Source organism: Abramis brama (assembly GCF_963993115.1).
Source record: "Abramis brama genome assembly, chromosome: 10".
Classification (NCBI taxonomy): Eukaryota; Metazoa; Chordata; class Actinopteri; order Cypriniformes; family Leuciscidae; genus Abramis; species Abramis brama.
This window is the reverse complement of record NC_139972.1, coordinates 4,286,210-4,358,298: the sequence shown is the minus strand read 5'-3', so window position 1 is coordinate 4,358,298 and position 72,089 is coordinate 4,286,210. Positions and strand designations below refer to the sequence as shown.

General features: G+C 37.8%; 2 protein-coding genes across 5 annotated transcripts in view; both read left to right on the top strand.

The window, feature by feature from the left end:
• The window catches only part of LOC311091347 (NACHT, LRR and PYD domains-containing protein 3-like), a 233,402-nt gene extending 211,582 nt beyond the window's left edge, over positions 1-21,820 (top strand). For all 4 annotated transcript variants that reach the window (XM_084127249.1, XM_084127254.1, XM_084127255.1 and 1 more), the window contains 4 exons: positions 2,502-2,675; positions 10,303-10,476; positions 20,242-20,415; positions 20,835-21,820. In XM_084127249.1, the coding sequence (XP_083983375.1) occupies positions 2,502-2,675; positions 10,303-10,476; positions 20,242-20,415; positions 20,835-20,850 (538 nt within the window). In that variant the 3' untranslated portion in view covers positions 20,851-21,820. The remainder of the gene's footprint in view (positions 1-2,501; positions 2,676-10,302; positions 10,477-20,241; positions 20,416-20,834) is intronic.
• Positions 21,821-31,806: 9,986 nt separating this feature from the next.
• Positions 31,807-70,979, top strand: LOC311091354 (NLR family CARD domain-containing protein 3-like). Its single transcript, XM_084127270.1, has 13 exons — positions 31,807-32,034; positions 32,365-32,461; positions 32,542-32,655; positions 33,474-33,587; positions 33,833-33,928; positions 34,123-35,847; positions 37,045-37,134; positions 41,754-41,927; positions 47,365-47,538; positions 48,385-48,558; positions 62,413-62,586; positions 68,383-68,556; positions 70,606-70,979. The coding sequence occupies exons 2-13, from the start codon at positions 32,412-32,414 to the stop codon at positions 70,631-70,633; spliced, it is 3,087 nt and encodes a 1,028-aa protein (XP_083983396.1). The 5' UTR covers positions 31,807-32,034; positions 32,365-32,411; the 3' UTR covers positions 70,634-70,979.
• Positions 70,980-72,089: the final 1,110 nt, after the last annotated feature.

Here is a 72,089-nt window from a genome sequence, read left to right as displayed (position 1 = left end):
TAGCTTACTGCAATGTGAAACAAGTGTCTCGTGTAAGCAGACACACAGAGTAATGTTATAACATAACATAACACAAAGTTGAAATTGTTTTGACCAAGTAAAACAACGCTGTGCTACCCCACAATTTAAATTAGTCAAATAAAGTGACCTGTATGAGCATTTCAGCACTAAATAATTTGCTAACTATTTCATTATTAGCAAAGTTCAGGGAAGGAGGAGGCAGACATTAAATGTAACTTTAACTCTCTGAGGTCGGCAATCACGCCGGCGTGATTTGCTCGGTTTTTTTCTTATCAGTTCAAACGAGAGTCCAAATACTCTGTTGACTTTGATGTTACAAACCAGTTTCATACATCAATCGATCCTGTTAAGTGTGTATTATTTTTGTGTATACTCACAATAAAAACAAACCACAAACTTTCCTAAACCATATTGTAAGGATGTTGTGCTTTTTGCCAAATAAAGAAAAATAAACACGAAGCGAGTTCTGCCTTTTCTCTGTCAGTTAAGTCCATTCTGAAACGCGTCCGAAAATGAACCATTACTCAGCGAATACTCAGTCAAACAGTCACACAGGCACACAGGCATGAAGCTTGAATTCTCTTCTTTTAAATTAAGTAATTTTTATAAAAAACAAATATTCTCAGTTTATGCAATCTGTATGAAAAGAGCGAGATGTCAGTCGTTCTCATCTCAGCTAATTATTTTTAATGTGACCCCGCCCACGGAGAGCGCGCTATTCAAACGCAAATGACTGAGGCAATCCATGCAAACCTGTGAACGCCCCCATATCAGCTCGAGAAAACAGATCAAGCTTATTCAGATCATTGTACTTGTTTACACCGTCTCGCGGTGCTGTGAGGAATAATAATAATGGAAAATGTACCTCAGAAGTGCTGGTATTTTCATTCTCAAGTGAATCGCGTTTCTGTGTGTGAATGAATGAACGGCAGAGATGCGCGCTGTTTACCACAACTCGCAAAAAGACGGTTTAAATTTGAATCGCGTTTCTGTGTGTGAATGAATGTTTCGCTTTTAGCAAACTGTATTGCTATACTGAGTAAAAATCGACTGAAATATGTTGAAATAAAATGTATTTGTATAAGCAACGTATTAAACTGCAAATTAACATTTATATTTCTTATAATAAACACGAAAGACCTATGTTAAAGACATGAAAGACAACATTTCGTTGACTAGTTTTGGATAGATTATACATTTTTACTGTAAAATATCTGCCACCTCAAATAAGCTTTTGTTTGCCAATTTTTGCTCATTTGTTAAATATAGTATGTTTTGTCAAAAATAAAGTAATCAAATAATATGTTATTAGTGTTTTTTCCAATGCAGCCTAGGCTATATTCAAGTAGCCTAATGAATCCTTAACTTTGAAATATGTATGATAAAATGTATACTTTAGTTTTTACAAAGAAAGATTACACTTGAATTGTTGTTGTAATTGTAACCTTTTTAATAAAATATATATTTACAAGGTAGATGTAAACAAACTATTAAAATGTAAATATAAGCCTTTTCTTTAAATTATTTTTATTGTGTTTTATTAGTGACAAATTTGGGGAGAGGATACATATTCCAAAACTGAAAATACAGTATGAGAATTAACTGCACAATTACTAGACATGTTTTCCTTGGATATTATAGGCCAATTTGCAAGCACAATTTGTGGAAAAATAAAAAAAATTGAGATGCTTCCAACTGTTGCTCTTGCATTCTTTCTTGTGACACACATGAATGAATGGCTCATTAAGTATGCGGGCCCCATTGTCTCCTCAGGTGTGAACCACTAAATATGCATGATGGTGTATGATCGTTAACGCCCACTCCGCATATTGGCTTTCCAAACAGAAAGTGTTTTGCAAAATTTAAATCAATGTATTGTGTTATGTGAATGATTAGGCAGGATGATTTTCACATCATTTTGAAGAAAAACCTCTAGGCGACAACATGCATTAGTCAAAAGTCTTATTGACACATATTTAGTTTGTGTTTTGTGGTCTTATTTCAACAACTTTAATTTGTATTTTTTTCAATAACCACGCATAAACATTATTCTCTTAAAAATTCAAACATATACATGCATGTTGATCACATATTATGGTAGCCATGTTTGTGCTATATAGCGTGAATTTACACCTTTGCCATTAACATGTTTATAAATAACTGAAAAAAGCACAAATGTCAGAGCATGTCAGAACACCTCCAGGGCCCAGAAAACCCCTCAGACCCCAGAGGGTTAATCGTACAAATAAACATAACCAACAAAACGAAAGAAGTGGCATTGGCTAACTGCGGCATATAAGCCACATTTATATTGCTCAAATTCACCTTTTCTCAGTGTCTATCTCCATCTATAACACTGTTAGTGTGAATATGATTAGATGAATATTAGCTACTTTATTTCATACAGAGATGCTTTATTAGTAATCTTTAAAACATATGGGTTACAGATAGTGTGAAGAGTGTGTCGTTGTTCTCTACAGGTTGATGAACTGTGGTGTCACAGATGAAGGTTGTGCTACTTTGGCTTCAGCTCCGAGATCAAAGCCCTCACAACTGAGAGAACTGGATCTGTCTGGGAATAAACTAGGAGACTCAGGAGTAGAGCCACTCTTTGCTGTACTGGAGAATCCTCACTGTGAACTGAAGAATTTGAGGTAAGATCTTTTAATGCGTTCTGGTTGTTCATTTGCATGACAACAGTGTTTGGTGGCTCAAGAACGTAAACTTTGAAATAGGTTCCAAGATGCAAGTTTAGAATTTCGAATTTTATCATCTCCATGTAAACTTCAAAAACGTGAATCTGTGAAAGTGGTGACGGCATGCACATGCATATTACGTGTTTAATCTATAGGTATGTGCGAACCTATAGGAACTGGAATCATTTTGATAACGTTTTATCTGTACAGTGGTAAAGGAAAAGGAAGGAAGCCTTAACAGGGGAGAGTCTAGTTGACACTTCTGGGCTGCGTTGTCGTCATGTCTAGGCGTAGACCCTTCATCAGATCTGGATACAGTCTAGATCCGGGAGAATACAGTAAACCTGGGGATAGACAGAGAGACTAATATTAGCATAGACGCCATTCTTCTTATGATGTAACGAGTACATCAGGTGTTATGGGAAGTGTTCCCGGTTCTGGCTCACCTAATTTATGCAGCTGAACATTTGACATGATTTGAATTATAGAAGTTGGTAATGTGTGTTGGTAATGTATGATAGGTTAAAGAGATGTGTTTTTAGTCTAGATTTAAACTGACAAAGTGTGTCTGCTTCCCGGACAATGTTAGGAAGACTGTTCCAAAGTTTTGGTGCTAAATAGGAAAAGGATCCACCGCCAGCAGTCGATTTTGGTATTCTAGGTATTATTAACTGGCCAGAATTTTGAGATCGCAATAGACGTGAAGGATCATAATGCATTAAGAGCTCGCTCAAGTACTGGGGAGCTAAACCATTTAGTGGTTTGTAAGTAATCAGCAATATTTTAAAATGTATACAATGTTTTATAGGGAGCCAATGCAGTGTTGACAGAACCGTTATACTACCTGGTTTTAGTAAGAACTGTAGCTGCTGTGTTTTGGACAAGCTGTAGTTTGTTTATTGTGTGCAGGGCAACCACCCATTAGAGCATTACAATAATCTAGCCATGAGGTCATGAACGCATGAACTAACCGTTCTCTGTTTTTTCAGAATGAAGTAGTTGGAAATTACGAATCCAGTTTATTATATCAGCTTTGCATTCATGATATGATATCTCCCAAGGGTAACATGGACAGCGTGAACAGCAACAGTCCTAGTACTGATTTAGTACAGCAAATCATTTGTAACTCTAATGAGAGCTGTCTCAGTACTATTAGTTAGAATTAATATGAGTTACTATGAGTTAGTAGTTAGGTACGGTCTAAATCCTGACTGGAAATCCTCACAGATACTATTTCTTTTTAAAAAGGAACATAGTTGTGAGGATTCTGCCTTTTCTAGTACCTTTGACAGAAAAGGTAGATTCGAGATCAGCCTGTAATTGACTAATTCTGTAGGATCAATTTGCCGTTTTTTTAACAAGCGTTTTAATAATAGCCAGCTTAAAAGTTTTTGGTACATATCCTGATAACAAAGATGAATTAATGATATTAAGAAGAGGATCTATGGCCTCTGGAATCATCTCTTTCAATAGCCGGTATAAGGTCTAACATACATGTTGTTGATTTAGATGATTTAACAAGTTTAGACAATTCTTCCTCTCCTATAGCAATGAATGAATGGACTTTTTCCTCAGGGAGACTACAATGCACTGTCTGATGCGATACTGTAGTAGACGGTTGCATAGTTATAATTTTCTTTCTAATATTATCAATTTTGTAAGTAAAGAAGCTCATAAAGTCATTACTGCTATGCTGTTTCAAAACTTCAGAGGTAGAAGCTTTATTTTTCGTTAATTTAGCCACTGTTTCAAATAAATACCTAGGGTTGTGTTTGTTTTATTCTAAGAGGGTTGAAAAATAAGCAGATCTAGCAGTTTTTTCTAGCATCGTGCTCTCTCTCCATGAAATGCGAAAAACCTCTAGTTTTGTTTTCTTCCAGTTGCACTCCATTTTTCTGGCTGCTCTCTTGAGGGCCCAATTTTGCTCGTTGTACCAGGGTTTTGGAGTATTTTCTTTTCCAATTGTCTTTGAATCCTATGTTATTTTTTGTTTACCACTTAGACAACCAGCCATTGAGTGATGATGACAGTCTGTTAAGTATCTCATCACTCTGGTGAACAGGAAGGGGTCCAGAGCTATTTACAGTTTCTGACTTTGTACTTGCGAGTTCACACATCTCTTTAATGTTAATCTTAGTGATCTCCGACTGGTGAAGTCGAACATTATTAGTGCCGACGTGAATTATAATCTTAGAGAATTTATGATTACAATTAGCCAACACTTTTAAATTTGCTTTGATGTCAGGTGCTCTGGCTCATGGAAAACACGTGACTATGATGGCTGGTGTCTCTATTTTCACGTTCCGTGTAATAGAATCACCTATGACTAGGGCACTTTCAAAAGGATTCTCAGTGGGTGCGTCACTGAGTGGGGAGAACCTGTTTGATGTTCTAATCAGAGCTGAAGAGCGGTGTTTTACCCCACGACTATGCCGTCTTACGACTCTACAGACAGAACCGAACAATGTACACAGTTAATTTAGCTAGTCGCATCCAAAGCAGTACCTAAAGCCCTTGCATTCTTACTATCCTCAATTAAAGTTGGTATATGTGTCTCTAATTCTGAAATATTCTCTGTCAGCCTGACTAATTCCCTGCATTTATTACATGTGAAACACTCTTCGCTGACAGAGAAGGCTATACTGTACATGTGGCAGGCAGTGCAAGTGACAATAACAGGAGAAGATGACATGACTCACCGTGTTTGTTGACTGATCCAACTCACCACAGTCATTTGATGGACCTGTAAAAGGCTCAAGTGGAAAATATGGCAAGCACGGATGGCAGGTTAAAAGTCTAGCAAAATGCTTAGCGCGTTGCTAGCGTGTTGTGCTAGCGATAATGATTTAGATAAAAGCTAGCGATGTCAGATTAATGTGAATGATCAAGTTACCATTCAACAATTTAATATCACGTCTGTTCATATGATGTAAGAGAATTAATAATTTTCTGTTTGAAGCGTTTACTTTCTTTGTCCTGCTGCTGTGAGTTCATATCATTGATATGTAAATGTCTGAACACATGAGCTGCTCCTTATTAAGGTGTTACTGCAGTACTGATAGTCACACTGAAGAACACACTTTGAAATCAACACCTTACTTTTAACACACTCAATCTCAGCACAGTCATGATTAACACAGTCCGTTAATTTCAATGATGTTCTATTAACCCTTTAGGCGCCAGAGGTTTTTTCCTAAACCGTTCGATTTTGACATCTTAATTTCAAAAGGCTATATCTTAAAAGTGATAAAAGAAAGAGACTTTCTGTAAATTAGAGAAATATTAAGGATGACCCAAAGTTTATGTAGGGATTACATTTTCCCATCTAATTTGCATATTATGACGTCATATGGTGGCGGCCATCTTGGATTATAGAATTTTCATGAAATGTCACATGTTTAAATGATAAAATGCAGCACTTCTTTCCCCCCAAAATGTCCCTTACCTTCTGTATGCTATATTGCACAATACTAAATGCTCAGGTAAATAGTAAGTAGCAAACAAACTGTGTAAATCATTACTAATAAATGGTAGAAACAAACCGAATGCATGTAGCGGCTGGCCTTTTGCTGTAGAGATTTTCCATTTACTACATACAGTAGGCACTCTCATTCCATGTATGGGGCACATATATATTATTCATATGACACACAAAGCCGGCTTTCCCATCAGCCTGCGATAGACTATGCATAATAGCCCCTCTGCCCCGTGTCACACCGCCCCGTGTCACACACGAGCAGCGCTGGCGCGGCCAGATCTGCCTCGCGCGCGCGCCGAGTGTGCACAGCTCGGACTACTGTCATTGTCATTGCGACTCCCCACCCTGCATCCACGTTACCCCCTAACTGTCCTATGAATACTTCGACCTTGTCTAACATACCCGTCTCCACCACAATACTGTCGCCACGATTGCGGAGAGGCACACGGTCAGAAGACAAAGCTGGCTAGCGCCGTAAAAATCGGTAAAAATCTCCCGCCTCGTTCCCCACAACACTAACACGCCTGCTAACTTCGCGATGAACACTCCGACCCTGGGAAACATTGTTCCCACCACTGACATTGGGCAAAGGTTTCACCGTTTGTGCTTGGTGTAGGGCTACTTTCACTTTCAGAATCACCGTCATCATCAGAGTCCGCGAATAGAAGACCCAACACTTCATTGCGGGAAAGCTTTATTGATGCCATTAGATAATAATAATAATAATCTAATGCAAATACTTGCTGACGTTGACAATATTGCTCTGATAAAATGGCTCACTCGCACACTAGCTCCGCTTTTGTTCGCACTGATTCAATGCGCTCTAGCTCGAAGATTTTGTATAGAAGCATGACTTTTTTTTGAGTCTGGGATGAAGTATGACATGTCTGCAATCTAGTGGAGGGGAGGTCGAACGAAATTTGACACCCTATTTGACACAAATTGGCCGTTTTATTCAGTGCCGCATCTTGTCGAGTACACTCGACCGTGGCGCCTAGAGGGTTAACAATGTTAGGGATGAACACGTTCAAATTATCTATCCAATCATCACATCATTCCAATCATCACGTCATTCCAACCAGCTGTCAACAATCAGCAATCAACACATCTCCTCACACTCGTTTCTGGTTACTTTCCTTACCAGAAATATGGCGGAAGTACTCTGGGTTCGGGCCAAAATACGATCTCGGAGCCCTCTCCTTGGACAGCACGCCAAATACGCATACTACTTTATCTGATTATTTGTAAGTGTGAACTCGTAAAATCGTATGAGAAAACTGGATAATGTAGAGATTTTTTCCAGGTTTACATCGTGTCAGTGTCACAGATTATGACATGACCAAACACTATAGTACATCGATGACACATAAGTGTCATAATCATTCTTATTCTATGAGAAGACGTTGGTCCTAATTATTCATGACAGCACGTGGGGCATTCCTATGACATACTGTAAGATCATGTAATAGTTCAGTGAGGCGTTCATGGCTCGCAAGTGTTTGTGTCCATGGTGTAAGAGTTTGTGGGTGTTGCATGGCTTTCCCCACAATGCTGTCAGAGCTAGACTCTGGCTACGGGCGAATGGTTGGCCATCAACTACCGACACAATGAAATTGTTTGTGTATAGCAAGCATTTTTCTGAGATCTCTCACTATCCATCTCTATTGTCAGTGTCCTGAACGTACATAGATTTGTATGAGAAATTTATTTCCAAATGCATGCATTTATAGTGTATGTAAATAAATATTTATATTTAGAATTTTAAAGGGAAAAGACAAATGGTATTCAATGTATTTTGTAGGAATTTAACTTTGTCAGCTATGTTGATGGCTGTGGATTCTGGACTTTTATCGATACGAATTCTTCTTGACTTAAATGCAGCTGTCAACACCATTTATCATAGTATTTTCGTTGATAGGTTGCTTTCCATTGGAATTACTGGTATTTCTCTTGATTGGTTTAGATCGTATTTATCGGGTTGGACTCAGTTCGTTCAAATTAAACATTTTAAATCATGGACATCTCAAATTACCAGTGGCTTATCTCAGGGCTCAGTTTTGGACCCTCTTCTGTTTATTATTTATCTATTGCCTTTAGGACACATTTATCGCAAATTTGGTTTAAATTTTCACTGTTATGATGATGACACCCAGCTCTATATGTCTTCAAAGCCCAATTCAAAGTTACCACCTTCCCCCCTTTCGCTTTTTTTTTTTTTTTTTTACTTAAATCATGGTTAACATGTAATTTTCTTAAGTTAAACAGTGAGAAAACTGAAATTCTATTAGTAGGCACTAAATCAAAATTCTGAAAGTTTTACATTGACTATTGATAATTCTTTCATTTCTCCTTTCCTTCAGCTTAAGAGTTTGGGTGTCATCCTTGACAGCACCTTATCTTCTGAAGCTCATGTAAATAACATTACATGGTCAGCTTATTATCATCTGAGAAATATTAATCGTCTTCAACCATCTCTTTCTGCTAATAGTACTGCTGTCCTGATACATGCATTAGTTACATCTCGTATTGACTATTGCAATTCTCTTCTCAGTGGTGTTTCACAGAAACTTATTCACAAACTTCAAGTGGTCCAGAATTCAGCAGCCCAGATCATTACACGAACACCATTCATTGACTCCAGTTTTAAGGCAACTCCATTGGCTTCCAGTTAGATATAGATAAAATTGTACTTTTCACTTATAAGGATCTCCATAATCTAGCACCTTCATATTTGCGTAAAATACTTCATGTGTATTCACCTACTTGATCTCTTCTTCTACTATGACTATAGTTATGCCATCTGTACATCTGACCACCAGATGTAGAGCTTTAAGTTGTACTTCTCAGAGTCTTTGGAATACCTTACCTCAAGACATACAAAATAGTTTTTCAATTTTTAAATCATGTCTTGAAACAATTTTTTTTAGATTAGCTTATTCTGCTTATCATAGCATTTGTATATTTTATTTTAATTATGTTCATGTTTATATTCATGGTTCATGTATTTTACTGTTTGTAAGGTGCCTTTGAGTGTCTTGAAAAGCGCCTATAAATAAAATGAATTATTATTTTTATTATTATGAAAATCCTACAATTTATCCCTGATATTTAGTGAGAGCTGTCATGGGCCGTTGACAAATGACAGTGCCTTGTCCCCTGTTTCTCCCCTGCCTTGCCCTACCTTCTTTTCACATCCGTCCACACCCATTTAAGTTGATTTTTCAAAACGATTGTGAGGTAGACTTGAGCTGAAAGAGGGTTTTTTTACTCTTTAATATTCCTTACTTCTTCTGTTACAATTTTTCTATATTTTTATGTGATATACAGTTTTAGTGTGTTATATCAGTTTTTATGTAATCATTCTCTCTCACATAGAGACATAGGGCCATATCTTGCACCCAGTGCAATTGACTTTCTACATTGACGCATGTATCATTCCTATTTTGCACCCAACGCACAGCAGACTTTTCCCTCCACAGACGCACGTCGGTAAATTAGGGAATGAACTTCTGCTCCCAGGGGCGGTTCAGCGAAAAGAGGAGGCGTGTTCCGGCGCAAACGTTCCCTGGTGCTATTTTGCAGTTTCACAAAACAATTCCGCCACAGACCAGGAAAAACCTAGTCAGTGTCAGTGGCGCATTATTCAGAAGCTATTTTAAGGGCGCATGCTTGCCAATAATGTAACGTGTACACAACGGGCATACACTTTACTTCTCTCATCTACACAGACGCAGCAGTTGCCATTTTTTCAAACCAAAATGTCCTGCTTGAATTTGACTGCAGGTGTGTTATGATAATGTTTTGTGCTCTGTGACACAGACCAAGATCCATCTAACATGGTGATTTGAGCTTGTTATTGATTTCTCTTTGATAATGATGTCTCTGCTGATCTGAGAGAGTTAAGAGTGTAAAATCAGATCAAAAGCACGCACATCCAAAGCAATATGTTGCTCAAATTGGGTGCTTCGTCTGACGAAGAGCCTACGCACTTGAAACGTTACCACCTGTGTGTGAGTCTGTTATTAAATGTTCATATTTTTGAAGCCTTGGTGTGACAACTTTTTTTCCTTTTTTATAGAGTTAAGAGTGTGCCATTGTTCTTTACAGGTTGTTGGATTGTGGTGTCACAGGTGAAGGTTGTGCTGCTCTGGCTTCAGCTCTAAGATCAAACCCCTCACACCTGAGAGAACTGACACTGTCATATAATAATCTAGGAGACTCAGGAGTGAAGCTACTCTCTGCTGAACTGAAGAATCGTCGCTGCAAACTGGAGAAACTTTGGTAAGATCGTCTCTACCATTAAGACTATTAGTGAATAAGGATTAATATGAAGATAGTGCATACAAAATATCCTTTGGTGTAAGCCCCATTCCTGCTTGAACCGTCACATCCTGCCAGCAATAGAAGGCGGGGTGAGGAGTCTACCTGAAAAGGAACATTTAGAACTTAATATATTATTATCCCCTAGAATAAAGTAGAAAGGGTTACAGTGAAGAGTTTTTTTAAATCACAAATGTTTGGTGTAAATCAACTTACCTTGCAATGCTTGTGCAAACAGACAATCCTGGCAAAAGTGTGAGCATTGCCTCAAAATTGTAGCTGCAACACAAAAAGGAGAAGCGGTGTGTCACAGCATCAGATTTTTCACTACATGATTATCGTGTCCAAAAGAATTCACAATAACGATATATCGCCATATCTATAGAAATCTTGAAAAAAAGTATGCTACCATGTCAAAATCATCTTTATTATTATTATTATTATTATTATTTATTTTTTAAAGAATTCTACCTTTTTCATCCAAGTGTGTTTTCTAAAAGTGTGGAGTCCGCTCTTCGGATCTTGGCATGCCATTTTGAATTAATTCTCATGTTAAGTCACCTTCATTTATCTAGCGCTTTTAACAATATAGATTGTTTCAAAGCAGGTTTATAATAGTGATAATAGGAAATTAAAGAAACAGAGATTGTTTTGGCTTTACAGTAGCTCTAGAATAAAGTTATTGTCCAGCTAAAGTTAGTTTTTGATTGATTCAATTTTAAAGATCATTAGATATTAACTTAGGGTCCACTTACACTGTGCCGTTTTAATTGAAAACAGAAAACAGCTAATTTCATTTGCACGACAACAGTGTTTGTCGGCAATAAACATCTTATGTTGTGGGTCAAGTCTTTCTGATGGAATGACCTTCACATCAGTGATGAAGGGGAAATTGCGTTGTCGCACTAGAATAAAATCAATCTAACTGGCATGATCAACACTGGTGTAGGTTATTAGGTGGCTGGTGCGTTTCTTAAATAACGTATTGCTGATGATGAAGTCGTTCATCGTCCATCGTTATTTCATGTAGAATACCCATTACCTCCATGGCAACTCCATTCTGCATGCATCCCACATAGAATCACATAAATCACAGTCGACAACAACAAAATCTTCTTGTGGGCACATGAATACAAGATCTTGGTGTCTTGGGGCCATGGAGTAATTGATGATAGACATCAGGCGGTCTGAATATGGACCTCTGCAACTTGGCTACGCAGGTCGGCATTAACAATAATAGCTACACCTCTGCTGTTGGTCATACCATGGTGGATGAGCTTATAGCTATTGCAAATGTCCTGTTATCTTTGGCCCTTCCACCGGGTCTATTGTATGCATGCAATGTCAACTTTACGTTGTTGAAGTATTTTGGCTAGTTCATTGCTCCATCAGGTTAGTGTACCAATGTTCAATACGCAAAGATTTCACTTTGTCTAACTTCTTTAGCTGATGATGCACATGAACCGATGGCCCTTTCCTTTTTTTCGCGGCAGTTGGGTGAGGCTGGCGTGTGTCGGTTCTTCGGGAACGCCCTTTCATTGTTATTTGACATTGATAATGACGACATTTGATCTATCATTTGATCCAGCCAAATATGGCAAACTTGATATCTATGTTCTCGGTGTGACCCAAGAGATCTATTCAGACCAGTTTCATTGCAATAGGCTAAATTATACAAACAATTATTAGCATTTTTAAACAATTATTAGCATTTTGTTTGAGCAAAAGTTGGTGCTATAAAATGGCCTATATGGGAAATTTTATAGATGGTTACTCCAATTTACTCATGTGCGTCATCCCTGTGGTGAAATGGAAATGTGCCGCCTTCCAAAGGAGTTATTGGTGGGCGTTCTTATCGAGGACACCTGCTGTTGCTTTCCGGTCTCTTCCTTTAAAAAAGGCCTTATGACAAATGACTGAAGGAGGGGCGCGGCTGCATTTCGGACTTTGTTTGTTTGCTTTCTGTTTATGCTTTGCATCCAACATTACTACAGCCCATTACACTTCATGCATTCACTAACTTTACACCACTGATTCCTGACAGTTTCATGTTACTTCATTTCTTTTCTGTATAGTTTTCTTTTGTTAATAAATTTCGTATATGTTTTGGCACTTCAGCGTGTGTCCCCGTCTTTGTTGCGTCCTTTTGAGCCATGGGACGTAACAAATGGGGGCTCGTCCTTTTTTGTTTGATAGTTTGCGAATGATTGAAATATTTGATAAACTCATTTGTTTCGTCGAGTTTTGGCTTTTGATTTCATTTATTCGTTTGGTTTGAACATAGTTTGAGACGGTTGTTTGCTCCTGACGTTTTGAGGGAAATCCTATTTGAATAATTTGACGTCACGGCGCAATTTAGTTTTGTGTTGGGGACCACCTGACAGTGATTTGTGCAGTGCGTAATGATTCGTTCGCCGTTCGAGATCACAGACGGGTGAGTTACTGTTGTGCAAATTTTTTTTTACTTGGAGTTTTTCCCGGTTAGGTTAAGCGACTTGTTTCCTTTGAGACATGTCGGTTTTGTTGTTTTTGTAGTGCTGTGGTGAAAGCGGGTAGTAGCGGTTGTCTCGGGAGCACTTCCGTGGTGTTGTGAGTTGTCGCTAGTTTAACTAGTTGCAATTGCACCCATCGGGTTCGTGTGCTTAATTTCCCCCCGCCTGTAACTACATGAAGACTAGGGTCCAGTAAGTTAGATTGTTTGGAAAGGTAGATAGGGGGGAAATTCTGAGTGTTTGTTTGCACAATTAGTTGCTTGCGTTCTGTGATGCGTTTATGGCGGATGTAGAAAAGTTTGCTAAATCGCCTTCACGTGAATCCTTAGATAAATGCAATAAAGAGCAGCTTTTAAGAATTGCGGAGTTTTATGAAATTACAATTAGTGATAAGAGACTTAAAGAAAGTACTATTAAGATTGAGTTGGAAAATAAATTGGTGAATAAAGGAATTTTGTCATCTACAATGGAGCAAATTCAGGACGTACATGCACACAACTTAACTGCTTCACAGTCCGTTTTAACTTTTGACCAACAAAAAGAGTTGTTGTTGTTGCAAATGGATCATGAGAAAATGAAACAACGATCTGAACAAGGTAAACTTGAGTTAGAGAAGGCAAAAATGGAGCTGGACTATTTAAAGCTCAAACTTTTACAGGAAAGTAGGGAGAGTACTGATAGTTCACTGGAGTTTGGTGCTTCTGGAAGTTTTCCATTGCATCAAAATTTAAAACTTGTTCCTAAATTCAATGAACATGATCCAGATGTGTTTTTTTCTCTTTTTGAACGTGTCGCTGAGATACACGGTTGGTCCAAAACAAACTGTGTATTGATGTTGCAGTGCGTGTTAGTTGGTAAGGCACAACTAGCTTTTTCTGCTTTAACTATTGATGAGTGTAAGGACTATGATGCTGTTAAGGCAGCGGTGTTGAAAGTTTATGCGTGTGTGCCTGAAACTTATCGACAGCGATTTAGATCGTGTAAAATGATTCCAGGCCAGACCCATTTGGAGTTTGTGCGGGACTTAAGACGACATGTTACGCGTTGGTGTTCATCGCTTGATGTTAAAACATTTGATGATTTGCTTGAGTTGATTATAACTGAACAGTTTAAAATCTCTGTTCCAGAGCAAGTTGCAACGTATGTTAATGAACACAAATTTCAGTCTCCTGAAGAAGCGGCATCATTGGCTGATAACTATGTGCTTACTCATAAGCGTACGGCTGCTGTTAGGCAGATACGGGAGGAAGCAGGTTTAGCTCATTTGACAAATACTACTTCACAGTTTGGTCACACATTTTCAAGCAAATTTGATCCGTCCAAAATTTGTAACTACTGTCGGGGAAAAGGACACTGGAAAGCAGATTGTTTGATACTTAAAAGTAAAAATAAACGAGTTGAGACGGGTAAATTTAAACCTGCGGCAATGGCCAATTCTGTTCACTTATGTGATAGTGACACTGATATTAAGCTTTCTAATAATTGCTTGTCTAGTTTTGCTCCTTTTATTACAGAAGGGCGAGTGTCTTTGTTGGATGGATCTATGGAAGTTCCCATTAAAATCCTGCGGGACACTGGAGCTGTGGATTCATTCATTTTAGAGTCCACTTTGCCATTTTCCTCGCAGTCTGAGACTGGTGAGAGCATGTTAGTAAGGGGAATGGGGTTAAATACGTTATCAGTGCCTTTACATAAAGTGAAACTTAGCTCTGATTTGGTGACTGGTGAGGTTGCGGTAGGACTGCGCCCTGTGTTACCAATTGAGGGGGTTCACCTTATTTTGGGTAACAAATTGGCAGGAGGTCAGGTCTGGCCTAGTGTACCGCCATCTCCTATGGTTTTGTCCGGGAGTGAGGTTACTCAAGAAGTTCTAAAGGGGGATCCTGTAGCTATTGCAACTCGGGCTATGGTTAAAAATGCTCAGTGTGTCCTGACCGATGAAATCAAACAAGTGTCAAGGGCAAATATTTCTCTTCCTATACCTGACTTGTCTGATTTGTCTTTTCCGTTCTCTACAGATGAATGGAGTAAGGAGCAACATTCAGATTCTTCATTGTCTGAATTATTCACTCTTGCTCTTTCTGACGGTGACGTAGCTGATGTGGTCAGAGCGTACTTCGTTCAGGATGGACTCTTGCTGAGAAAGTGGTGTCCTCATGGCCAGGATTTTGTCGGTGATCCTGTTGTCCAAGTAGTTGTTCCAACAAAGTTTCGCTCTATGGTTTTAGAAGTTGCTCATGAAAAATCTGGTCACCTCGGGGTTAAGAAAACCTATAATCAGGTTCTGCGCTATTTCTTTTGGCCACGACTGAAGCGGGATATTTCTGCTTATGTTAAAAAGTGTCACACTTGTCAACTTACTGGTAAGCCGAATCAGGTTTTAAAACCGGTTCCATTAAATCCGATTCCAGCGAACTGTGAACCCTTCGAACATGTTGTTGTGGATTGCGTGGGTCCTCTACCATGTTCAAAGTCAGGAAGCAAGTATTTGTTTACCGTTATGTGCTTGGCTACACGTTTTCCTTCTGCCTATCCCTTGCGCACAATTACGTCACGTTCCATTGTAAAGGCTTTGTCACAGTTTATGTCAATTTTTGGCATTCCTAAAATTATCCAGAGTGATCAGGGTACTAACCTTACGTCTCATCTTTTCCAACAAGTATTAAAACAGTTGAAAATTAAGCATAATCTTGCTAGTGCATTTCATCCACAAAGCCAGGGATCGTTGGAGAGATTTCATCAGACTTTGAAATCTCTCCTTCGTGCTTATTGTGTACAGTTGGATGGGGATTGGGAGGAGGGCTTGCCCTGGTTATTGTTGGCTGCACGTGAAGTTGTACAAGAAAGCACTGGATTTAGTCCTAACGACTTAGTTTTTGGGCATAAAGTTCGGGGGCTTTTGGCAGTACTGCAAAATCCTGTTAAAAGTTCAGATTCACCAAAAAATTTGCTTGCATATGTCGATGGATTTCGTCAGAGGCTGATACAAGCAAGAGAGTTAGCCAGTGTTAAGCTTGAAAAGCAACAACATAAGATGAAACGGTTGTATGATCGTAAAACTGAACGCCGTGTTTTTGAGCCAGGAGATCAGGTCCTTGTGTCACGTCTATTGCCGTCTTCTCCTTTTGAAGCGAAATTTGAGGGGCCGTTTGTGGTGAAGCGTAGACTGAGCGATGAAAATTACATAGTGGCAACTCCACATCGGAGGAAGTCTACTCACTTATATCATGTAAATCTGTTAAAACCGTACTATGAGAGTTTTAAGTCAAATAAGGAAGGATCCGTTCATTCAGTTCTACTTGCGACGTCTGATGTTTCAAACTTTTGTTCAGGGGAGAAAGAGGGTTATGAACCTGATGATAGTGTTTTACATGGGCGATTAAACAATACTGAATCTTTGGAAAAACTTGATGCTACTCTGGTTCACTTGTCACCGTTACAGTCTGTAGATTTGATTTCTTTGTTACAGAGTTTTCCAGAATTGTTTGGGGACACGCCAACGCGTACTGACTGGGCTGAACACGACATTGATGTGGGTAACGCATCACCTATAAAACAACGTTATTATCGAGTGTCACCAGAGAAACGAAAGCTAATGGAAGCAGAAATCAAATATATGCTGGAAAATGATATCGCAGTTCCTTCGAGTTCAGACTGGGCATCGCCTTGCTTGCTGGTTGCAAAGTCTGATGGTGCGGTAAGATTTTGCACCGACTTTCGTAAACTTAATAGTGTGACAAGGCCGGATTGTTTCCCACTCCCACGAGTGGATGATTGTATCGATCAAGTTGGTTCTGCTAAATTTGTAACAAAGCTTGACCTGCTGAGAGGATATTGGCAGGTGCCTTTGAGTCAAAGAGCTCAGGAAATTTCCTCATTTGTTATTCCATCAGGCCTCTACTCATACCGGGTTATGAGCTTTGGGCTACGAAATGCACCTGCCACCTTTCAACGGCTGATGAATCGAGTAGTTTCGGGCCTTGAAGGGTGTGCGGTGTATTTAGATGACCTTGTAGTGTTTAGCGACAGTTGGGATTCACATTTAGAACGCTTGGGCGCTGTCTTACGGCGTTTGTCAGCCGCCAAGTTGACAGTGAACCTTGCAAAATGTAGCTTTGCTCAGGCTACTATAACTTATCTTGGCAAAGTTGTGGGTAACGGGGAGGTACGTCCATTAAGTGCTAAAGTTCAGGCTATTTGTGACTATCCTGTTCCTACTACAAAAAAAGAGCTGATGCGCTTTTTAGGATTAGTAGGTTATTATCGTTCCTTTTGCCGCAATTTTTCTTCCGTTGTCGCACCACTCACTGATCTTCTAAAGGCTAAGGCAAAATTTGTTTGGTCGTCGAATTGTGCATTGGCTTTTGACAATGTGAAGTCTTTATTGTGTTCTTCCACTGTCCTGGCTGCTCCTTGTTTTGAGAGGCCTTTTTCGTTACAGGTGGATGCAAGCCAGGTTGGTGCAGGGGCTGTCCTTCAACAGGGCGATGAGGAAGGTGTGATCCACCCTGTCAGTTTTTTTTCTCGCAAGTTTAATTCCTATCAGTTGAATTATTCCGTAGTGGAAAAGGAAGCTCTGGCTCTGATTTGGGCGTTGCAACATTTTGAGGTTTACGTTGGTTTGGGTCAACCCGTTGTGGTCTTTACGGATCACAACCCGTTGACGTTCCTGAATTCATTCCATTGTCCGAATCAAAGGCTTATTCGTTGGTCTCTGTTTTTATAGGCTTACTCTCTGGATATTCGACACGTCAGAGGATCTGAAAATGTTGTTGCTGATGCCCTGTCGCGTGCTCCTCTGGGTAATTAAAGTGCGTTTATATTGTTGCTAAATTTTTTTTGTATGTTACAGGGTTTCTTGATAGACCCCTGTCTTAAGGGGTGGGGTGTGACGACTCATGTGCGTCATCCCTGTGGTGAAATGGAAATGTGCCGCCTTCCAAAGGAGTTATTGGTGGGCGTTCTTATCGAGGACACCTGCTGTTGCTTTCCGGTCTCTTCCTTTAAAAAGGGCCTTATGACAAATGACTGAAGGAGGGGCGCGGCTGCATTTCGGACTTTGTTTGTTTGCTTTCTGTTTATGCTTTGCATCCAACATTACTACAGCCCATTACACTTCATGCATTCACTAACTTTACACCACTGATTCCTGACAGTTTCATGTTACTTCATTTCTTTTCTGTATAGTTTTCTTTTGTTAATAAATTTCGTATATGTTTTGGCACTTCAGCGTGTGTCCCCGTCTTTGTTGCGTCCTTTTGAGCCATGGGACGTAACAGTCGGCAATAAACATCTTATGTTGTGGGTCAAGTCTTTCTGATGGAATGACCTTCACATCAGTGATGAAGGGGAAATTGCGTTGTCGCACTAGAATAAAATCAATCTAACTGGCATGATCAACACTGGTGTAGGTTATTAGGTGGCTGGTGCGTTTCTTAAATAACGTATTGCTGATGATGAAGTCGTTCATCGTCCATCGTTATTTCATGTAGAATACCCATTACCTCCATGGCAACTCCATTCTGCATGCATCCCACATAGAATCACATAAATCACAGTCGACAACAACAAAATCTTCTTGTGGGCACATGAATACAAGATCTTGGTGTCTTGGGGCCATGGAGTAATTGATGATAGACATCAGGCGGTCTGAATATGGACCTCTGCAACTTGGCTACGCAGGTCGGCATTAACAATAATAGCTACACCTCTGCTGTTGGTCATACCATGGTGGATGAGCTTATAGCTATTGCAAATGTCCTGTTATCTTTGGCCCTTCCACCGGGTCTATTGTATGCATGCAATGTCAACTTTACGTTGTTGAAGTATTTTGGCTAGTTCACTGCTCCATCAGGTTAGTGTACCAATGTTCAATACGCAAAGATTTCACTTTGTCTAACTTCTTTAGCTGATGATGCACATGAACCGATGGCCCTTTCCTTTTTTTCGCGGCAGTTGGGTGAGGCTGGCGTGTGTCGGTTCTTCGGGAACGCCCTTTCATTGTTATTTGACATTGATAATGACGACATTTGATCTATCATTTGATCCAGCCAAATATGGCAAACTTGATATCTATGTTCTCGGTGTGACCCAAGAGATCTATTCAGACCAGTTTCATTGCAATAGGCTAAATTATACAAACAATTATTAGCATTTTTAAACAATTATTAGCATTTTGTTTGAGCAAAAGTTGGTGCTATAAAATGGCCTATATGGGAAATTTTATAGATGGTTACTCCAATTTCACGAAAAAAATTGTGAAAAAAAATTCGAAACCAAATCTAACGAGACCATTTTTATGATTTTTGGACAAATAGTTCAGAAGTTATAAGTAAAAATAGCCATTTTTTTTTAAATCTCCGGACCAGTTGGTAGCGCTGATACAAAACACAGCATGTCACCTCAGGTCATGCTTGTGATGACATATACCACGCTTGGTCTGAATACGATAAAGCATTACGGAGATACAGCCTTACATCTGTTTTAGCAAGCGCTACGTAAAATTCGTTCATGCAATATTTGAGAACGATTAGACGAATCAACTTGAATTCCATAACTTTTTGTCGGCATGGTCTGAAGATGATCTGGTTAAATTTTCGTGAAATTGGAGCAACCATCTAGGATGAGCTTGAAAAAGTAGGTTCGAAAAATTCAAAATGGCATAAAAAGTTTCATGACGGAAAATGACGTCATAGGGTGCAATCGAATCGGCTTGAGCCAAGGTATCAGAGGAAATTTTAATTCTAAAGAATTCCATCCCTTACAGTTCAAAAGTTATTAGCATAAACATGAATGCAACTTTGGACAGTTGGTGGCGCTAGAGAAACATGGCCTCCGAGAGTCTCATGATAAGACCATAAGCCCATACTTTATTGGGGGGATATTGGAGGGAGTATAGTAAATGTATGTACAAAAAATTATTTACGGTGATTCTCACATCAGTGTGTTGCTAGGAGAGCCATAGATGTAATATAAATTATTCTTAATCACTATTATAAATCTGTAGTAGAATTTGATGTCAGAGTTTCAGTATCTGAATATTGTGTTCAGGGGGCAAAACGAAGAAGAATATGATTTCAGAGGAACTGACTTTATTCTATTTTAAATTGATTCAATTTTTCTTATGTCTCTCTCATCTTATCATCAGTTTGAATGTGATCATGAGAAAGTCCTTGTTGATCTAATCTGTGTGTCTGATCTGAGAGAGTGAAGAGTGTGTCATTGTTCTCTACAGGTTGTATGAGTGTGGTGTCACAGATGAAGGTTGTGCTGCTCTGGCTTCAGCTCTGGGATCAAACCCCTCACACCTGGAAAAACTGAATCTGTCTGGGAATAATCTAGGAGACTCTGGAGTAAAACTGCTCTCTGATCTGAAGGATGATCCAAATTATAAACTGGAGACACTATGGTAACATATTCTTTTAATTTTTTTAATTATACATTCTGTTTAATATGAGTTTAATTCTGCTCATTGTGTTGTGACTGATTGTAAAAATAAAATGTAATGTTATTTTCAGCTTTTACCCTTTAATTGTTTCTTTGTGTGTGATACTCTGAGATTTGGATTGTTTGTTATTAACTGATATTCAATTTGTAGTGGAGTGTAATAGTTATTGATGCTGGTTCTGTATCAGCTGTCAGTTGTGTGAAAGTGACCTTTAATTTCCTTTTGATTTTGTAAAGTGACTTAAGATAGAAGCTATATTATCATGTTTGAGAATTAATTAAGTTTTAAGAATGAATTAATCTAGTTATTGCTAAGTTTTCTTATGTGATTGACGTAATGTCTCATACTGCGTATGTGACTGTTTGTGTGTTTTATTTTAGGACTAGTCCTAAATGATAGTCTGATCTTCTGATGATCATCTGATGGTGAATAAGGATCCACTACAGAGACTCACAGTCAACAGAATCAACAGAGTCTGAAGATACAGTGTCTTAATTTAATATGAGTTCATTAGTTCTCATTAGTTATATTAAATTAAATTAAGACTTTATATAGATTTCAACAATCCTCTGCCAGACTTGATGAGGCGGCAGTGAAACACCTTTTATTTCACAGCAGCAAATTACAGTTTCTCATTCATAGATTAACGATTTTATCTGTATAAACACACATTATAATAAAGTATTATAAAGTTTTGTTAGAGAGTAAATATAGAGCCTGAATATGTTTGTGTTTGTATTGTACCAACAGAGGGAGATAAAGATCAGTGAAGGATTTATTTTTCACGATTATGAAAGAAAAAAAATCAGTTCAAACTCACACATAATGGACTTGAGAATGTACATTGTGTTTTTAATAGGGCTGTCAAAATTAACACATTAACACATTAATTTTGTTCAGTTTAATGTGTTAAAAATATTTAACCCAATTAATGCAGCATCCTTTTTTTCTGTCATCCTTTGGCTAGTGTTACTTTATCATGCTCTTATTCATGATAATGAACTTTGAACTTTTTTAACTTTTGTAGCTTTAATAAGGATTCATCTATATATAATTTCTAATTTATGCAGTGCAGACTTTTTGATAACTTCCAAAAACTAATCGATTTCTGTATATTTCCTACCTGTTAGACAGGTAGGAAGGGTACAGGTAAATATGACATTTATTATAATGGGTTTATGGGAGAATTGTTTTAAGTTCACTTACATTAAAAGTTGTTATTTTTAATTCATGGTGTGAATGAAAATTTAGATGTATTCACATCAGCTGTATTTGTCTACTGTGTATTCATGCTTATCTATGTCATATGACAAAACATTACATTTTGCTTGTTTTACCAAAATATATAATTTTCAGTAAAAAATAATTAAGTATTGGTCAACATTTATCATTATTATTGTGTGTAAGTTTTGGGGTGGGCTAGCAATGCAATTCATTCTCTTTTGTGCAGACTTTACAAACATTGCAAACGCTGGGGAAAACTGTTCTAGGTAGGGTTGTGGAGTTACTGGTGTTATGAGGTGTTAGTGCACCTATCGCTCATATCATTTTTTTACTGCAGAACTTATAGTTACATACAAGATCAGGGAACAATACCATGGTCGTATCTTGAACAAAAAAACAAAACAGAAAACATAAATATCATGGGTTTGTGTTTAACCCTCTGGGGTCTGAGGTGTTTTCTGGGCCTTGGAGGTGTTCTGACATGCTCTGACATTTGTGCTTATTTCTGTTACTTGTGACATTTTCATGGCTAAAGTCTAATTACACTGTATTCAGCACAAACTCTGCTACAATAATATATCAGCAGCATGTGTGTAAAAGTTTGTTGTTTTGAGATAATGACATTTATGCGTGGTTTGTGAAAATACAAAAAAAAATTCTCACTGAAATAAGGTCATGAAACCCATACTGATTATTTCTTCACAAGACTTTTGAAAAGTGTATGACGTAGCCTAGGATATTTGCTCTAAAAATCACCCTGATGTGAAAATCACCCTGACTGCTCATTCAGATAAGACAATATATTGATTTAAAAATTTTACGACGTGTTTTGTGTGAAAAAGCTTTATGCGGGAGCTCATTAATATGTAAGCTTTTCACACCTGAGAAAGACAAAGACCCTCCCCTAACGGCCCTATTAGGAGCTATCAGGCCCTATCATTCTGAGCAACCTTGCACAAAGAATGAGGAGATTTAAAAAAGAATGGCTTTTAGATTTTTTGGATTTATTTACAACACAACATAATCCAAAGATACAAAACAAATGACAAAAAAGCACTCATTGAAAACAATTATCCAAAGACAGAGACCTTTGTGCCATTCCTAAAAACATTGTACATACCTTTCATTTCCAAGGTGTTTGATTTTCACTTTACCATGTTCATGTACAGAGACTCATGTGAATGTTGAAGTCAGCAGGAGTGGCATCTGGGCCCTGAAAAAAAAAAAAAAAAGTGAACATATAGGACAAACTATAGGCCTGCACGATTTTGGGAATAAATTTTAGATTTTTCTGGTTAAAATTGCTTTTTAAAATTCACAGAATACACACATACACACACACATAAATGTTTTCAACAATATATAATATAATGAACACCAGGTTTGTTGTGCCTTGTAGGCATTGGCTATGCGCAGTGCTGCATAAACTAATAATAACAATAACCATAGCAGCCTATAAATCTTCCAAAATATTTCAGTAACAACTAAGCTAGAGAAAAATATATTGATTATCATGTTACTTCAAATGTTTCCATTCGTTATGATGATATGAAATGAGATAATAGTAAAAACATGAAGCCGTTTGGTGCTTTTCAAACGCGATCGCGATCCAAAATATGATACATTCAAACGCGATCGCGCTCAAATATAAAACATTATGGTTACCATATACATATCTACGTTTGAGCAGATATCCACAAACACAGTAACAGTAAACACGGGTCTAAATATTATAATATTCACCATATATCTTGCAACAGTTAAACTGCAATGTGAAATTTATGCAACAATAACAAACTAATATGTAAGAATTTCTTACCTTACATCTTTCTTGTCTTCAAATCGCGTTCTTCTTCTTCTGAGGTAGCCTAAATCCAATGTAACCTCACGGCGCATCTTTCAAACTCGACGAAAAGCAAAGACTTGTGAAGTGTTTTGGTGTTTTGTTTTTGAGGTAACGAGCGCGTTCGCGTTCCATGTGGAGATTTGCATGTGAATATCTTTTGCGTGAGTGGGCGTGTTCAAATTAAAAATAATTAGGAAGCGTTTGAGAAGCTGGACATCTTGTTGGTTTTATACAAATTACTTAAACAGAGAATATTTGTTTTCAGTTTTAATCCGATCATTTAAAAGTACACACTTAAATGTCTATAAAGGTATATGGCTCATAAATGTGTGACAAGTATTCGCTGAGTTTTGTTTCAGTTTATAGACGTGCTCAAGAAAAAAAAGTTCACCGCGACGGAGAGGCAGAACGCACACCCTGTTTATTTTCTTTATTTTACAAAAGCACAATGTTTTGATTTGATTGTAAGTGGACACATACAAAAGTAAAAATATCACAGATTCTTTTTTTATATTTCTTTTTTCTGTATGACCATAAATGACGGAGTAATTTAAGTTTATAGTGCTACAATGTGAAGAAAATCCGGCAAAACGCGCCGGTGCGTTTGCCGACCTCAGAGGGTTAACATAGCATAAGATTATATACACAGGAGAAAAAAAATGGCAAGGTTAAATATCTTTGAATAATTCATCATAACACATAAATTATTTTTTGTTTTGTTATTTATAAGCCTGAGGGATGAAACAAGAGTTAAATTCAATAAGAAAAAGAGGAAAACATAAAGGAGATTTAAGCCACTTTTGAAAAAAATATTTTCTTGTAATTCACCAAAAGGTTTTTTATTAAATTATTATATTAAATTATACGTTTTAACCACTTGGTGAAATTGACAGACGTTCCCCCCTTAGAACCGCCGTGGAAGCGCGTCAAAGCATTCAAGAGTATAAATACGCAGCTATAATGCACGTAGGTGATTTTGAATTAATATTTCATGTCGTTATACAATGGCTACTGTTACGACCCTATGGTGTCAGAGTGTTAAGAGTATTTTGAGAGTGTTAAGAGTATTTTGAGAGTTTCAGAGTGTTAAGAGTATTTTGAGAGTGTTAAGAGTATTTTGTGAGTTTCTGTCACGGTTCATAAATCCTATGTCTCTTCCTTGTCTCGTGTTTCTGTTGTTGTGTGCTGATTGTGTGGGTGTGTCAGCTGATTATTCACTCATCGGCAATCAAGTTCATCACTCCCGTCACCAGCTGCAGCTCATCTCAGCACATATATAAATACTCACTCAATTCTCATTTCCTCTGTCAGATCGTTCTATGTGGTTCCCAGTGTGTGGTTCGTCTTGTTCCAGTTCCAGTGTCTCGTCGTTGCCTGTTCTTGTTCCTGTGGATGTTTCACTCTGGACTTGTCACCGTCATCACCACTCTTCACCACAGCACTCATCTGACCATCAAAGTCCCTGCGCCGCTATCCTGTTCCACCCTGGATTACTGTGTTCTCACTGATTGTCAAATAAAGAGTGTTTTGAGCTACTTGCGATTGCTTCCGTCCTTCTATCATGACAGAACGATCTGACCCTTCAATGGAAGCAGCGAGTAGCTCCACCAGATCGCTGGAGGAATTCGTCAACAGCAGCATACTTCGAATGGATTCCCAGGAGAAGAACCTCAGCGATACAGCTCGCGCTGTCCAGGCTCTAGTGGCGCAGGTGTCCGGGCTCACCCAACAGCTTCAACATCTGCGAGGTCCCGCTGCGCCCCCCACACCGCCGGTTCCTCCACCACCACCAGAGAACCCTTCCCAGTCGGAGCCCCGCCTACCAGTTCCTGAGTCATATGCAGGTGAACCAAACTTCTGTCGAGCTTTCTTAACACGATGCTCCATGCACTTTTCTCTTCAGCCCAGGACATTCAACAATGAGCAGACCAAGGTCGCTTTTGTCTTGACGCTGCTGACTGGGAAGGCGGCACTCTGGGGGACAGCGGTGTGGGAGAATCAAGACCCATGCTGTGCCTCGTTCCTGGAGCTCTCCGCCGAAATGAAACGGGTCTTCGACCGGTCCGTCGCGGGACGAGAGGCAGCAAGGATGCTGGCCGATTTGCAACAGGGAGAGAGATCTGTTTCGGACTACTCCATTGAGTTTCGTACTCTAGCGGCGGAGAGCCAATGGAACGAGGAGGCGCAGTGGGATATGTTCCTGCATGGGTTGGCTGACCGCGTCCAGAAGGAGATTTACGCCATGGACCTTCCCACCTCACTCAACGGCCTGATCGCGTTGGCGTTAAGAGTAGACGCACGGTTATCACGAATGACTCGTCGCACTATGCCCAGTCGTCCCACAGGAGGGTTCGAGGGCCAACGTTTTGGAGGCGGGGACGCGGTCAGCCCTGTCTGCGATCACGAGCCCATGCAGGTGGGTCGAGCCCGGCTTTCCCGGGAGGAGAAGGAAAGGCGGAGATCCCAGGGCCTCTGCATGTACTGTGGAGGCGCGGGCCATTTCGCCTATAACTGCCCGTTAAAAGGCCCAGCCCGATAGTAAGTATGAGGCTACTATCGGGTGGGATCTCCGCCAAGAAGTCCTCATCCACATCGACTCTCCTTCCGGTAAGACTGAGATGGTCAAATCACCTTCACGATTGTCAAGCACTGTTGGATTCTGGGGCAGAAGGTAATTTCATGGACCGTTCATTTGCACACAAACTCCAAGTTCCCCTCAGACCCCTCACTCACAAGATTTCTGTACACGCTCTCAACGGCCAGGAACTCCCCACCATCTCATTCATCACCGAAGACATCACTCTCATCACATCAGGAAACCACACAGAAACTACCTCATTTTACATTCTGGACACTCCCCTCGCACCCATCGTCCTTGGTCACCCCTGGCTCACCCGTCACAACCCCAAAGTGGACTGGCTATCCAATTCTGTGTCTGCGTGGAGCAGTTTTTGTCATGAGTCTTGTCTTGTGTCTGCTTGTCCGTCTGTTTCTGTCCCTGTGTTTCAGGAGGAGGCAGTGGATTTATCTAACGTGCCCACGGAGTACCTGGACCTGAAGGAAGTGTTCAGTAAGTCTCGGGCTGCTTCTCTTCCCCCGCATCGTCCCTATGACTGTGCTATAGAGTTACTGCCAGGTACGTCTCCGCCTAAGGGCAAGTTGTATTCACTCTCTGTCCCAGAGAGGCAGGCCATGGAGAAATATATTTCTGATTCTTTAGCAACTGGGTTCATCCGTCCTTCCTCTTCTCCAGCGGGGGCGGGGTTCTTTTTTGTGGGGAAGAAGGACGGGTCCCTGCGACCTTGTATTGACTACCGGGGGCTGAACAGCATCACGGTAAAGAATACTTATCCTTTGCCGTTGATGTCTTCAGCCTTCGAGAGGTTGCAGGGAGCGTCCATTTTCACAAAATTGGATTTACGGAATGCTTATCATTTGGTCCGCATCAGGGAGGGGGATGAATGGAAAACTGCTTTTAACACCCCCAGGGGGCACTTTGAATACTTGGTCATGCCCTTCGGGCTGTCCAACTCCCCAGCGGTTTTCCAAGCACTTGTCAACGACGTGTTGCGAGACATGGTCGATCAGTTCATATATGTCTACCTGGATGACATATTGATTTTTTCTTCGTCTCTCCAGGAACATGTGCAACACGTCCGACAAGTGCTCCAGAGATTGCTAGAGAATGGGCTTTTTGTCAAGGCGGAGAAATGCGATTTTCATGCACAGTCTGTTCCTTTTTTAGGTTACATCGTGTCGGTTGAGGGAATGCGCATGGATCCTGAGAAGATCAAGGCTGTGGTAGAATGGCCAAGTCCAGATTCCCGTAAGGCCCTACAGAGGTTTCTGGGATTCGCCAATTTCTACCGGCGTTTCATTCGCAACTTCAGCCAACTAGCCGCACCTCTGACCGCCTTGACCTCCCCCAGAACGACGTTCAGGTGGTCAGACGCAGCCGAGGCTGCGTTTGCCAAACTTAAGGGTTGCTTCGTTTCAGCCCCCATCCTGATAACCCCTGATCCTTCACGTCAGTTCATGGTGGAGGTCGATGCGTCAGAGGTGGGGGTAGGTGCAGTGTTATCCCAGCGTTCTCCTTCAGACGATAAGATGCATCCTTGCGCGTTTTTGTCTCATCGTTTGTCCCCTGCGGAGCGTAATTATGACATTGGCAACAGAGAGTTGTTGGCAGTCAAATTAGCATTGGAGGAATGGCGCCACTGGTTAGAAGGGTCGGGGGTACCTTTTATCGTCTGGACCGATCACAAGAACTTGGAATATATTCGGACGGCTAAAAGATTAAACTCCAGGCAGGCTCGGTGGGCTCTTTTTTTCGGTCGTTTTGATTTTACTCTCTCGTACCGCCCGGGTTCCAAGAACATCAAACCCGATTCTTTATCACGTATTTTTGACCGTTCCGAACGCCCGTCTACTCCCGAGTGCATTTTACCAGAGTCTCTATTCGTCTCTACACTCATATGGGAGGTCGAATCGAAGGTCAAGAAGGCCTTAGAAGGGGTAACGCCTCCGACTCGTTGTCCATCGAATCGTTTGTTTGTGCCTGAGAGTTTACGGTCCAGCGTTATTCAGTGGGGACATTGTTCCAATGTGGCTTGCCATCCAGGAGTAAATCGTACTAAATTTTTGGTCAAGCAACGATTCTGGTGGCCTCTCATGGCTCGTGACGTTCACAATTTTGTTTTGGCTTGCTCAGTTTGTGCCACGGGTAAGACTTCCAATCGTTCCCCAGATGGGTTACTCCAACCGCTGCCGGTGCCTTCGAGACCCTGGTCCCATATCGCTCTAGATTTTGTCACCGCCCTCCCACCCTCCCAGGGTCACACGGTAGTTTTGACCGTGGTGGACCGGTTCTCGAAGGCGGCCCATTTCATACCCTTGCCCAAATTACCCTCAGCCAAGGAGACAGCGTTGATTGTCGTTAATCACGTCTTTCGGTTACATGGCCTCCCGGTAGACGTGGTTTCTGACAGGGGACCCCAATTTGTGTCCAAATTTTGGCGAGAGTTTTGTAAGTGCCTGGGTGCGACTGTCAGTCTGTCCTCTGGGTTTCATCCCCAGAGCAATGGTCAAACTGAGCGAGCCAACCAGGATTTGGAGAGAACGTTGCGATGTTTAGTGTCCAAGAATCCTTCCTCTTGGAGCCAACAATTGTCTATGGTGGAGTACGCCCACAACACGTTGCCAGTGTCATCCACGGGCCTATCACCGTTTGAGTGTAGTTTAGGGTACCAGCCACCTATTTTTCCTAGTCTGGAATCCGAAGTCGCGGTTCCCTCCGCCCACGCCTTCGTCCAGAGGTGTCGCCGCACTTGGACTAGAGCCCGTGAGACTCTACTCCAAGTGGGGGCGCGCACTAAGGCCAAAGCCGATCGCCACCGGCGGAGGCCTCCCGTGTACGTCGTCGGTTCTAAAGTGTGGCTTTCTACCAAGGACATTCCTCTCCGCTCTGTTTCTAATAAGCTTGCTCCTAAATTTATTGGCCCATTCTCTGTCACTAAAATCATTAGTCCGGTGACAGTCCGTCTCAATCTTCCTCCAGTGTACAGGAGGATTCATCCCGTCTTTCACGTATCCAAAATCAAGCCCGTGTTTTTTGCTCGCATTAATCCGCCAGTCCCGGTTCCCCCCCCGCCGCGACTCGTAGATGGGGAACCAACTTATTCGGTCAGTCGTGTTCTGGACTCAAGGCGGAGGGGACGCGGATTTCAGTACTTGGTGGACTGGGAAGGTTACGGTCCGGAGGAGAGGAGTTGGGTACCGGCCAGAGACATCCTGGATCACTCTCTTATCGATGATTACAATCGGCAGGTAAGGGAGCCTGGGAACGCCAGGAGGCGTTCCTAGGGGAGGGGGTACTGTCACGGTTCATAAATCCTATGTCTCTTCCTTGTCTCGTGTTTCTGTTGTTGTGTGCTGATTGTGTGGGTGTGTCAGCTGATTATTCACTCATCGGCAATCAAGTTCATCACTCCCGTCACCAGCTGCAGCTCATCTCAGCACATATATAAATACTCACTCAATTCTCATTTCCTCTGTCAGATCGTTCTATGTGGTTCCCAGTGTGTGGTTCGTCTTGTTCCAGTTCCAGTGTCTCGTCGTTGCCTGTTCTTGTTCCTGTGGATGTTTCACTCTGGACTTGTCACCGTCATCACCACTCTTCACCACAGCACTCATCTGACCATCAAAGTCCCTGCGCCGCTATCCTGTTCCACCCTGGATTACTGTGTTCTCACTGATTGTCAAATAAAGAGTGTTTTGAGCTACTTGCGATTGCTTCCGTCCTTCTATCATGACAGTTTCAGGGTGTTAAAGGTACAGTATAGCATTTTTCGCCACTAGGGGTCGCTAATCTATTTACAATAACAAAGGCGTAGATTGATGACGCAACATTTGCTAAGAATTATGGATCTTGTCGTCAACGTCAAGCCGACCGATCTAATAATGTTTATGGATGACTGAATACATCGATGTTTTTATCATGACTGTGATATAAAGCAGTTTGGGATTGCTAAAACAGCTATCAGCTCCAAACACGACGCGAGTCCCTCGGATATAAAAGGAATATGGACATTTCATTCTACCGAACTACATGCAGAATTACTACTCACAGGTCAGTTTATTAGACAAATTAAACTTGTGAGGTAACGCAGCGCTGTTTCACTTGGTCTAACATTACACTAGCACACTAAACTGCATTTGAATGTGTTTAAATGTATGTGTTAGTCTGTCTGTATGAGACTAGCAGTAAACTAGATCAACATTAGAATAATATACAGATCATATTCTGACATTTTATCATTGTTGAACTATAAAACATTGATTAGTTTTATGTAAATGTGCTCACCTGTTTAATAAAGTACATGTAGGAGCAGTCGAAGTCTCGGACGTGGAGCTCTCGTTAATATACTGTCCATGAGAGCTCTAGGCATCTCGAAAACACCGTTCTGATATTGATTCTCGTTTTAGCTCTCCTTTTTTTATCCAAAGTCTGCTTGCCATGGTCCATAATGTTTGAACGAAACAACAACAGCGTGCAGATACATAGATATAGTGATTTTTGCTATTTTTAAAGCAAAAACGTTACATATTGTGCCTTTAAGAGTATTTGAGACTGTGAGTATTGTTTGTTTGTTTGTATCTGAATTTCTTTGTTGGTATATTTGACCCTTTGCCTGTTTCTGACACTGATTTGGACTGCCCTTTTCAGTTTGTTTGCCTGATTGTAAATATATTGTAAATACTGATTTTTTTTGGGAAAGTAGGGAGTCTGATGCCATTTTTGTTTAATGTAAACTCTTTGATCTCTCTTTTTGGTTAGGGAGTCAGGTTTACAGATTGTATTCTTATTTTCTTTTCTTTTCTTTTGGGTTAGGTTTTAGGAAAGAGGTTTAAAGACAAGGTTGTTTTGTTTGTCAGCTCCTGAATCAAAAGTCCCAAATTAAGTAAATAAATTGACCTTTGTTCAAATATCCTGCATATTTCTGAGTCTTTCTTTTGTCTCCACATGGCTCTGGGGGTTAATAAAGGCCTTCAGAAGTGAAGTGATGCGCTTGTGTAAGAAAAATATCCATATTTAAAACTTTATCAACTAAAATAACTAGCTTCCGGCAGACGCCGTACGCAAGTCGACAGCGGATCTACAGTGGAGGCTTATTCACGGGGCGATAGCTACTGACAGACACAAGGCGCACTTGAATCCAGCAGTGGTGGGGTTTTGTGGAAACCAAGAAGACAAAGCATTTATTTTTAAAATGTGGAAGATAGCAAGGACTTTTTAATTTTTTTAAAGATTTGTTTAAAGATTTTGATGAGGAATTTTCAGATAAAATATTTATTGGAGGTGTTAAGTATAGGTATTTTATGAGAAGGATGACATGCTTATTAAATTATTTGTCGGGAACAGCAAAATTAGCAATCTGGAAAACAAGAAAGAATAAAGGAAAACAACTTGGGACTCATGAGGTGGAAATGATGTTTAGAAAACTAGTGGGTGGAAGAATCAAGATTGAATTTGCGTACTACAAACTTGTGAAAAATTAAATGTTTTTTTTGTGTGTGATATTTGGTGTTTTAAAGGTGTGGTTTTTGAGGGTCAGATGGTTTTGAATATTTAATATTTTTATGTTTTTTTTATTATTATTTTTATTATATTATTATTGTGAATGTGTATGAGATATAAATGGTGACTAAATAAAAGTTGTTTAATCCTCTCTCTCTCTCTCTCTCTCTCTCTCTCTCTCTCTCTCTTTCTCTCTCACACTCACACACACACACACACACACACACACACAAATAGAAAGTGAAAGTAAGTTAGAGTTCCCCTGTCACCATTTTAAACAGTAACAATAGGAATACAATATGCAAAAACAGAGCATCAAAGTGTTAAATAGAAACGTTTGTCAAAGTTTATTCAGGAATTTCCATGTAGCTGTTATGTATGATGTTAAAGCTGGAGGATTTGAGAAACTGTATCTTGTAAAAGTTTGATCGAGGTGAGTGTTCATGTATGACTTCCTCATATTAATATGAATCTCTGGAGGACATTTTAAGTGATGATTTTAAGTTTGTTTGATATAAAATCTTTAATAAAGGGGTTCTTTCACTTCAATGTTTTTTTTTCTTTCTATGTCCTTTTTTTATATGTTTCGTGATGTCTGCGATTCTTCAGAAGTTTAACAGCATATGTGTAAACATGCATGACTGAGCTTGAGTTAACACAGTTACATGATCCTTTTTCTCCAACACTCCAGATATGTTCAGCTAAATTATGAAGGTTGTTTAATTTAATCATTTAATTTAGTGTGAATGTTTTTTTCATTCAGAGTCAGTGGAGGAGATCAAACTCATCAGATTCTCCTGCAGCTTCATCATGGCTGATTCACAAGGATCCAGAGATGGAGATTTTTCTCCAGGATGCAGGTACTTTCAACAAACACTGTTAAATATGGTTTAACATCACAACAAAAAGATAACAGATTTTCATGTTCTCTGTTTAACAGTTCAGTCCAGCAGAAGAGCTCAAACCCAGAGTCCAGCTGTGTGTCTATGAAGAGTAACCAGTCTATGGATCAGCCAATAAAGTTTAAGAGTGGAAACACACCGTCTGATCTCAGGTACTAAGAATAAAATTTCTATAAAAGATGTGCTTTTAATAATATTTTTATAATTTTGGAATATACTGTAGGGAAAGTTTAGCTCAAAGGGTTAAAATTATTATTTAGTATTAAAGGATAATTAATTGATTCTTTTGGGAATATTTATAAATTCAACGAACCTTGAAGGAATCAAATTCAGATAATTAATCAATGTATTCATCCACCGAATCTCTCATACAATTATCTGTCTGTTCTATTAAATTATCACTGGTCCTTAAACAGTAACTATTTAATATTGATCAGATTGAAATTCTTGGCACGGTAGTAGGAATCTGCCCGAACCAGTGACCTCTATTTGTGAACATAAAACCAACTACATCATCATGTGAATACAAACAAAACTTTACTGAATACTCTAAGACACACTTACTCTAAAAGAAAATACAACACATTAGTCTTTTAATGACAGATTATTCAAGTAATTTTACAGAAAAACAAACAAACAAAAAAGAAACATGAATCAAACCTAAAACCATTATCAAAAGTTACACCCACACATTTCATAGATTATAACAAGGGATTAAATTTTTGTCTTTCGTCTACTTGATACATTGTGCATTTGCGGAGCATGGTGTTCAGATCCTGACACTTCTATCTAGTTCGGTTTCAGTTCAGTGTCTGGGTTCAGACATTCATGCTCCATGTTTTGTCTCTTGTTGTGAGCACACGGGTTGAGTGTTCATTCACTCGCCGTGTGCTCTTGTCTTGTGTGTTTTTGTCAAGTAATACACATATAGACTAGGCGTTCTCATTGACCAATCTTTTCCCTGTTCCAGTTCAGTCCAGCAGAAGAGCTCAAACCCAGAGTCCAGCTGTGTGTCTATGAAGAGTAACCACTCTATGGATCTACCAGTAAAGTTTAAGAGTGGAAACACACAGCCTGATCTCAGGTATATTATTTCTATAAAAGTTATGCTTATAGGATTTGATTTTTATGAAATTGTTATTAATATACAGCAGTGTAATGAGTTCCAATCCTGCAAGTTGCAGTCTATTAATGATTACCATTGTGCTCTTGTGCAAAGCTCTATGTTGCTAATACATTCACACACTGTAAAAGCTGTTGGGATGTTAATGACACAATTACATCAATATCAGTGTGTCTGATTCTTTACACTCTTCATTCTGATTTAAGGTCAAATGTTCTATTCACAACAGTTAAAAACAAAACTGTGTACAAGCCTGTGATTCAACCACAAGACTTTAATGAAAGCATGTATCCTGGTTTCAGGTAAAATGTAGGACTTTTATTGTTGTTGATTCATTTTAGGTGCTGCAATGCACATTACACATCACTCAAACACATGATTAGTGATTAAAACATTTCAGAAACCTAATGATCTGTGTCCCATAATACAGCTTTTTGTAATTTATGAATATTTACTTCTCTAAATTGTGTAATAATCTAGAATTTTAATCTTACAGCCATGACTCTAAACCTGCTGAAATCCTCAACACATTGAGATCAAATCTGAGACAGAAGTTTGAGTGTTTGTATGAGGGAATATCAAAGCAGGGAAACCCAACACTCCTGAATGAGATCTACACAGAGCTCTACATCACAGAGAGTGAAAGTGGAGAGATCAATAATGAGCATGAGGTGAGACAGATTGAGACACAGTCCAGGAGAGCAGAAACGGAGGACACATTGATCAAATGCAGTGACATCTTTAGACCTTTACATGGACAAGACAAACCCATCAGAACTGTGCTGACAAAGGGAGTTGCTGGCATTGGAAAAACAGTCTCTGTGCAGAAGTTCATCCTGGACTGGGCTGAAGGGAAAGAGAATCAGGACGTCCAGCTCATATTTCCACTTTCTTTCAGAGAGCTCAACTTGATGAAGGACAAAACACTCAGTCTTTCAGATCTTCTTCATGTCTTTTTCCCAGAAACAAAAGAAATGGACTTATCCAGTGATAAGTATAAAGTTTCGTTCATCTTTGATGGTCTGGATGAGTGTCGTCTGTCTCTGGATTTTCAGAGCGATGTGAGGTTGTGTGATGTGACTGAATCAGCCTCAGTGGACGTGCTGCTGACGAACCTCATTGTGGGGAATCTGCTTCCCTCTGCTCTCATCTGGATCACCTCCAGACCAGCAGCAGCGGATCTCGTCCCCTCTGAGTGTGTCCATCGAGTGACAGAGGTACGAGGCTTCAGTAACACACAGAAGGGGGAATACTTCAGGAAGAGAATCAGTGATCAGAGTCTGGCCCACAGGATCATCTCACACCTGAAGTCATCAAGGAGCCTCTTTATTATGTGTCAAATCCCAGTGTTTTGCTGGATCTCAGCCACTGTTCTAGAGAAGATGAGTGAAGCAGAGAGAGGAGAGATTCCCAAGACTCTCACTCAAATGTACACACACTTCCTGCTCATTCAGACCAACATCAAACATGAGAAGGACTATGAGAAGAAAGTGAAAGATGAAGACATGATTGTCAAACTGGGGAACCTGGCTTATCGGCAGCTTGTGAAAGGCAACCTGATCTTCTATGAGGAAGACCTGAGCGAGTGTGGCATTGATGAGGCAGAAGCATCAGTTTACTCAGGATTGTGCACTCAGATCTTCAGAGAGGAGTTGGGCTTGTATCAGGGGAAAGTCTTCTGCTTTGTTCATCTGAGCATTCAGGAACATCTAGCAGCTCTATATGTGCATCTCTCCTTTATAAACAATAACATCAATGTGTTTGACCAGATTACCAAACCAACTAATGGAGACAAAGTTTCACTATCTGATCTCCATCAGAGAGCTGTGGATGAGGCTTTAGACAGTAAAAATGGGCATCTGGACCTTTTCCTTCGTTTCTTTCTGGGTCTGTCAGTGGAGTCTAATCAGAGTCTCTTACAAGAACTGAAGACACAGACAGCAAACAGCTCTCACAACAATAAGAGAACAGTTGACTATATTAAAGAAAAGATCAGTGAGAATCCCTCTCCAGATAAATACATCAATCTGTTTCACTGTCTGAATGAACTGGGTGATCTTTCTCTAGTGAAAGAAGCTCTATCTCATATGAGCTATGGAGGATTACGTAATGTGAAACTCTCCTCGTTTCAGTGGTCAGCTCTAGTTTTTGTGTTGTTGTCCTCAGAGGAGACACTGCAGAAGTTTGACCTGAACGACTTCATTGGAGCAGAAAATGATCGGTAAGTAACACTGAGTACAATCATTACAGTCTAAAACATTATGAACAAAGAAACAAAGAGTTTACATGTTTTTGAATCACAGGGCAAAGATCGATTGCTGGGATATTGTACATAATTTGCGGGTACTTCTCAAAGGGAGGCTGTGTCCTAGTAAGGCTGCATATCTCGGCTGCCACGTCATCAAGCGCCTCTGAAGGCCATTTCAGTTTGAAGGATCCCTTGAAGGCAGCTTTGGTTTTGCATCCCTAATTCAGCTCACTTTGAAGGATGCATCAAGTGTATCCTTCGTGTCCTTCAATAACCCACAATCCTTTGCACACATTCCAATTCACAAAATAGAACTGATGGAAAACAAGATGGCACTGAGATTATCTGAGTGCATTATGAAATGTAAGACAAACATAATATTTTTGGAGATGAAGGTATACATGCTATCTTTTGTTTTGGTGTAAATTAATCACTTAACACTAAACTTCCAATAATGTAAGACACTGGGAGACATTGCATTAATAAAAAAGCCAGTTAATATACAATTTTTTAATACAAAGTATTTTTCCAAATAATAGTATTTCCGTGCCGTGGGGGCGGGAAAATGTGTGACATAGCCATGCACACTTACTAGACTGTCTCATTCAAGTGTTTAATGCTGAGGATTCGAGCCTACAAGCCTCAGAAGGACCTGACCAGGAAAGACACAACCTCACTAGGATGCAGCCTTCAGTTTGAGGAGCACCCAATATCAATATATGGGAGACTCAGAACTACAGAGAGGTGGGATGTCTGATTGTGGCAGTGAATCCGTTAAATTATTGTTCTGTGAGTCACTCCTGAAATTGCGATGGTTGGAGACATGGCTAGGAGACATAGTGATAACCATAGCAAATGACGGGACAAAAAATTCTGATATGTCAAAATAGACCTGTGCACTAAGTGTTTTACTGTAAATGCAGACTAATAGACATGCCACAGCAACATTGACAAGAAAAAGAAAAACATATCTGTGTTGTCTGAATATGTTTAGTAGATTCTACAGTTAGATACTATTTGTTTTTTAATGTAATTTTTAAAGCAGTGTTTATATAATTGAAAAAAATATTTGAAGGATATTTAGGAAGGTATTTAATGTATTATTTACTTATTAATTATGATTATTATTTTTTAGCATTAATAATTAACTTATTTTTTATTTTCAAATAGTAACACATCTATCACCCTGAAAGCACAAAATACAGCAGATGAAGTTCTTCAGAAGCTGCTACCTGTGGTTACAGCAACTAGATACGCTGAGTAAGTAACACTGAGAGCAATCATCACTGTTAAAACATTATAATATTTCTTACTTTAAAAAAATATATAAATTAATGGTTTAACAAAAAATATGAGTGTCACACTTCAGAATTTAAACCCTCCAGCTATCTGACCTTCCAGGCTTCTATTATAAGAGCATTAATGTAAATGTGTTTCTGTTCATTTTTTTTTCAAACTGAGACATGATTAAAATTACTTTCTGCTTCTGTTTACTTTCCGTTATGTTTTAGCTAATATGTTTCATCTGAAGGAAATATATGTTTTCTGCTGTGAGATGAGGCGTTTGAGTGATTCTAATATTCATTCATGTTTCTTTCATGCTATTTCTAGAAGTAAAGAGGAAAAAATAACTTGTCCACTCATGCTCATGAACTGAGGTGCTACAGCGATCTGTCACGCCACATTAATGAGCATCAAAACCACATTTATTGTTTGAATTTTTTGATAAATTTGACAGAATTTGAAAGCTGAGACTTTTTTTGTTTTTAAAGTAACATAGCACAAAGCTTTGTGCGATTTATTGGACGGAGGCGGTGCCGTGCTATAAATAATGTTTCGTTAAGTTTTATTTACGCATAAACTGAAAACAGCACAGACTAAAAGATTGATTCTATGGATTTATGGATTGAGATCAGTTCATTAAAAGAGAGATCTGTTAAAATTAGGAAATCAATATTTTTAATCCAGCTCTATTGATCATGTCTCTGCTCTGGTTAAATTATACATTTCTATTCTAATACATTTCATATGGTTACAAGCATATATACACGGTTTGAGCAGTTGAGCATCACCTATCTCTCTTATCAGAGGTCACGGTTGCACACAGGCAGCACAACAGCTGCACCTTTTCTCTCTGTGTTATTCAGAAAGTACATGCTGAACAGTACATGGACAAAGTATACGCTGCATAAGCATCATAACATCAAATGTAATAAATTCAGGCGTAATTATGCGGTTGACCTGCAGGTGACTGCTTGAGTCTGTCTCCAACACAAACAAGCAGATTACGATTACTGCAGAGCTCTCAAGATTTACAACCACTACACACATATATGTGTCTTATTTTACTATCTGTATACTGTTGTCGTTTCTGTGTAGTGGAAGCTTCTTCTGAATGAATGAATGTGCATTTATATAGCGGTTTCATATGTACTACTGTACACCCAAAGCGCTTTACAATCATGTTGGGGTCTCTCCTCATCCACCACCAGTGTGCAGCATCCACTTGGATGATGTGACGGCAGCCACAGTACACTGGCGCCAGTGCGCTCACCACTTGTAATAAAGCCAATTCAATGGATGGGGATTATTAGGAGGCCATGATTTGCAAGGGCCAATGGATGGAATTTGGCCAGGACACCGGGGTTATACCCCTACTCTTTACGAGAAGTGCCATGGGATTTTTAATGACCACAGAGAGTCAGGACCTCGGTTTAATGGCTCATCTGAAGAACGATGCTTTTTGACAGTATAGTGTCCCAGTCACTACACTGGGGCGTTAGGACCCACACAGACCACAGGGTGAGCGCCCCCCGGCTGGCCTCACTAACACCTCTTCTAGCAGCAACCTAGTTTTCCCAGGAGGTCTCCCATCCAGGTAGTAACCAGGCTCAACCCAGCTTAGCTTCAGTGGGCAACTAGTCTTGGGCTACAGGGTGATATGGCTGCTGGCTTCTGTCACCAAAACAAATTCTTTGTCTGTGTAAACATACTTGGCAATAAAGCTCTTTCTGATTAAGATTATTTCAGAGCACTCAAGATCTACAACCATTTTAAATGCTACTTAAAGGTGCATTGTGTAATATTTAGGAGGATCTGTTGACAGAAATGCAATATAATATACATAACTATGTTTTCAGTGGTGTATAAAGACCTTACATAATGAACCGTTATGTTTTTATTACCTTAGAATGAGCCATTTCTATCTACATACACCGCGGGTCCCCTTACATTGAAATGGCCATTTTGTGCCACTATGTTTCTATAATAGCCCTAAATGGACAAACTGCTCTACAGAGCGTCACTATATTTTTCTTTATGCAAAGAAGCTAACTTAAATCAGTGAATAAAACACTGACACAATGATGAACAAGTAACAATTATATTCGCAATAACATATCATTTTACTGAATAATTAAGAATCAGAAAAAAGATCTGCTCACAAATATAGGCCAAAAAGCTCACAGGATTTTATTGTCCAGAGGCCACAAATAAAGTGAAAAAGTGAAAAGAAAAAAAAAAGTGCTAGCTGTGCAAAACGTTTTCGGGTTCAACCCTTCATCAGTGCCATGTGTTACCAAGCATACACCTGCGGTAATTTACATACGAATTACCATAATCCATGTAACATACCGGAATCTGTTTTTATCCCATATAAAAATATTTACATGATGCTTTTGGGAAATGTGGCCCTGTATGTTTTGATCTGAGAGAGTGAAGAGTGTTGTGACACTGCTATATTAAGGATAAGAGAAAACTGCATACTTATTTTACAAAAATGAAGGAAGATAAAATACTGTAAAAAAAAAAGTATATGTATGATTCAATTGGTTTTAGGTCCTAATTGAAGTTCTCTGACTTTTGTATATGAGACCTTTATGTTTGGTGCAGAAACTTCTTGTAGTTTGAAAAACTGTTTGAACCAAACAGAACGTTTGGTGAATTAATGTTTTTGAGGACTGTTTACAGATTGGTGTTTTTAGTCTTTAACCTGTTAACCGTTGCCAGTGCGCCCGCGCACTGAAGTGTTTTTTTTTTTTTTTAGTTCAAAGTTACTGTCAGATTTAATGTTATACCTTGACAAACTATACATCATTAAAAAGATGTAAGACTCAAGTTTCAGTTTTTGACCACTATTGTATTCTGAGAAACTTATAGTGACAGTTATGTCTTAATTTGTGTCAGGAGTTATGAAATGAAAAAATGAGTCGATACCTTTAATATGAATTATGAGCGTCAGCCGCGCTCCCATTCAGAAAAAAACTCTTTTTCTGAATGGTCATAATGAAGCTAAAAAATGTGCCGATTTGGAGAAATATTGATAGATTCTCATAGATTTACATCATATTTCTATAGAAAGGAATAATATTTATTGAATTTTTACCCAAATGCGTCGATGAAATCATTATGAGCGCTTGGTACTCTAATGTGCTGTGTTTTCAATTCATACCAATAGCCTGAGGGCGCTATATGCACAATAATAGTCATGATCATGTGACATTCCAGGAAGCCTCGAACACACACACAGCTAACAGAGATCGTTGTAATGGATGTAACATGCAGATAAAGATGTTTTGAAGACAATAAACATGATTGCAATGATATTTGATTTGCCTGTGTTCTTCAAGCCATGTCAGGTATTTTCATAATAATAGATTATATTTATAATGTAATGCTAATCGATATAGACTTTATCATCGCACAGAATACTATAAAATAACATTTTCTGTCTGATTTTTTTATCTGAAGCCAAATTAGATCACAGAAGATTATTTAAAACACTCGACTTGCATTATAAAGTAAGTTTGGAGCACAAACATGGTTTTAATATCATAAATGGTCGTGTATTGATGGTGTGCTAAGCTAACATGCTAGCTAGCCCCAGGTGCACCTGCCACCTAGAAGTTATTCTTTTATGATTTTTTCTAAATAGGAATGCTTACTGAAATGTTTCTTTATTCAAGAAGCGCATTTGATACAGTTTCAAATGTGAAGTGAGAACTTTAATAAAATAAATTAGGGTTTGAAACCCTATGAATAGCCTGTGAATAGCCAGTCGTTAGTAACTATAATGCAGACAAAAGAAATGCATATTTAGAGCCATAATCAGGCTGGAGAGGTGTGAATGTGTTCAGGTGAGACTGACACTGAATGGGGCTCGTTTGCACCACAAAACAATAGAGTCAAAAGACTGAATAGATGATGACTAAACATCAGTAGCATTTTAGAGTCTAATCAAAATAAAGTCATATGACATGATCTTGAAAAACATTTAACTAAATACAGTTTTAGACTTATCTTCATATTTTAAATATAATATGGTCAGACATGTGGCTTTAGCTGCAGTGCATTTCTAGATTGCTACAGTGCCAACTTCAATTTTATTTTCATGAAGATGTTTCATAAAAATCAATTTCTAATAACTTTACAAGACTTTGAAGCTATTTATAACAATTTTTTTCATTATGACAATAATAATTCTACATTTACAATAAACTAACAGCTGTCAGCTTTCAAATGAGATCATACTTGTGCTTTTAGTACAAAGGGTTCTTGAACTGTATCTGTTTCAGTTTGGGTATGTCATTTCTTAGGATTTTTCAAAAGTGGGGTTGCAGCTTAACAGGTTAAGTCATTTATGGAGTAATTGCCCATTGAGGTTCAAGAGAAGACTTGGGATTTGTTGTATTTTTGATATTTCATCACGTTTGATACATTTGTTTGTTAACCTGTTTATGCCTGTTTTTGTTTTCTTTCAAGAATTGTTAGTTTTTCCTCTATTCATGCATGCTCTGAGAGTTACCTGAACTTTTTAAGTAACTACTGGTTTATTAAAGTTGCAAACCAAGTTTGCTATAGTGTGTCATTGTTCTCTACAGGTTGACTAAGTGTGGTGTCACAGATGAAGGTTGTCCTGCTCTGGCTTTAGCTCTGAGATCAAACCACTCATACCTGAGAGAACTGAATCTGAATTGGAATAAACTAGGAGACTCAGGAGTGAAGCTGCTCTCTGGTGTACTGGAGAATCCTCACTGTAAACTAGAGATTTTGAGGTAAGATCATCTCTCTGATAGTCACATGCTCTGGGGCTCAGAGATATATGTTTTTAGATAGTTCATATTGAGACCAAATCAGAATGTTTTGGAATGTAATTAACATATAATGTTTTTTCATGAATGACATTCAACAGTATTGCAGTTAATGTGTTTGATAGCTGAAGCTAAAGCTGATTACTTTCATCTCCACTCTCATCACATCACATCTGTGGCAAAAGCTACATTAGTGCAGGGTTCCACTGGCCCACTTAGATTGACATCTGGTCCACCCAATCAAATGAGACACAAAATAATACAATTTATTGAGCAATTATTTGAGTTTGAAAGGTGTGCTTTAAGTTTATTAACATTTATAATTTATTGTCAAGGCATTTGATTTAGTTGATTATAGCTAATATGGTGATGGTGAATGAGTTAAATGGGTCATTCTACAGAAACGTCCACTTTTGGTATGGCAAGATGTCTTAAAATTGATTTCTTTTTCTAACATTTAAACTTACACCACATTATTAGATTACCCTTTGACTTTATGAATACGCATAAATTACAGCTTAATGATTTTTTATATTTTTTGTACATTTATTTAAAGACCGCATGTACCATTTTTTTGTCACTGGTGTTACCTTACTTTTTTGGCAATATTAAAGGTTTTTATGAAATATTATTTCAATTTTTTTTCAGCACATGTAGACAGAGTTAGCGAAAAATAATAATAATGCAACAAATAAGGAGATTATGTTTTATTTATTTTAATCAGGTTTGTTAAAAGTGTGCTTGAATGAGGTTAGTTCATCTGCGCTACCATCTATTTGCTATAACAATGAAAATATTTGAAAACCATTTAAAATCAAGTTAAAATCAAGTTAAAATCAAGTAATGATGTAATCCTTTAAATCTTAACTTTTGAGTGTAGCAGAATAAAATGGATGTAACATTATTACTATGTCACATGTGACATTGCATTTAATGTGACAGAAAAAAAGACAGTAACACCAGTGACACAATAAAGTTTATCTTTAAATGGAAGTCACTGGTGTTACTGGTGTTACCCATAAGAAAGGTGACACCAGTGACAGTAACACCAGTGACAATTTTCATGAAAAAAATATTTTACAAAATGGCTGCTGCAAGGTAACAAACCACATGTTGTCAATCATGGTATACCAACTAAATTAAGTAGTTTAATCCATTTGTATTGTAGTTTTTTTACAATTACCTAACAGTAAAGTAGGTCATACCAGTGACTTCAACTAAAAGCTTCATATGAAATCATGAGATAAATGAGAAGATTTCTGCTAACTGAAAAGAGACAGTGGATCTACCGTGGGCTTTTCTTCATAGATATTCAGGAAATTGGCAGAAGGAAGTCAAGTGATGTCATCGGTGTGATTTTTATTTCAAAATAAGAGATTTTTGTTTAACGGTAACACCAGTGACACAACTCCAGGGGACCACTACTTTCATTATAAATTTTATAATATTTATTCTGCAATTTTTTTATATATATCATGTACATAATATATTTAATAGTTATGTATACATTATTGTATTTTAAATGGTGTAAAAACCTGTTATTGACCTCAAAATAAAGCATTTTCCCTCTGTACATGACTGTGGGGACGAGCACTTCTGTGGTGCTTGAAATTCTATATAATTAATAAAAATCAAATATTGCCACATTGATGGCTCAAGAGGGTGTAATTGTTCAAATAACATATTGTTTTATTTTAAAATGTAAAGAAATTGTAACCCTAAAGTGTTTTTTAAATGTAATATTTCTGTAAAGGCTAGGGACAGAAAAATGGACATTTTCATAGAATGACCCAAATGTTAGTTTAAATAATACCTTTGTTTCTATTAATGCTTATTTGTTTTGTTTCAATCTACCTTTTATGGTTATCAACCTACTGCAACTACTGTACTACTGCTTCTACTATTACTTCTGCCAATACAGTGAGGAAAATAAGTATTTGAACACCCTGCTATTTTGCAAGTTCTCCCACTTGGAAATCATGGAGGGGTCTGAAATTGTCATCGTAGGTGCATGTCCACTGTGAGAGACATAATCTAAAAAAAAAATCCAGAAATCACAATATATGATTTTTTAACTATTTATTTGTATGATACAGCTGCAAATAAGTATTTGAACACCTGCCTATCAGCTAGAATTCTGACCCTCAAAGACCTGTTAGTCTGCCTTTAAAATGTCCACCTCCACTCCATTTATTATCCTAAATTAGATGCACCTGTTTGAGGTCGTTAGCTGCATAAAGACACCTGTCCACCCCATACAATCAGTAAGAATCCAACTACTAACATGGCCAAGACCAAAGAGCTGTCCAAAGACACTAGAGACAAAATTGTACACCTCCACAAGGCTGGAAAGGGCTACGGGGAAATTGCCAAGCAGCTTGGTGAAAAAAGGTCCACTGTTGGAGCAATCATTAGAAAATGGAAGAAGCTAAACATGACTGTCAATCTCCCTCGGACTGGGGCTCCATGCAAGATCTCACCTCGTGGGGTCTCAATGATCCTAAGAAAGGTGAGAAATCAGCCCAGAACTACACGGGAGGAGCTGGTCAATGACCTGAAAAGAGCTGGGACCACCGTTTCCAAGGTTACTGTTGGTAATACACTAAGACGTCATGGTTTGAAATCATGCATGGCACGGAAGGTTCCCCTGCTTAAACCAGCACATGTCAAGGCCCGTCTTAAGTTTGCCAATGACCATTTGGATGATCCAGAGGAGTCATGGGAGAAAGTCATGTGGTCAGATGAGACCAAAATAGAACTTTTTGGTCATAATTCCACTAAACGTGTTTGGAGGAAGAAGAATGATGAGTACCATCCCAAGAACACCATCCCTACTGTGAAGCATGGGGGTGGTAGCATCATGCTTTGGGGGTGTTTTTCTGCACATGGGACAGGGCGACTGCACTGTATTAATGAGAGGATGACCGGGGCCATGTATTGCGAGATTTTGGGGAACAACCTCCTTCCCTCAGTTAGAGCATTGAAGATGGGTTGAGGCTGGGTCTTCCAACATGACAATGACCCGAAGCACACAGCCAGAATAACCAAGGAGTGGCTCTGTAAGAAGCATATCAAGGTTCTGGTGTGGCCTAGCCAGTCTCTAGACCTAAACCCAATAGAGAATCTTTGGAGGGAGCTCAAACTCCGTGTTTCTCAGCGACAGCCCAGAAACCTGACTGATCTAGAGAAGATCTGTGTGGAGGAGTGGGCCAAAATCCCTCCTGCAGTGTGTGCAAACCTGGTGAAAAACTACAGGAAACGTTTGACCTCTGTAATTGCAAACAAAGGCTACTGTACCAAATATTAACATTGATTTTCTCAGGTGTTCAAATACTTATTTGCAGCTGTATCATACAAATAAATAGTTAAAAAATCATACATTGTGATTTCTGGATTTTTTTTTTATAGATTATGTCTCTCACAGTGGACATGCACCTACGATGACAATTTCAGACCCCTCCATGATTTCCAAGTGGGAGAACTTGCAAAATAGCAGGGTTCAAATACTTATTTTCCTCACTGTACCTCTGCAAACAGAAGTAAATGAAAACAGTAAAGCTCAATGAGTTGTACTCTTGCGTCCTTCAAATTTTAAATGCCATTTGAAGTTTGGGCAGAGCTGAAACAAAAATCTGGAAATCTTGACAGTTGCCGATGTCATAGTTCTGCTCCGCTGGGGGAAACTTCCTTGAAAAGAAGGCACATGGATGGAGCTTGAGTAGATTTCCCTGCTGCTGAGACAACACAGCCTGATGTGGAGGCATCTACCTTGACCATGAAGGGCAATTTGTTTCAGTGTGGGGGTGGTAGTGAAAGCTTCCTTGAGTTGATGGAATGCGGATGTGGCAGTGGGTGGATGTGTCAGGACAGAGACTTGGGCTTATTGCGGAGCAAGGTGGTGAGTGGTGGGAAAATCTTACTAAAATCTTCAATGAATCAACCGTAAAAGTTAACAAATCCAAATAATATCTGTTGCGCTCTCAAGGAAGAGTGGCCAATTTTGGACTGTTTTTACCTTCCCCTGGTCCATCTTGACTCCCAACGTGCCAATGGTGTAGCCTAGAAATCAGGGATAGATGACTGATGAAACTCACACATCTCTATATTTAAATAGAGATGGTTTTCTCTCAGCTGTTGGAGGACCTGTGCAATGTGGTCTGCCTTGTTCCAGGACTAGATCAGGATGTCATCGATGTACAGTAGTCAACATTTGAAGTGGATCAAAAAAGTCAATAATTTTTTTCTTAAGACAAGAACGGGCACTGTTCAAAATTAATGTATAGCTTTGATAAAAAGTTTTGATCCACTTCAAATGTTGACTACTGTAGATGATCACAAAGCAATATAGACAATCCCGGAACACCTCATTCATGAATCCTTGGAAAATGGAAGGTGACTTAAATATAAAATAGTAGAACCAACCTTAGAGAAGAAATCAATATACTAAAGAAAACAGGTAGGTTTTTAACAGAGACTTGAAGACAGACAGGGTAGGTGCTGTTCTAATCTCTAGAGGCAGATGTTCCAGAGTCGTGGCCCTGCCACCACAAATGCACTCTCCCCTCTATGCTTGAGTCTAACGCTAGGGACTACCAGCAAAGCCTGGTTGTTGGATCTTAGGCTTCTGGAAGGAGGGTAGGAATAAACAAGTTAGTTCTTGTGTTCTTGTTGAGGGCACGATAGTCAATACAAGGCCTCAAGCCTCTGTCCTTTTTTGTCATGAAGAAGAAACTGGAAGCGACAGGGGATGTAGAATGGTTGATGTATGCCTCACGCAGTGCCTTTTCTACATACTCCTCCATGGCATTCTGCCCAGGAATGGATAGCGGGTAGATCCTACCCTTTGGTAACTTGGCCCCAGCAGCTCAATAGCACAGTCCCATGGCCGATGAGGTGGTGATTTGCTAAACACATCCTAGAACACCCGGCATTCAGTTGGAATCTCCACCTTACAGTCTTGAACAGGGCTCTTGATGGTCGCCAGCACTGATGGAGAGTTGATCAATACAAGAGTACGATTTTTTGGGTAGATGAAGACATGATTTAAAACATTCCATTCCCCAGGTAAGGATCTCTCCAGTATTTCAGTATATGTTTGGGTCATTCACTTGAAGACATAGGCGTCCCAGGATGATGTCGGGGGTAGATCCTTCCAGCACCAATGTGAAGAGTGATGGTTCCTTTTCCCAGCGGCTTACCCATGATAGAGTGGTGAATGTTTGAGGCATCTTGAAGAGAAGGGAGCACTGAAGTAGGAAGCCAAATTGCGAAAGCACATTTGACATTTAGCAGCTGATCATGTGATGCACTGAATGTTCTAATCACACTGGTGTGATAATACGCATCAAAGGTTTAAAACGTATATGGGCTACTGAGTGAAGAGTGTCATTGTTCTCTACAGGTTGAGTGAGTGTGGTGTCACAGATGAAGGCTGCGCCGCTCTGGCTTCAGCTCTGAGATCAAACCCCTCACACCTGAGACAACTTAATCTGTCTGAGAATAAACTAGGAGACACAGGAGTGAAGCTGCTCTCTGTTGGACTGGTGAATCCTTGCTGTAAACTGGAGGAACTGTGGTAAGATCATCTCTACCATAAAGACACTGGGGTAAGATCATACTTGACACTGAAACTGTGAAGTCACTGTGAATTTTGCAATTACTTTAAAACATCAAAATGGTATAAAATGCATGGAAACTAACTATTATTACATTAATTACAAGCAAAACTATTGAAACAACAATAACATTTACTATTCATCAATTTAATATCATTGTCTGTTCATATGATATAAGAAAATTAATATTTTCCTGTTTGAAGCGTTTACTGTCTTTCTTCCTGTTGCTGTGAGTTCATGTGATTGATCTGTAAATGATTGAATACATGTGCTGCTCGTCATTAAGGTGATACTGCAGTACTGATAGTCACGCTGAAATACACTTTTAATCACGATCAACATTTAACACTCTTTACTTTAAACACACTAAATCTCAGCACAGTGAGGAATAACACATTCATATAATTTTATTTTGTACATTTTATTTTTCCTGCCTTGCCCTGCCCTGCCCCACCCACTCCCTCCTTTCTTCTCATAGCCGTCTACACCAATTTAAGTCAATTTTTAAGAACGATTGTGAGGTAGACCTGAGCTAAAAGATTAACCTCTTCTGTTACAATTTGTCTATAGTTTTATGTGATATAAAGTTTTAATTTGTTATCAGTTTTTATATAATCTTTCTCTTTCACATAGAGCCATAATCTCTTAGGATAACAGTCAAACTCACTGTCATATTGAAATAATTGTTTAAAATAATGTTTAAAACAATCTACCATGGTGATTTGAGCTTATGTTATTGGTTTCTCTTTGATAATAAAGTCTCTGTTGATCTGAGAGTGTGAAGACTGTGTCATTGTTCTCTACAGGTTAAAGGATTGTGGTGTCACAGATGAAGGTTGTGCTGCTCTGGCTTCAGCTCTGAGATCAAATCCCTCACACCTGAGAGAACTGAGTCTGTCATATAATAAACTAGGAGACTCAGGAGTGAAGCTGCTCTCTTCTGGACTGGAGAATCCTGAATGTAAACTGGAGAGTCTACAGTAAGATCATACGTGACACATTCACATTCATTTATTCATAAAGTAACATCACGATGGAATAGGGGAATCAAACTATTATTACATTCATTACAATAAAACAATTGGTAGTTGACAAGATTACAATTTGTTAATTTAGTTCACCTCTGTTTAAAAGTGTAAGTGTAACTTACACTTTTTCTCCTTGCATTGTTAAACATTAAGCGTAGCTTCAGTTCTGGCAGGTCACGTTAGTCAAGCTCGCATCAGTGACTCTCAGCTGATACACGTCTACCTATAGGAATACGAGGCCTATCACTGTATACATATATAAGCTCCTTCAGTATTATCAGCAGCTATCACGTTTTGTACTGTGAGATTTAAGTATTTTAGTTAGTGCTGTCAATCGATTAAAAAAATTAACTTTGTTTCTGTGATTAATCGCGAGGAGGAGGTTTAATTGTATCACCAGCTCTGTGAATGTTATGTTTATCCAAAATTTGTTTTACTTCTTACTCTTTTCCGGTTCTTTTTCAAACGCTGTAAATCCCGGCTATTTCTTGTCAATTAAGTTGAGAGACAACATTTGAGAATGCATTTTTATATTTGAAACTAGTAAATCAATAAACTTAAAGGTGCCGTAGAATGGATTATTTTATTAAGTTGGCTTGAGAAAGCCAACTTACTGAAATCCTATTTAAACTTATTATTATTATTCTTCTTTTTCTGACCGCAAATTTTGGGACACTAACTCCTCCTAGACCGTTCAAGCTACATACTCCAAACTCGGGTCAGACCTTCATACTGTTCTGACTTGGTGTGCTATATCTTTTCAGACTGGTTTGAGTTACGGTTTTCTTAAAAATTAATATTAAAAATCATAAAAATCCCATAGACTTTCATTGCAGACTGCTCAAATTGAGCCAAGACTACGGTGGCCCATTAGTGCACAAACCAAAATCTCAAATCTAAATTCTCTGAAGCCCTAGACTCAATTAAACTACCATTCTAAATCTATCTATCTATCTATCTATCTATCTATCTATCTATCTATCTATCTATCTATCTATCTATCTATCTATCTTCAAACCTTTTCTATCTATCTATCTATCTATCTATCTATCTATCTATCTATCTTCAAACCTTTTCTATCTATCTATCTATCTATCTATCTATCTATCTATCTATCTATCTATCTATCTATCTATCTATCTATCTATCTATCTATCTATCTTTCTTTCTTTCTAACCAATCTATCTTTCTTTCTAACAATCTATCTTTCTTTCTTTCTAACCAATCTCCTTCTTTCTTTCTAAACAATCTATCTTTCTTTCTTTCTAACAATCGATCTTTATTTCTTTCTAACCAATCTATCTTTCTTTATTTCTTTCTAACCTATCTATCTATCTATCTATCTATCTATCTATCTATCTATCTATCTATCTATCTATCTATCTATCTATCTATCTATCTATCTTTCTTTCTTTCTAACCTATCTATCTATCTATCTATCTATCTATCTATCTATCTATCTATCTATCTATCTATCTATCTATCTTTCTTTCTAACCTATCTATCTATCTATCTATCTATCTATCTATCTATCTATCTATCTATCTATCTTCAAACCTTTTCTATCTATCTATCTATCTATCTATCTATCTATCTATCTATCTATCTATCTATCTATCTATCTATCTATCTATCTATCTATCTATCTATCTTTCTTTCTTTCTAACCAATCTATCTTTCTTTCTAACAATCTATCTTTCTTTCTTTCTAACCAATCTCCTTCTTTCTTTCTAAACAATCTATCTTTCTTTCTTTCTAACAATCGATCTTTATTTCTTTCTTTCTAACCTATCTATCTATCTATCTATCTATCTATCTATCTATCTATCTATCTATCTATCTATCTATCTATCTATCTATCTTTCTTTCTTTCTAACCTATCTATCTATCTATCTATCTATCTATCATTCTTTCTTTCTAACCTATCTATCTATCTATCTATCTATCTATCTATCTATCTATCTATCTATCTATCTATCTATCTATCTATCTATCTATCTATCTTTCTTTCTTTCTAACCAATCTATCTTTCTTTCTAACAATCTATCTTTCTTTCTTTCTAACCAATCTCCTTCTTTCTTTCTAAACAATCTATCTTTCTTTCTTTCTAACAATCGATCTTTATTTCTTTCTAACCAATCTATCTTTCTTTATTTCTTTCTAACCTATCTATCTATCTATCTATCTATCTATCTATCTATCTATCTATCTATCTATCTATCTATCATTCTTTCTTTCTAACCTATCTATCTATCTATCTATCGATCTATCTATCTATCTATCTATCTTCAAACCTTTTCTATCTATCTATCTATCTATCTATCTATCTATCTATCTATCTATCTATCTATCTATCTATCTATCTATCTTTCTTTCTTTCTAACCAATCTATCTTTCTTTCTAACAATCTATCTTTCTTTCTTTCTAACCAATCTCCTTCTTTCTTTCTAAACAATCTATCTTTCTTTCTTTCTAACAATCGATCTTTATTTCTTTCTAACCAATCTATCTTTCTTTATTTCTTTCTAACCTATCTATCTATCTATCTATCTATCTATCTATCTATCTATCTATCTATCTATCTATCTATCTATCTTCAAACCTTTTCTATCTATCTATCTATCTATCTATCTATCTATCTTCAAACCTTTTCTATCTATCTATCTATCTATCTATCTATCTTCAAACCTTTTCTATCTATCTATCTATCTATCTATCTATCTATCTTCAAACCTTTTCTATCTATCTATCTATCTATCTATCTATCTTCAAACCTTTTCTATCTATCTATCTTCAAACCTTTTCTATCTATCTATCTATCTATCTATCTATCTATCTATCTATCTATCTATCTATCTTCAAACCTTTTCTATCTATCTATCTATCTATCTATCTATCTATCTTCAAACCTTATCTATCTATATATGCTACAATCAGTAAATCATACTTGAACATGGTAAATCATGGTATACTATAGTAAATCATAGTAAACTATGGTAAATCGTTGTAAACTATGGTAAATCATGGTAAACTATGATAAATCATTCTAGAAGCAGTAAATCATACTTGAACATGGTAAATCATGGTATACTATAGTAAATCATGGTAAACTATGGTAAATCGTGGTAAATCGTGGTAAATCATGGTAAACTATGGTAAATCATGGTAAACTATGATAAATCATGCTAGAATCAGTAAATCATACTTGAACATGGTAAATCATGGTATACTATAGTAAATCATGGTATACTATAGTAAATCATGGTAAACTATGGTAAATCGTGGTAAATAATGGTAAACTATGGTAAATCATGGTAAACTATGGTAAATCATGCTAGAATCAGTAAATCATACTTGAACATGGTAAATCATGGTATACTATAGTAAATCATGGTAAACTATGGTAAATCGTGGTAAATCATGGTAAACTATGGTAAATCATGGTAAACCATGCTAGCAACATGGTAAAAAAAAATTCTAGCATCATGCTAGCAACATGATAATCATGCTAGCATGGTAAACTATGGTAAATCATGGTAAACTGTGGTAAATCGTTGTAAACTATGGTAAATCATGGTAAACTATGATAAATCATTCTAGAAGCAGTAAATCATACTTGAACATGGTAAATCATGGTATACTATAGTAAATAATGGTAAACTATGGTAAATCGTGGTAAATCGTGGTAAACTATGGTAATTCATGCTAAACTATGGTAAATCATGCTAGAATCAGTAAATTATACTTGAACATGGCAAATCGTGGTATACTACAGTAAATCATGGTAAACTATAGTAAATCGTGGTAAATCATGGTAAACTATGGTAAATCATGCTAGAATCAATAAATCATACTTGAACATGGTAAATCATGGTATACTATAGTAAATCATGGTAAACTATGGTAAATCGTGGTAAATCATGGTAAACTATGGTAAATCATGCTAGAATCAGTAAATTATACTTGAACATGGTAAATCGTGGTATACTATAGTAAATCATGGTAAACTATGGTAAATCGTGGTAAATCATGGTAAACTATGCTAAATCATGCTAGAATCAGTAAATCATACTTGAACATGGTAAATCGTGGTATACTATAGTAAATCATGGTAAACTATGGTAAATCGTGGTAAATCATGGTAAACTATGGTAAATCATGGTAATCTATGATAAATCATGCTAGAATCAATAAATCATACTTGAACATGGTAAATCATGGTATACTATAGTAAATCATAGTAAACTATGGTAAATCGTGGTAAATCATGGTTAACTATAGTAAATCATGGTAAACTATGGTAAATCATGCTAGAATCAGTAAATCATACTTGAACATGGTAAATCATGGTATATTATAGTAAATCATGGTAAACTATGGTAAATCGTGGTAAATCATGGTAAACCATGATAAATCATGCTAGAATCAGTAAATCATACTTGAATATGGTAAATCATGGTATACTATAGTAAATCATGGTAAACTATGGTAAATCGTGGTAAATAATGGTAAACTATGGTAAACTATGATCAAATATCAATAAACATCTTTCTTTCTTTCTTTCTAACTAATCCACCATTCTTTCTTTCTCTTTCTTTCTTGCTCTCTCTCTCTCTCTCTCTCTCTCTTTCTTTCTTTCTTTCTTTCTTTCTTTCTTTCTTTCTTTCTTTCTAACTAATCCACCTTTCTTTCTTTCTCTTTCTTTCTTTCTTTCTTTCTTTCTTTCTTTCTTTCTTTCTTTCTTTCTTTCTTTCTTTCTAACTAATCCACAATTCATTCTTTCTTTCTTTCTTTCTTTCTTTCTTTCTTTCTTTCTAACTAATCCACCTTTCTTTCTTTCTTTCTTTCTTTCTTTCTTATATTCTTTCTTTCTTTCTAATCTTTTTCTTTCTTTCTTTCCTTCTAATCTTTCATTCTTTCTTTCTACCTAATCTTTCTTTCTTTCTTTCTTTCTTTCTTTCTTTCTTTCTTTCTAACCTTTTTTTGCTTTCTTGCTTTCTAACTAATCTGTCTTTCTTTTTAACTAATCTTTCTTTTAATCTATCTTTCTAACTAATCTTTCTTTCTAACTAAAAAACTATGGTAAATCATGGTAAACTGTGGTAAATCGTGGTAAACTATGGTAAATCATGGTAAACTATGGTAAATCATGCTAGAATCATAGTAAATCATACTTGAACATGGTAAATCATGGTATACTATAGTAAATAATGGTAAACTATGGTAAATCATGGTAAACTATGGTAATTCATGCTAAACTATGGTTAATCATGCTAGAATCAGTAAATTATACTTGAACATGGCAAATCGTGGTATACTACAGTAAATCATGGTAAACTATAGTAAATCGTGGTAAATCATGGTAAACTATGGTAAATCATGCTAGAATCAATAAATCATACTTGAACATGGTAAATCATGGTATACTATAGTAAATCATGGTAAACTATGGTAAATCGTGGTAAATCATGGTAAACTATGGTAAATCATGCTAGAATCAGTAAATTATACTTGAACATGGTAAATCGTGGTATACTATAGTAAATCATGGTAAACTATGGTAAATCGTGGTAAGTGGTAACTAATCTTTCTTTCTAACTAATCTATCTTTTTCTTTCTAACTAATATTTTTTCTTTCTTTCTAACTAATTTATCAATCAAAATTTAAACTACTTTAAACTTCTAACTACTTTTAACTTTTTCAAACTCTCTGGTCCGGCTTTCTCAAGCCAACTTAAAGTTTGTCTCAACAAACTTTTTTTCTAGTTATTTTATAATGTTTCCTGGGGTGCCCTTATAATGTTAGTATGTTTTTTAGATCAAAATGTGTTATAATTTAGAAATAAAAGGCATATTTCCTAGCCTGATTTCATCCCCTGATTTGAACACTCTGTTTGAAGGGGCGTGTCTGCTGTGAGACTTCAGTGTTGTTGCCCACTGCTGTGATTGGCTGACATGCTTGCATATGAAATATCTGGCATTAATGTAGAGCTATCTGGAAAACTTTTACTATTACAGCTTTTATACGTTTTTACTATTACAGCTATCGGGATTAACAAATCATGAGAAGTTTTTTAAGTATTTAGATCTATTCCCATCACATAAAAGGTTGCAGTGATGAACATTGAGCAGATGACAGCCTGTTGATCGCGTGAATGAAGATCTTATCACTGCAATGTGATTTACTGATGCATAAACAGTATCAGAGAAAGATTATCTGTCTGAACTTGAACAATTACACATCAGAAATTCACATAACCCACTGGTTCTCCAGAGGCTCGGATGAAGGAGCTAAAAAAATATTTTTGTGTTCATTTGTACATCCAAACACTGAGCAACTGCCATGCTTCGTTTGCTCGTTTGCAAGCCACGATGTCTCTCGAGGAAAAAACAATATCGCGCTGGATCTAGATAACACTGTGTAAATTATCATTAATAAAATCACTACTTACCGCTTGCGGGAATATAACGTTAGTTGAAATCGCCCCCCTTCGTCCGTTTGAGACGCCGAGAGAAGCCTGGCTGCTTGATATTGTTCCAGGTTAGAAAAACAGTCCGTGGTGAAATGGGCAGAGCAACTAACAACTTCGAATTAACCCTCTGAGGTCGACAAACGCGCCGACGCGTTTTGCCGGATTTTCTCCACATTGTAGCACTATAAACTTAAATTACTCCATCATTTATGGTCATACAGAAAAAAGAAATATAAAAAAAGAATCTGTGATATTTCTCCTTTTGTATGTGTCCACTTACAATCAAATCAAAACATTGTGCTTTTGTAAAATAAAGAAAATAAACAGGGTGTGCGTTCTGCCTCTCCGTCGCGGTGAACTTTTTTTTCTTGAGCACGTCTATAAACTGAAACAAAACTCAGCGAATACTTGTCACACATTTATGAGCCATATACCTTTATAAACATTTAAGTGTGTACTTTTAAATGATCGGATTCAAAACGAAAACAAATATTCTCTGTTTAAGTAATTTGTATAAAACCAACAAGATGTCCAGCTTCTCAAACGCTTGCTCATTACAGTTAATTTGGCCACGCCTACTCGCGCAAAAGATATTCACATGCAAATCTCCACATGGAACGCGAACGCGCTCGTTACCTCAACAACAAAACACTTCACTTCACTTTTCGTCGAGTTTGAAAGACGTGCCTGAGCTTACATTGGATTTAGGCTACCTCAGAAGAAGAAGAACGCGATTTGAAGACAAGAAAGATAAGGTAAGAAATTCTTACATAGCCTAGTTTGTTATTGTTGCATAAATGTCACGTTGCAGCTGAACTGTTGCTAGATATATGGGGAATATTATAATATTTAGACCCGTGTTTACTGTGTTTGTGGATATCTGCTCAAACATAGATATGTTTATGGTAACCATAATGTTTTATATTTGAGAGTGATCGCGTTTGAATGTATCATATTTTGCAAGCGATCGCGTTTGAATGTATCATATTTTGCAAGCGATCGCGTTTGAATGTATCATATGTGTTTACTGTGTTTGTGGATATCTGCTCAAACATAGATATGTTTATGGTAACCATAATGTTTTATATTTGAGAGTGATCGCGTTTGAATGTATCATATTTTGCAAGCGATCGCGTTTGAATGTATCATATTTTGGATGAAAGCAAAACGCACCAAACGGCTTCATGTTTTTATTATTATCTCATTTCATATCATCATAACGGATGGAAACATTTGAAGTAACATGATAATCAATATATTTTTCTCTAGCTTCTTTTGGAAGATTTATAGGCTGCTATAGGTTATTTATTGTTATTATTATTTTATCCGCACTGCGCATATACCTTATGCCTACAAGGCACAACAAACCTGGTGTTCATTATATTATATATCGTTGGAAACGTGTGTGTGTGTGTGTATTCTGTGAATTTTAAAAAGCAATTTTAACCAGAAAAATCTAATATTTATTTCCAAAATCGTGCAGGCCTTTCTCTTGATATCAGTATGTTCACTTTTTTTTTTTTTCAGGTCCCAGATGCCACTGAGGACTTCAACATTCACATGAGTCTCAGTACGTGAACATGGTAAAGTGAAAATCTTGGAAATGAAAGGTATGTACAATGTTTTTAGGAATGGCACAAAGGTCTCTGTCTTTGAAGTGCTTTTTTGGCATTTGTTGTGTATCTTTGGATTATGTTGTGTTGTAAATAAATCCAAACAATTTAAAAGCCATTATTTTTTAAATCTCCTCATTTACAGTATTGTGCAAGGTTGCTCAGAATGATAGGGGCCTGATAGCTCCTAATAGGGCCGTTAGGGGAGGTTCTTTGTCTTTCTCAGGTGAGAAAAGCTTACATATTAATGAGCTCTCGCATAAGGCTTTTTCACACAAAACACGTCGTAAAATTTTTAAATCAATATATTGTCTTATCTGAATGAGCAGTCAGGGTGATTTTCACATAGTTTTGCAGCAAATATTCTAGGCTACGTCATACAATTTTCAAAAGTCTTGTGAAGAAATAATCAGTATGGGTTTCATGGCCTTATTTCAGTGAGAATTTTTTTTTGTATTTTCAAAAACCACGCATAAATGTCATTATCTCAAAACTACAAACTTTTACATACATGCTGCTGATATATTATTGTAGCAGAGTTTGTGCTGAATACAGTGTAATTAGACTTTAGCCATGAAAATGTCACAAGTAACAGAAATAACCAGAAATGTCAGAGCATGTCAGAACACCTCCAGGGCCCAGAAAACAGCTCAGACCTCAGAGGGTTAAACTGTAGCGGTATCCGATTATAGATAGATCTGCCATTTTCCCTATGATCCTCCTCCTGCTTGTTTCTTCACCTGCAGAACTTCTGATGATTCGGCTGCGCAGTTTCGCCTGGCACTGAGCATGGGCTGGCATATGCAAATTTTTGGAGGCGTACATATTAATGATCCCGACTGTTGCGTCACAGTCGGTGTTATGTGGAGATTCGCCTGTTTTTCAGGGGTGTTTTTCAAAAACAAGATTTAAATAAGAAAGAGAAAACTATGGTGTTTGAGACTCACTGTATGTCATGTCCATGTACTGAACTCTTGTTATTTAACTATGCCAAGATAAATTCAATTTCACATTCTAGGGCACCTTTAAAGTAATTAGTAATAGGGATGTCCCGATACCACTTTTTGCAGAACGAGTCCGATACCGATACTTTGATTTTTGGTACTCGCCGATACCGATACCGTAACCGATACCTGAATTTTCACTGCATTTGTAATTTTTAAATGTATTAATAGATAAACCAAAAGAATATACATCATATTAGTTGGCTTAATTTGTTCATCAAATATATATTTCTTTCAGTTATTTATGCTTAATTAAGCCTGCTAAAATGCATTGTATGAGCTTCTGTTACTGTCACTGTTCATTCTATTGCTCTATCATATTTTATCTTTCATTTAATAGCCACAGCAAATATTTAGAGCTGCTCAGCAGGGCTCAGTGCTGAGGATCGGGTCAGCGGTTCAAATGTTTGTCAAAACCAGTGAAATATCAATTATTTAATCCAATCTTGATACTACAACAAAAACTACCATCCTAATTAATGTGAATTTAAAACAAGTAAGCAGTCAGTGACACAATAAGAACAAACAATCGAATTACAAATAAATACAATAGAACAAAGAAAGGCTACAAATGAAATAAAGTGTTTTTAGAGTTTTTCAGGTAGATCTAACAGGTACAGAAATTTGAATAAAGTAATCAAATGTGAAAAAAAGCATATTCATTACTGTATAAATTATATATAGATTGATATTTTTGTAAAGTTGAAAAGGGTAGCCTATTAAGTCAAGAGCAGTGAGTATTTCTTTGTCCTTTGTTTGATTAACATTAAAACACAGAAGCAGGTTTATCAAACTGCTGCCCCTTTAAGACCGAACGCACGGACCGCATTTGAACATGCTACGTTCATTTGAGATATAACCGACTTTGTTTACTATAGGATACTTGCTGAGACGGGCGTTTTTGCATAATTTTGTGTGAATTCGTCCGTACAAGCGCAATACGTGAAAGACAATTTAATTCATTATTCGCGCGCTGAGACGCTGGTTTGCGGGGCGCGCACTTTGGATGTTTGCGTTCATGGAACTTTTTGACCTGCACACGTCCTGTAATAATGTAGGAAACCACGCGTTATACTTAAATCAGGTAACAGTTCATGTTTTACTTTACTTACATATACGATTTAGTTTTCATCCAAATAACATGTGCTGAGTGAACGATCAGCAATCAAGAGCATTCAACAGAAGTGTGCTCGCTCGCTCTCTATCTCTCTCTTGTCAGTTAACGTTAATAAGCTACATGCCTCGTTTTATTTTCTTTGCCATTGACATCCGACTGAACAAACTTTCCACTGATGTCTGTTTAACCCTCTGGGGTCTGAGCTGTTTTCTGGCCCTGGAGGTGTTCTGACATGCTCTGACATTTGTGCTTATTTCTGTTACTTGTGTCATTTTCATGGCTAAAGTCTGATTACACTGTATTTAGCAAAAACTCTGCTACAATAATATATAAGCAGCATGTATGTAAAAGTTTGTAGTTTTGAGATAATGACATTTATGCCTGGTTTGTGAAAATACAAAAAAAAATTGTCACTGAAATAAGGCCATGAAACCCATACTGATTATTTCTTCACAAGACTTTTGAAAATTGTATCACGTAGCCTAGAATATTTGCTCCAAAACTATGTGAAAATCATCCTGACTGCTCATTCAGATAAGACAATATATTGATTTAAAATTTGTAAGACGTGTTTTGTGTAAGAAAGCTTTATGCGAAGAGGCGTAAACACATCATTAATATGTATGGTTTTCACACCTGAGAAAGACAGGTTTTAGGAGCTAGCAGGCCCTGTCTTTTTGAGCAACCTTGCACAAAGAATGAGGAGATTTAAAAAAGAATGGCTTTTTGATTGTTTTGATTTATTTACAACACAACATAATCCAAAGATACACAACAAATGACAAAAAAGCACACTATTGAAAACAATGAGCCAAAGACAGAGACCTTTCTGATATTCCTAAAAACATTGTACATACCTTTCATTTCCAAGGTGTTCATTTTCAAATGGCTTTCATTTTAACTTTACCATGTTCATGTACAGAGACTCATGTGAATGTTGAAGTCAGCAGGACTCAGTGGCATCTGGTTCCTGTATATATATATATATATAAAAAAAAAACTGTGAACATGCTGATATCAAGAGAAACTATAGGGCTGTACGGTTAAAATGTTATTTTTTCTGGTTAAAATTGCTTTTTAAAATTCACAACAATATATAATGAACACCAGGTTTGCTGTGCCTTGTAGGCATAGGCTATGCGCAGTGCTACATAAAATAATAATAATAATAATAATAATAATAACAATAACCTATAGCAGCCTATAAATATTTCAAACGGATCACTTCAGTAACAACTACTAGGAAAAAAAATATATTGATTATCATATGTTACTTCAAATGTTTCCATTCGTTATGATGATATAATATGAAAAATTCAAACGCACAGCGCGCTCCAAAATATGTTACATTCAAACGCTGAGCGCGCTCAAAAATATGATACATTCAATTGCAGATTGCGCTCCAAAATATGTTACATTCAAACGCAGAGCGTGCTCCAAAATATGAAACATTCAAACGCTGATATGATACATTCAAACGCTGAGCGCGCTCCAAAATATGAAACATTCAAACGCAGAGCGCGCTCCAAAATATGATACATTCAAACGCTGAGCGTGCTCCAAAATATGATAAATTCAAACGCTGAGCGCGCTCCAAAATATGAAACATTCAAACGCTGAGCGCGCTCCAAAATATGTTACATTCAAACGCAGAGCGCGCTCCAAAATATGATACATTATGGTTACTATATTATACATACCTACGTTTGAGCAGATATCCACAAACGGTATTTAACAGTAAACACAGGTCTAAATATTATAATATTCACCATATATCTAGCAACAGTTCAACTGCAATGTGAAATTTATGCAACAATAACAATAACTAATATAATTAAGAATTTCTTACCTTACATCTTTCTTGTCTTCAAATCGCGTTCTCCTTCTTCTGAGGTAAATCCAATGTAAGCTCACGGCGTGTCAAACTCGACGAAAAGCAGAGACTTGTGAAGTTTTTTGGTGCTTTGTTTTTGAGGTAATGAGCGCTTTCGCGTTCCATGTGGAGATTTGCATGTGAATCTCTTTTGCGTGCGTGGGCGTGGTCGAATTAAAAATAATGAGCAAGCGTTTGAGAAGCTGGACATCTTGTTGGTTTTATACAAATTACTTAAACAGAGAATATTTGTTTTCAGTTTGAATCTGATGATTTAAAAGTACACACTTAAATGTTTATAAAGATATATGGCTCATAAATGTGTGACAAGTATTTGCTGAGTTTTGTTTCAGTTTATAGACGTGCTCAAGAAAAAAAAGTTCACCGCGACGGAGAGGCAGAAAGCACACCCTGTTTATTTTCTTTATTTTACAAAAGCACAATGTTTTGATTTGATTGTAAGTGGACACATATAAAAGTAGACATCTCACAGATTCCTTTTTCATATTTCTTTTTTCTGTATGACCATAAATGACGGAGTAATTTAAGTTTATTGTGCTACAATGTGAAGAAAATCCAGCAAAACGCGCCCGCGCGTTTGCCGACCTCAGAGGGTTAAAGGGATGTGCTCGACCAGCTCGCGCGTCTGTGCCGTTGCGCACTTAATCCACTGCGCGTTTTTCTCTTATCAGCTCACGCACCACAGCTATGTTACTATACACACGCACCTTGTACAAACCCTGTGAAATGAGCCCAAACCGCCGACATTATACTTTTCTATGCCTCAGTTTACCTCCACAAAGCACTCGCGGAGGCCAGTTTCGTTTTGCAAAATGTATGTGGTATCGGTGCGTGGTATCGGCGAATTTTTATGAATACGAGTATATGAGGACAGTATCGGCCCGATCCCCGATGCCAGTATCGGTATCGGGATATCCCTAATTAGTAATTAGGTGATTGAGTGATTGATCTGTAAATGATTGAACACATGAGCTGCTCCTTGGTAAGGTGATACTATCAACATTTAACACTCTTTGCTTTAAACACACTTACAGTATTCTCAGCACAGTCAGGACTTTGATACATGAAGAACAAGATGAATTTATCCTTAATGACCATCACATCCATCTTTTATTTTTTTTTATTTATTTTTTTTTTACTTCAAATGGAATTGAATAACTAACTGGTGTGATGTATTTAGATCAAAATCAGGCCAAAACTAAATTTTCAGGAGTTTGAAACAGCTTGCCAAAGTGAATTTTTACGGTAAAGCTCCTGCTTTTAAACAATCTATTGTATAAAGTGGTATATAAATAAACGTGATTTTACTGGAGTGCCGAATTGCAGAGCTTGTTCAAACATATCCACATCGCTATGATCAGATACTTTCTTAACTGCTGTTTTCTCGCCAATATCATTTTTGTTATTGAGAGGAAAGCGTGCAGCACGTAATAATAACATATTCATCTAAATGCTGCTCTCATCATTGTGGCGGTGTTGGAATATTCACTAACAGCACATCGCTGCTCGCGTATTTTGAACTTTTTTTTTAGAACGAAAATAACTTAATTAACTTAATTCTTAAAATAAAAGTGTTACCAAACTCACTTACATTGAACATGGTTATTGGTGCTTATGTTTTTGTTTTCTTTTAATATAGTCTCTGTTGATCTGATTCTGTGTGTCTGATCTGAGAGAGTGAAGAGTGTGCAATTGTTTTCTACAGTTTGACTGAGTGTGGTGTCACAGATGAAGGTTGTGTTGCTCTGGCTTCAGCTCTGAGATCAAACCCCTCACACCTGAGACAACTGAATCTGTCTGAGAATAAACTAGGAGACTCAGGAGTAAAGCTGTTCTCTGCTGGACTGGGGAATCCTCGCTGTAAACTGGAGGAACTGTGGTAAGATCATCTCTACCATAAAGACTCTAAAGGGGGTTGCACACCGGAAGAGAAGCGCCGCGCCACGCCACGTCTAGGACAACTCGGGGTATCGTATACCTGACGCGCACATTGTCAGTTTATGGCCAGCAATTTTGTTATGCTTAAGGACATTATGAAATTAAGATAATGTCTGTACTATGATATGATTGTACTGTACAATTAAACACTGTCGTTGCTGAGTCTGCAGTCACGTTACCTCAGGGCATCCATTAACTGAATTAATTGAGAATTTCACCTGAAAATAAGATAAAATCAGCAATCTTCATCCAAGCAGCTGATTTCTGTAAATGAATGTAAAACTAAATGTATCTTGCGGCACAGGGGGAAGTCAGTATGTACATCTATGATGATTTGAGACAAATATAAAGTAAATGTAATATAAAACAATGTAAATGGCTCTCTGTGTAGCGTGGGATCATGGGAGTTGTCATTTTCACTTCTACAAATGATAGAAAGCAATCCAATGGGACTCGGGCCGAAATCATGCTCATGGATGAGCTAATGTATTAAAAGTCCCATATTGTACACCTTTCTGGAGTTTTATTTTAGGTTTTGATGTCCTTAAGAATATATATTTGCGGTATAAGTACCAAAAACCATCTCAATATATTTTTACAGCTCCTTTCTTAGGAGTGCTGCTAAGAACAGGTCATTTTTGGCCTGTCTAATTAATATTCATGAGCCTCTCTTCTGATTGGCCTGTTGTTTTCTGAGTGACGCACGGCCAGGCCAACCACAGGTAACAAGGGTCATGTATGCTGTAGCCCGCTGTGGCTTGGTGATGCTCACAGATAAGGTAAATAAAACACCTGTAATGATGGACATTGCTGAGGGAAATGTTATCCGGCCTTATATGTTCGAGCCGGACTCAGTCCCCGAATCGGCGACAACAGGAGACAACCAACCCCCTCCTCAAACGCGCTTCCAAAAGGATGTTTCAGAATAGTAATTAAAGTTTCGGCGTTATTGTAAGAGTATTATAATTACCATTACATCAATGCTGCACGCAGATTTAACTTTAACGTTAATTTAAACTGTCTGTAAACAAACTCAGTTTCCAACAGATATTCTATCAAAGTTTGTGGCATTCATAGACTGTACAAAACAACACGCCAGCATCAACTTAGCAACACGTTAGTATTGCATATCCGTTTACAAACTATAATTTCAGATTATGCTGGCTCCATAATGTAACATAAAATGTGTTAGAAGTTTACTTACGGGTTGCGAATTTGAGGTCGGACCCAACAATGTAGGGACTGCAGCATCTTTGATGAGTAGCTTCTTTGAAAAAACGGTATTGAACTGTGCCTGAGGGGCTGTATACACCTGGCCACTTCATGTGTTTTTATGTGATCGGATAGCTCTCCGATTGTGAATGTAAATGCCCTCCGAAACACATTTGAAATGGATTTAAATCCGATCGCTCAAACCATTTCAGGAGGTGGTTTGGGCCGCATTCCAGACGAAACTGGACAAGTGTAAATGCATCTGGTTGTGAAACCACATATGTAAATTTTACTCCTCCCAAAGATAAATGTGTGAGATTGTGTTATAGGCTATATGACATGTTATAGCCAGATATGACAGCGCTACTGCAGAAAGCATCACCGCAGATGAACAGCTGAGCATCTATTCATTAAGCCAACAAGCAAACTATCGCAAATCAAAGTGAAAGTAAGTCGCAGACACTTAACACACAATCATCTTCATTAAAAGTAAAGAAGCGAAATGATCTTACAAGTGCTGTTGCCGCGCTCTCTCCTATTGTGGTCTTTGATTTTGAAATTAGCTGATGATCAATAAAATGCAGCTCATATCTGTTGCTTTCGGTGACGTGAACTCCATTAAATCTGCATATAGCGCGGGAATAGAAGATTGGATTTATATCCGTTTTGCAAAAAGACATTTATGTGACCATGTGTAAATGGAATCGTTTTGATAAATCAGATAGCTATCTGATCAGTAAAAACGCATGAAGTGACCAGGTGTAAACAAGCCTTGACGAAGCAGTCACTTGTGAAATGTGCAGAACAGACAGTTAAGGCCGAACAAAATATTGCTGTGGTATTTCAGAATAAATGAAGATTAGCCACTGGTCTCTTATATTAATGTTGTTCAGAAGCCTGTGCAATGATGTAGTTTTCTGACATCCATTGACTGAACCGCTTCTTGACATGTTTCTGTGTTGTTGTTGCTCAGCAATGGCATGGACGCGTTGTTGTCTGGGGTTTGTCAAAAGGAGTGAGGGACGGTGTGCAGTGCTCGGGGTGGTGACTGAAGGCGGTGACTGAGTAGTTCTGACGCCGAAGTCACAACGGCTCGTGAAAAGGCACAGCTACTTTATGCAGGATGTGTGCATTTGTCTGTGGATTGACTGTTTTGAAACTTATATGGTAGTTACATAGCCCCTAGACCTCTGTTATCATGAAAAAAGCCAGGAAATTTCAGTTTTGACAATATGGGACCTTTAAAATTGTATTAATGTTACTGTGGTATGGGGCAGGGTGCAAACGAGAGCCGTGGGAGTGGAACGTGGCCGGTGGAGCAAATGCTAATGATATACACCTGCGCGACACACTGGTCTCGAGTCCCATGGAAGGACAACAGTGAAGGGCAAGAGAATAATATAATATTTAAAATTATATTTTTTATCAAAAAACCTTACACACTGTGCCTTTAATTAACATTGAATGAACTCTCAACAAAATAACATGAGCACCTCAGAATGCTGGTGTAACAGCACAATCAATCACTGGTGTGCAGACACCACTGTCATAATATAATGTGTAAATATAATTATAGAGAAAAATTAATATATTAGAGATTCATTAAATGAATGCTGAGTGAAAATAAACTAAATATAAATTCACACTATAATCACAGAATCTAAGGCCCCTTACGACCTCATACATTTAGTGAAGCTATGAATCTGATCAACAGAACTGCATGCTCTTCAGTGACCTTAACCCTCTGGGGACCACAAACGCGCCCGCGCGTTTTGCTCGTTTTTTTTTTTTAGCAATGAAAATAAACACTAAATGCTCTGTTAATTTTGATCTTTCATTTTCGTGTAATACATCAATCGATCCTGTTCAGTTTCTATTTTTTTTCTGTATACTCACAATAAAAATAAAGTGTTTTGCTTTTTGACAAATAAAGAAAAATTAACATGATGCGATTTCTGCCTTCTCTCTCTCAGTGAACTCCCATTTGAAACGCGTTCGAAAATGATCTATAACTCCGCGAAAATTCAGTCAAACAGGCAAACAGACCCACGGGCATAAAGCTTGAGATCGCGTCTGTTAAATGAAGTCATTTATATAAAAAACAAATATTCTCAGCTTCTGTAATCTGTATAAAAAGAGAGCGACTCCAGTCGAGCTCATTACGAGCTCATTCACAGTAATGTGACCACTCCCCGGAGAGCGCGTGCTATTCAAACGCAAATTCTGAGAAGAAGATCTGTGAAACGCCCATCAGCTGTAAACACAGCGCGTCGCGATCGAGTGAGGCATAATATAGCCTACCTTATGGAGAAAAGATTCCTCAGAACAGTGCTGATATGAGGAGCAATATCTCCTGATATGAGGAGCAGATTCCGCTGAGGAGTGAGGTAGGCTGTTTTCTTTTCTCACGTGTGGAATAACGTTATGGAAAAACGTTAGTGTAGGCCTATGCAAACCGCAAAAAGATGAATCGCATTTCTATAATATGACTCGCCTTTCTGTGAGATGAATGAAGGGTACATATTTGTAAAGACTGTTTAGCCTAAATATAAATCGCGCGTCTGTGTGTGAAAGAATAAACTGCTTTGCTATAGCCTACTGAGATGAGTAAAAATCGACTGGAATATTGAAATAAAATGTATTTGTATAACCAACGTATTAAACTGCAAATTAGCATTTATATACCCTAATATTTCATAAAAACAACGTTACAGTCAGTCACTTGTTGACTAGATTTGGGTACAGTTTTTAGGCTACTGTAGAATATACTGCCACATCAAATAAGCTTTTGTTTAGCAATTTCTGCTCATATCTAACGTTATATTTCTATCTATATATATATATATTTGTCAAAAATAAAGTCATAGACTAAGATGTTAGATGTTCCAATGTTGGCTATATTCAAACTAATGAATACATATGATAAAATGTAGGCCTATAATCTTTTTTCTTTTTCTTTTTTACAAAGAAAGAGTACACTTGAAATATTGTTGAAATTGTAATTATTGTTGTAATTGTAACATTTTTAATAAAATAGCAAAACATATTTACAAGAGAGATGTAAGCGAAATCTTAAATGGTCAATATAAGTCTTCTAAATACATCTTTTGTCCTTGTATTGTGGCTCAGTCAGTGTCACACCTGAATGAATGGCTAATTATGCAGAGTCATTATGCAGAGTGGGTGGGACACTGTAATCTAAGGTGTAAACTACTCCTCCCCCTCGCATATTGGCTTTCCAAGCAAAACCTGTTTTACACCATTTAAATCAATGTATTTTTTTTTGTGAACGATAAAGCAAAACTATTTTAACATAATTTTGAAGCTAGAACTCAAAGGGACAATATCCATTAGTCAAAAGTCTTGTGGACACATATTTAATATGTGTTTTGTGGTCTTAATTCAGCAACTTTCATTTTAATTTTTTCCAATAACCACGCATAAACATTATTCTCTTAAAAATACAAACATCTACATACACGTTGCTCGCATATTATGGTAGCCCTGTTTGTGCTATATAGAGTGAATTTACACCTTTGCCATTAACATGTTTATAAATAACTGAAAAAAGCACAAATGTCAAGGCATGTCAGAACATCTCAAAGGCCCCAAAAACACCTTGGTCCCCTGAGGGTTAAATATGCATTGAATTAGAAGGAGCATTTGAAACATGAGAAGACAGCGATAACTGAATCTTAATTGTGTTTTGGCAGGAAAGACATGATCAAGGGCTGATGCTAGACTTGAGCTCCGCTCGCCACATTAATTCTCTGCTACTAATGAGTCTGAACGAAACCCTAAAGCCTTCCTTGAGCTCATTTGAAGTATCGCCTTGTAAATATATTGGCGCAAACCGTAACTTTGCAAAAGGAAATGCAATGTTTGTGCAATGTGTTGGAGCAAACCAACTACCAGATAAAGTAAGAAAATCATATTAACAGAAATCACGAAAAGCAAACCCCAGAGCGCCACCAGCTAAATGCATGAACACAAGTCACAATTCCCTGAAAGAAACATTGAGAATTTGCATTCCTACAGTTGAAGGACTCTCTCCACCTAAGAGTGGGAACATCAGGATGAATCAGTAGAGAAGAGTCAAATAATGCTTATAGATATCATTCAGCGTATAAATATATCACTTATCTAATATCACTCTCTAAGAGTCACGTGATCTGGTCAAAAGACCATAAGCCTATACTTTATTGATGGGATAATGGAGGGAGTATAGTAAATGTATGTAGAAAAATTTATTTAGGGTCATATCGATGTGTTGTTAGGAGAGCTATAGATGTAATATCAATTATTCTTAATCACTAATATAAATCTGTAGTAGAATTTGATGTCAGAGTTCAGGGAGCAAAAAGGAGAATAATATGATTTCAGATGATTCTGAATTTATTCATCTTTATTTATTTTTTTCTCATTGTCTCTCTCACATCATCATTATACTGTTAGTTTCATGAGAAAGTCCTTGTTGATCTGATCTGATCTGAGAGAGTGAAGAGTGTGTCATTGTTCTCTACAGGTTGTGGAGTTGTGGTGTCACAGATGAAGGTTGTGCTGCTCTGGCTTCAGCTCTGAGATCAAACCCCTCACACCTGAGACAACTGGAACTGAATGGGAATAAACTAGGAGACTCAGGAGTGAAGCTACTCTCTGATCTGAAGGGTGATCCACATTATAAACTGGAGATACTGATGTAAGATTTTTAATTTTGACCATTTTTTAATTGTAAGTTCAAATGGCTGTTTTACTCCCTAGAAAAAAGAAAAGAAAATTGTACCTGATTCAGTAACACCATGTGTGTGTGAATATTTTCTCAGGGCTCTGCCCTGGACGCTTTGTCTGTTGTGTCTTTGTTTAATGTTTCCATGTTTTTTTGGTGATTGAGAATATGGCTGTGTCTTTATTTATATTGGCCATGTGCTCGCCTTGACTTGCCTCCAGGTTACCCCTAGTTTTGTCTTTGTCTAGTCCTTGATTCACTAATTGTGATCACCAGGTTCTCATGTGCTTTCCTCCATTTATATTGTGCTTCCTTGCTTCATGTCTTTGCTTGTTGTGTTGTGTATCATAGACTTGTCTGAAGTATTGCCTTCTTATCTGGGTGTTATTGTCCAGAGTTTGTTCTGTAGTTATTTGTATCCTTGCATTGTTATTTTAGCCTTTTAATTGATTTGTTATTTAGCCTTTGTCTATACCTATTTACTAGCCTAGAAATCTAGATGCACCCTAGTGGCAGCAACATTTATTTTGCAGCCAGGGTAGTCTAGCAACTCTCCGTTGACTTTCGGAGCTGTAAAAACCTAAATTGGGTCAGGCCAATCACATCGTGTATAGAGTAGGCGGGGCGGGCTTAACATAATGATGACAGAGTTGCGACGGTTCCCTGCTACTTGAAAACAAAGAACGGCTGAGCTGCTGGCGAACAGTCTTTCGAATCGGCTTTGGCCGCGACTCTGGAGGACGTGGAGGTAAGTTTTTCTTTGAGAAAAGAGCAAAGAACAGCACTTAAGTCATTCTTAAAAAAGGAAGATGTGTTCGTAGTTTTGCCGGCCAGATTCAAAAGTTGACTCTATCAACTAACGTTAGCTCCGCTGTTGGGAAAACGCTCTGGTTGGTTGAAGCGCTGTCCTATTGCGTGCAGAGTGAATTTGAAAGACAGCCGTTTATCCCGCCCCTCGGATTGAGCGGTGTCTATGGTGAGTTGCCAGACCTAACATCTTGATGTAGGTCTGGCTTGCCAGGCTACCTATTTACACCTAGCCTTCTTTTGCTGTACTCCTGTTTTGCTAGTGCGTTTTTTTTTTTTATTTTCCTTTCCCTTAGAGCTATATGTTTAGTTTTTCAGTCACATAACTTTGGTGTTTGCCATGCCTTGTACTTATTTAATGTTTGAGTGGTTTTGTTCTTGTGTCTTGTTTCTCCCCTGTTGTGTTGTGTGTCTCTATGTGTTTGAGTTTTGTCCTGCCCAGCCTGAGACACTGACTGCTGGTTCCTGGGCTGCTCAATCCTGTGCCATAGGGCCAGATTTACTAACAGCTTGCGCCAGCGCAAACTCAATTTTGGTATTAAAAAACTACTTTCAGGATTTATTAAAGACACATAGTGAAAAATTAGTGCTGAATAGGCGTGGACACAGTTATTTTTGAGACTGACCTTATTGCAAATGCATTTGTAGGAGTTTCCCTTTCAGGCGCAAAATTTATGGGAGAAGAGTATTTAAATGAATCACTCAAGGTGATTTACAAAGGTTTGCAGTCGTCAATGGGCTGGTGTTTGTGCTATTATTTACCGCCCAAAAAAAACACGTCTTAAACCAGACGCTACCTGGTAGATTGCGTTGAGCATTATGGAAATTATCTGATTGCGTCTGTGTTCTTCGATTTGCGTGTTGTCAGTAGATCACGCGCAGAAATAACATTAATGTTATTTTCAGCTTTTACTCTTTAACTGTCTCTATGTGTGTGATAATCTGAGATTTGGATTGTTTGTTATTAACTGATATTAAATTTGCATTTAAGTGTAATGATAACTTCTGCTGTTTCTGTATCAGCTGTTGTGTGAAAGTGACCTTTCATGTCCTTTTGATTTTGTAAAGTGACTTTGAGCATCAGATAGAAGCTATATTATCATGTTTGAGAATTAATATATTTGATCTAGTTAGTGCAAAGTTTTCTTATGAAAAGATGTGACAGACTTGATGTCTCAAATACTGCGTATGTGACTGTTTGTGTTTTTATTTTAGGACTTTTGATGACCTGATCTTCTCGTGATCATCTGATGGTGAATAAGGATCCACTACAGAGACTCACAGTCAACAGAATCAACAGAGACTGAAGATACAGTGACTTCACTGTTATAAATTAAGACTTCATTTAGATTTCAACAATACTTTGACAGACCTGATGAGGCGACAGTGAAACACCTTTTATTTCACAGCAAATTACAGTTTCTCATTCATAGATTAACCATTTTATTTGTATAAACGCAGAGTAAAAATTCAAAAAGGTTGGAGTTTTGTTACAGAGAAAATATAGAGCCTGAATATGTGTGTTTGTGTTGTACCAGCAGAGGGAGACAAAGACTAATAAAAGATTCATTTACTCACTCTCAAGCCATCCTAGGTGTATATGACTTTCTTCTTTTAGTCACTATAGCCGCACTTAGTACTGCACTGTGCATATTTACATCATTGAGCTTTAGATTTTGATTTACTGTATCCTATTATAATGAATTTGTGTCTTTTTTAATTGCCAAATCTAAGAATAGCTATCAGCACATCTCCGTGTAACACTACAGTAAAACTGTCACCATTTAATTTTGAGGAAATTTATTACAAAACTATACAGGAAACTGAAAGTGCAGCACCTTGAGCTTGTACTGGCTGGATTGATAAACAATGAATATAATTTCATTTTATAAGTCTGGTTCATTCATGTTTATTTTTTACTTATTTTAAATCACTTTAAACTAACATTGTACATAAAATACATACAGGTTTAATTTTTTCAGTATCAGAATTATCCTTTATTTAATTCCTTAATTCCTTTATTCTTTAGAATTATCTGTGCGGAAATAAACGTACTGCATCTGTCCTGTTACAGTTTTTACCAATTGCTTATACATGTTTTCAAAACTAAGTCTCATTTTTTCAAAACTCTACTCACAATTCTCAAAACTGTCCCAGGAATCCATTGTTCAAAACAGATCATCTGACCTTTGACCTATTTAGGCCTATACTACAATAAAGCAGTGATTGGTTAGTGATCAGTTAAGCAATTCGTGTTTGCACATATGAGGAGTGTGTGACCTGGTGAATAAGTGTAGCATTTTGATTGGTTGTGTTTGGAAAAGGAAAGCAAGTCACTTCCTGTTAGATTTTTGTGTTTTAGGTAGAGAATTGTGTGTAGTGTTTTGAAAAAAGTGTTTAATGCAATTGAAAACTGAGTCAAGGGCTGAGAAATAGCTTATGGTTTTGGAGATTTGGTATGTAGTTTTGCACTTTGAGTGAGAGGTTTCAAAAATCGTGCGACATGAAAAGATTTTGTGTGTAAGCAGTTGGTAAAAACTGTAAACACATTCCTTTATTATCCAATCATAATATTTTTCACATCACATATTTAAATAATATTATTTAAAGGAGACATATCATGCTTTTAAATCGTTCCTTTTTACATATAAATCATACATTTGTAGTCTATATAAAGCGGAACTGCAATGCTTGGGTCT

Coding starts and splice junctions, on each gene's coding strand:
- LOC311091354 (XM_084127270.1), top strand. CDS start 32,412: ATGGCTGATTCACAAGGATCCAGAGATGGAGATTTTTCTCCAGGATGC. Junction 47,539..48,384: donor TGTAAACTGGAGGAACTGTG/GTAAGATCATCT, acceptor TGTTCTCTACAG/GTTAAAGGATTGTGGTGTCA. Junction 68,557..70,605: donor TATAAACTGGAGATACTGAT/GTAAGATTTTTA, acceptor TTTTTATTTTAG/GACTTTTGATGACCTGATCT.